Genomic DNA, 69,476 nt, shown 5'->3' with positions numbered 1-69,476 from the left:
TTGTTTTTACCGGCCAACCCAGCGTCCAACGGGCTTCGGGCTGGGCCATGGGGGGGGGAGGGTCCCTGGTGACAAGAGGTGGGGGACCCGGGGTGGGTGGGGGGCCCAGGCTGAGCAAGGAGGCAACAGACCCGCAAAGACGCGCAAAACTCACCGCGGTCGCTCTCAAGGCTGAGTTCCCAACGCACAGTTGCTAACCCGGGTTAGCGGGACTGCATCGCCGCTTTCGCTCGAGCTCCCGCCGGATTCACACGACCCAGCGCCTTAGCCCACGGCGGAGCTTGTTAAGTCCACCCCGCAGCCCTCCAAGCACTCAGCGCCCGATAGCCACGCTCCCTTCAAAAGGGACGCGATTACGGACAAACCTCCGAGTCAAGGTGCAGGGTTCCCGGGTAACGTGTGAAGGGGGGGAGGGAATCTGCTTTCCTCGGGGGGGGGAGAGGAAAAAGGGAGGGATGGGATCCAGGCGGATTCTCTTGTCCGCCGCCCGGGGCTTCGTCTCGCTGCTGTGGCCGCCGGGGGGAAACCCACCCTCTCACCGCCCCCCCCGCCCCTCGATCGTGTGAAGCCGCCCGCGGGAGGCGTCGGAACCCGGGGAAGACGCGGCGCGTGGCAGGCAGGCAGGAATGCCCGGAAAGCCCAGTCGGCTGGCTGTGCACCCCGGGCGTTGTAGTCCGAGGCCAGGAAGGGGGTCGCAAGGGGTTGAAGCCCGGGGGAAGGCTGGGGAGGGGGACTCACCGTTTAGTGCCGGCGTGCCGGGGCGGGCAGGTAGCCCTCGTCGCCCGGCTCGTCCTCCTGGGGGGAGCGGGGCCCATCTCCCTGGGCTCGGAGGGGTCTGCAGCGGAGCAGGGACCCCCCCCCTCCCCAGCCGTGGCCACCGCCGGCTGCTGCTGCTGCTGGCGAGGAAGGAGGGCGCCCTGGCGGGAGGGGGGCGGCGGGGGTCTCCCCGCCCTCCCCCCTTCCCTCTCTGCACCCACCCAGCGGCCGGGGGGGTCTCTCGCCCTCCTCGGCCAGGGCCCCGCCGCCTCCGCCCGTCAACCTGGCGCCCGCGGCTCAAGATGCTCGCGGGGGAGGGCGCTCGGTTGGAGCCTCCCCTCCCCCCGATCTGGGGCGGGGGAGGGGCGGGGAGGGGGGGGGAGAAAAGCTTGCTGGACTCCGAGCCGGGAAAGTAGGCACAGCTCGCCTTCCCAGCTTTTCTTTGCGGCCCCTCCCTTTGGCTTTCTCGGGGGGAGGGGGTCAGGAGGAGTGGGGGGGGAGAAAGTCTGTTTGGCTCCGCTAAGCGACCCCGAGATGGGTTCCTAAGTGAGGATGGGAGGGAGGGAGGGAGGGCGAGGAGAGGCGCCCCCTCCCTCTAAGCAGACTTCGCTGCCCTTCCAGGACCCCCGAGGGGGGGGGATCCCTGCCCCAGCTAGCTGGGATCGAGCAGGAGCGATCCACCCTTACTCAGACCCCCCCCCCAGCTTTCTCAAGCAGGCAGACGTGGGAATAGAGCACCGGATCCTTTCGCTCCCCTCCCCAAGCCCTCGCCCTTCCCTCGCCAGCTCCGAATCAAACGGGGAGCGATTCCCACGTTGCTTCGACCCGCTTTGTCTGGAAAGGTGTCTAGGAAAAAGGCGGAGGGGGGGGTAGGTGGGAGGGGGGGGGAGAGAAGGAATAAACGTCTTGCAGCCCTGGCATCACGTCGGACTGGAACCCGAGGGAGACCACAGGCTTGGCTGGCCTAGATTTCAAACCAGGGGAGGCGGGGAAAGGAGACCACCGAGAAATCCCATCTGGAAAGTTTCAAAGAGATCCAGAAAGAAGGGAGCGACTTAGGGCCGCACCGGTTTCCAGAATTGCTTATGTCATAGAGGCGGGGGGGGGGAGGGCTGACTTTTCTCTTTTTTATACCCCAACATTAAATCTTCGTTAAATCTATTCTGGGGCAGGGCCAACAAGCCTGCAGTTAACCAGGATTGGGGGGAGGGGAGAAAAACAGCTATTCTGCTGAGAAGTTTGGCTTTTTCCTCGCTCCCCAATCCCTCCCCCCCCCCCCCCCGTAGCCTCCCTTCTTCCATTTGTCCTGACTTATTAATCCTTCATCCTGACCTACTTTTTTTCCCTGAGCAGCTCAGGGTGACTCAAATCTCCTATTTGGCTTTCAAGCAGCCAGGAGAGGCAGCTGGGCGCTTCCCAAAGGCTCATACTTTCTTCCTTTTGAGGCTAAAGCATATAAGGAACGGCTGCTGGAATTGGGTATGTCTAGTTTAGTGAAGAGAAAGACGAGGGGGGACGGGGGGACGATAGCAGGGTTCCAGTATCTCAGGGGCTGCCCCAAAGAAGAGGGAGTCAAGCTATCCTCCAAAGCCCCTGAAGGCAGGACAAGAAGCAACGGGTGGAAACGAATCAAGGAGAGAAGCAACCTAGAACTAAGGAGAAACTTCCTGACAGTGAGAACAATTAACCAGTGGAACAACCTGCCTCCAGAAGTGGTGAATGCTCCAACACTGGAAGTTTTTAAGAAGAGACTGGACAGCCATTTGTCTGAAATGGTTTAGGGTTTCCTGCCTAAGCAAGGGGTTGGATTAGATGACCTCCAAGGTCCCTTCCAACTTACTATTATTAGTAAATTAGTATTATTATTAAAGCTGCTTCTTGTATCTTTGAAGACTTTAATTGCGAGACAGGATGTTGGGAACCTGCTGGCAGGGGATTTGGGGAGAAGCCGTTCGAAAGATGCCGAGGGCACCAGCTGGCCAAAGGCTGTCTGATCATCCATCGATTTTATATCAGCAGAGCTTTTTATTCAGAGCCAGCTCACACGGCCCAGCTCTCTTTCAAGATTTTAAAGCTTGGGGCTCGGGAGAGCTGCTTCCTCTTATCTGGGGTTTGCAATGTTTTAAAGTTGGCCTGGTAACAGGGGAACGAGAGGGAGAAAAAAAAAAAAGAAAGAAAATTAAAGCTGCAAAACAAAGCTTTTGTTTAAAACCCTTTTTTCTTGACAATATGCTCCTCATGCATATGAGGTTCTTCAGGAGCTCATTTGCAGCTCGCTGGATAAAAAAAATGACGTGTGCCTTGTGTTACGGTTTTGTTCCTCCTGCTGTAGTGCAACATGTTCCCGGTGACAATTCAGATTGTTTTCTCCCAAGTGTGCTTGCCTGGCGGAGGGGTTGGAAAAATTAGAGATGCAAAAGCTTCGGGGCGGAGGCCGTTTGGCTTCACGGTGGGGATTGCGGCCCAGAGGTTCATGTGGTCAACTTGGCGTGAACCCCAAGGTCGCTTTTGCAAAATAAAGTAAAATAAAATAAAATAAAATAAAATAAAATAAAATAAAATAAAATAAAATAAAATAAAATAAAATAAAATAAAATAAAATAATAAAATAAAATAAAATAACCCCTGAATGAGAGATGTGATGAAGCCTGTCACTGTGGGCACAGTCGGAGGCCGGCCTGGCTAAACTGGGTTTTAGCTCGGTGTGTGGGTAGCTGAGGTGTGAATGCAGCCTTCCTCCTCTTTCTCCTCTGCTCTTAACTGCAAGGTGGGTGGGGTGAGGCTGCCGTGGCAGGAGGGCAACGGGTGGGGCTGGCTGACTGCATCCTCGGGATGGGTGGCAGCTCCTGCGAGAGCTGAACAGGAGAGAAGCAGTTTGGTTCCAGCCTTGCAAGAGATGGGAGTTTTCGCTAGTTCCTGGAAAGGAATTGGGCTGTGTGTTTGTGGGAGCTGGGGATGTTCCCTTGTTTGTCTGGTTCGAAGAACTGATGCTGTGAAAAGGGAGGGAGAGAAGAAGGAAGGAAGGAAGGAAGGAAGGAAGGAAGGAAGGAAGGAAGGAAGGAAGGAAGGAAGGAAGGAAGGAGGGAGGGAGGGAGGGAGTGAAAAAGGGGGAAGGAGAGAAAGAAGAGAGGGAGGGAAGGAAGGAAGAAGAGAGGAAGGAAGGAAGGGAAAGAGGGAGGAAGAAGGAAGGAAGGAAGGAAGGAGAGAGAGAGAGAGAGAGAGAGAAAGAGAGAGAGAGAGAGAGATTGCATTACATCATGTCCCTATGTGTGTGGGTTTACGTGACTTCCCAGCAACTTTCTTGGAGGGAGGGGTGTGTCCCTCTACTTTTATACAGCATATAGCTTTTGCTGAGTTTTCTAATGGAAAAGTATATTTGTATATACATACGTATAGAAAATGGAAGCAACTCCCCCCTTCTAGCACTTGATAGTGTTACCTACTAGGGTCATGAAACGTCCACAAGAAAACAACCAGGCTCAAAAAGCATCAAGGGCCACACAGTCATCTTTCTTCTTCTTCTTCTTCTTCTTCTTCTTCTTCTTCTTCTTCTTCTTCTTCTTCTTCTTCTTCTTCTTCTTCTTCTTCTTCTTCTTCTTCTTCTTCTTCTTCTCCTCCTCCTCCTCCTCCTCTCCTCCTCCTCCTCCTCCTCCTCTTCTTCTTCTCCTTCTCTTCTTCTCTTTCTCTTCTTCTTCTACTTCTTCTTCCCTTCTTCTTCTTCTTCTTCTCCTCCTCCTCCTCCTTCCTTTCAGTTGGGTAATGAAACATCTGCAAGAAACCACCAAGTTCAAAGAGCACCAAGGACTCCACAGTTGTCGTCTTCCTTTTCCCCCTTCCCCTCCTCCTCCTCTCCCTCCTCCTCCCCTCTTCTTCTTCCTCCTCCTCTGGACTTTCTTGTTTTCTTCCATGAAAACATTTCTCACTTCTCATCCAAGATGCTCCTTGATGCTCCTCCCTTTTTTACCGAAGAGAATCAAGCCTGGGCCATCTTGAGTTTCTTTCTGACGCTTTCCCGTTTTCCTGGGCTAAAGGGATGGTTAACTCCTCTCTGTCCTCCTCAACTCCTATCGTGCCAAGGCAATTCCTCAGTTCAAAAATTTAAAACAGGCTGCCAAGATTTCCTGGCCCAGTGCTTTGGAGAAGAGCCAAATTTGCAAAGCCTTTTGACAGACAGGTAAGCCTGGACCATCCCGATTCCCGGGAAGAAGATGCTGTTGACAAGGAACCCTTCTAGATGACCCTGTTGAACAGGCGGGACCCAGAGCGTGCCTCTCCTGTCACATCCTATTGGAAAGGCAGACCTGTTAGAGACAGGCATGAAAATGGCCTGTCCTTTTTTTTTTTTTTTTAATTTCTCCACATTCGAGACACTCTCCACGCACAAGTCTGAAGAGCGAACTCTTCGTTGGCAGGTAATTTGGTCATTAATAACCAACGTAATGGGCAAATTAAACTTTAATGGGCAAATTAAACTTTAATGGGCAAATTAAACATAATGGGCAAATTAAAAGGTAGCTTTTCAAAACGGAGCTGAAACGCGGCCTCCCTAAGTTCCTTTTTCTTCTTGATTTGTGAAGGCGTGAATCGAGCTATTCGGATGGTAATAATAATAATACTGATAATGTTGGAAGGGACTTTGGAGGTCATCTAGTCCAACCCCCTGCTCAGGCAGGAAACCCTATACCATCTCGGACAAATGGCTGTCCAGTTTCTTCTTTAAAACTTCCAGTGTTGGAGCATTCACCACTTCTGGAGGCAGGTTGTTCCACTGGTTAATTGTTCTCACTGTCAGGAAATTTCTCCTTAGTTCTAAGTTGCTTCTCTCCTTGATTAGTTTCCATCCGTTGCTTCTTGTCCTGCCTTCAGGCGCTTTGGAGAACAGCTTGACTCCCTCTTCTTTGGGGCAAACCCTGAGATACTGGAACATGGCTATCATGTCAGTCCTAGTCCTTCTCTTCATTAAACTAATGCCCAATTCCAGCAACTCTTCCGTATATGTTTTAGCCTGCAGTCCCCTGATCATCTTTGTTGCTCTTCTCTGTACTCTTTCTAGAGTCTCAACATCTTTTTCACATCGTGGTGACCAAAACTGGATGCAGGATTCCAAGTGTGGCCTTACCAAGGCCTTGTAAAGTGGTATTAATACTTCACGTGATCTTGATTCTGTCCCTCTGTTAATGCAGCCCAGCACTGTGTTGGCCTTTTTGGCAGCTGCAGCACACGGCTGGCTCATATTTAAGGGATGGTCCACTAGGACTCCGAGATCCCTCTCACAGTTACTACTATTGAGCAAGGTACCCCTTATACTATACCTATACAATTGGTTTTTCTTGCTTTTCTTGGTACCTCTTGGGTAGACTGGATTCCGAAGATCGGTCCTTTTGTCTCTGGAGGAAGCTTCGACACCTCTCCCGTCAAAGAGCCATTTCTAACGTACTGCTGGGACTGTTCTATCCTGCCTTTGCTGAAAGACACAAGTCTTGTCATGGATTGTAAATCACGCGAAAGCAGGCTCCGGGGTGGAATACAAACTCTTGTAGCAGAAAAATGTGTGCGGCACGGGCAGCGATGTGTAATAATGGAGGACGGGAGAGGATGGGATACATTCAGACGACGATCCTGGCAAAGGGGGTTGCAAGCATCTCCGTGTTCCAGCTGAGAAACGGTGGGCAGGCAAGCCTTCTGCCTCATTCAGAGATCCCCTGAGAATCAGGAAACCTGTTTAAGATTCTCTGGCATTTCTCCCCGCCCCCTCCAAGAGGACTAGAAACTTGGTTGGCCATACAGAGGCCACAAGGGAGAGGTTTTCTGCTGTCATTGATCTTATTTTCCCCCCGATGCCTAGGGGATGGCCAGCGATACTTTTGTGAATCGCTCCTTTTCCTTGACCGAACAAACGTTCGCTTTAGTGACTATTCAGCGTTACAAGAGCACTGAAAAAAAATGACTCGTGGCCAGTCCTTGCAGCTGCAACCGTTGTGGCATGCCACTTGGTAATTGGGATTGTATTTAGGATGGTCGCAGCATCCCAGGGTCACTTGTTTGCCGTTTGTGACCTTCCCAGCTGCAAGCAAAGGCAATGGAGGAAGTGTGATTCCCTTAATACAGGGGTCTGCAACCTTGACCACTTTTAAGACTTGTGGGCTTCAGCTCCCAGAATTTCTCAGCCAGCACAGGAATTCTGGGAACTGAAGTCCACAAGTCTTAAAGTGGTCAAGATTGCAGACCTCTGCCTTAACAAATTTAGTAGATCTGCCTAAAGCAATGCCAATGTCCTTCGCCTGGATAGCTGAACTGGACAGCCTCTTTGAAATTTGAACCTGATTAGCCATATATTGTGTGTGGGGGGGGGGCAAAAGATCAAAACCAAAGAACAGAACAGACTAACAGAGCTGGAAGGGACCTTGGAAGTCTTCTAGTCCAACCCCCTGCTCAAGCAGGAAACCCCGTACCATTTCGGACAAATGGCTGTCCAGTCTCTTCTTAAAAACCTCCAGTGATAGAGCACCCACTATTTCTGGAGACGGACTGTTCCACTGATTAATAATAATAATAATAAAGTTGGAAGGGACCTTGGAGGTCATCTAGTCCAACCTCCTGCTCAGGCAGGAAACCCTATACCATTTCGGACAAATGGCTGTCCAGTCTTTTCTTAAAAACTTCCAGTGTTGGAGCATTCACCGCTTCTGGAGGCAGGTTGTTCCACTGGTTAATTGTTCTAACTGTCAGGAAGTTTCTCCTTAGTTCTAGGTTGCTTCTCTCCTTGATGAGTTTCCATCCGTTGCTTCTTGTCCTGCCTTCAGGCGCTTTGGAGAAGAGCTTGACTCCCTCGTCTTTGGGGCAGCCCCTAAGATACTGGAATATTATACAATTATTATACAGCTAGTATGTCAGTCCTGGTCCTTCTTTTCACTCGAACAGACCTACCCAACAGAGGGACAGGATTCCAGGATTCTGCTTCCAGATCCTTGAAATAGAAAGTAAATTGGATCCCATCTTTGTGGCTGAAGCTTCCCCTCAAAAACCGGTTTTGTTTCCCCCCTTTTACCTGGCGAACCGTTATCTGTTTCACCTGTGGAAGAAGCGGAAAAGATCCACGACGTTTCTTAGGATGTGCTGGTGAAATTAAGATCTGACCTTAAGTTTCAGTCTCTGTCTCTGTCTCTCTCTCTCTCTCTCTCTCTCTCTCCCTCTTTCTGCGAAGACACAGACAGAAAAGAACACAAAAATCGATGCAAAATCCAATCTTTCCAGCTGGTGTTTTGACACGCAAACACAGCGCCCCCTGGAGGCTCTGAAGGCGAGTCACAGGGCCCGTTCCTGCAAGAGACTGTGCGGTGTGCAATTAAAGGTAATAATTTTTGGAAGATGCTGCCGGAGAAATTGTGCTGACACCGCTGTCTGTGTTGTGCCTCTGCAGCAGCTGGGCTATCAAAACAGCAGCGGCAAAAGGGGGGGGGGAAGGAGGGTGTCATCCAGAAAAGTGGAGAGTCATCACAACACAGGGACCGTTAAGATCTGGAATTGCTGCGCCTTCAGTTTCAAGGATTTAAAGAGCCCACGTGTCCCGCCAGGCCACCCTTGAGTGTATTTGAGGCTGGGCGCAAACATTGGAGTCAAGGAAGTCCTAGGTAAGGAGGCCAGGTACCTGGGACAGGTGTGCTGCTGAGTCAGCACCTCTCCCTGCCTTGGGCCGGCTTGTAAGGGCCAAGGAAGGTCCTACCTGACTGCTCTTTGGAGGGGGAGAGGGGGAAACCTCAAAAATCCCAGGGTCGTGGATAAGAATGGGAAGATGGAAAAGCGTGGCCATGGAAGATAATGGAGAGCTGCTTTGATCTGGCGGTGAAAGCATCAAGTTAGAAACTGGGAGACGGTGAGTTCTAGTCCTGCCATAGGCATGAAAGCCAGCTGGGTGGCTTTGGGCCAATCCCCAGAAGATTGTGAGTTCTAGTCCTGCCATGGTTATGAAAGCCAGGTGGGTGGCTTTGGACCAATCCCCAGGAAATTGTGAGTTCTAGTCCTGCCATAGGCATGAAAGCCAGCTGGGTGGCTTTGGACCAATCCCCAGGAGATTGTGAGTTCTAGTTCTGCCTTAGATATAAAAGCCAGGTGGGTGGCTGTGGGGCAATCATCAGGAGACTGTGAGTTCTAGTTCTGCCTTAGATATAAAAGCCAGGTGGGTGGCTTTGGGACAATCACCAGGAGACTGGGAGTTCTAGTTCTGCCTTAGATATAAAAGCCAGGTGGGTGGCTGTGTGGCAATCATCAGGAGACTGGGAGTTCTAGTTCTTCTTTAGGCATGAAAGCCAGCTGGATGGCTTTGGACCAATCACCAGGAGACTGGGAGTTCTAGTTCTGCCTTAGATATAAAAGCCAGGTGGGTGGCTTTGGGGCAATCATCAGGAGATTGTGAGTTTTAGTTCTGCTTTAGGCATCAAAACCAGCTGGGTGACTTTGGGCCAATCACCAGGAGACTGGGAGTTCTAGTTTAGGCATGAAAGCCAGCTGGGTGACTTTGAACCAGCAACATTCTTTCAGCCCTGGGAAGGAAGCAATGGCAAGCCCCTTCTGAAAAACCTGGCTGAGAAAATTGCAGTGGTTTGTCTGGGCAGCCTCTGACAATTAGACACGATTGAACAGGAGAAAAAGAAAAAAAAATGAAGACGGTATAATAGTCTGGCAAGGAAATAGCATTAATTTCTCGAGGAGTTGAGCCTGACTCAATAATTTTACCTTTATTGTTTTAAACACAAAAGGTGGTTCCTGAGCATCCATAACATTGATTACGGGAGGAGGCTCCAGAACGCATTTTCCACCTCACCGTCAACTCCGAAAGTTAGCTAAGCGCCAAGCACGGTGGCATTTGGAAAGGCAACCAAAGGACCAAAATAAACCTAGCAATGGTAGCTTGATGTGCCTAAGGGTAGCTATTTTGATTTGACAAGGGTCAAGTTCCTAAGCCTTATTGCTGAAGAAAAACAGCATGGGTCTCTCATCCGCCGAGACTGTTCTGAAATACTCGTTTTAAATGTCATTGGCGTAAACCCCACTTTGCTTTCAGCTCTTCCTCTCCTGACAGTTCATTTCTCTCGCAAGGAAAGAATCTCCAGCTTCACAATTTTGCACAAGGGGTCTTCTGCTAGCCCTAGTCCCCAAAATAAAATTTAAAAAGACACCCGTTCCTATCTGCAACTCTTCAGTGAAAGCTCTCTCTCTCTCTCTCTCTCTCTCTCTCTCTCTCTCTCTCTCTCACACACACACACACACACACATGTCGTACATTCTCACTAATATTTCTCAACCGTGTCAACTTGAAGAGGGGTGGACTTCAACTCCCAGAATTCCCCAGCCAATCATGGCCGAAGGAGAATTGATGTTGATTTGAATCAGACCGGAATGTGTTGCCATCTTAATGCATGCTGGCTGGAGAATTCCAGGAATTGATGTCCATCCATCTTAAAGCTTGCTGGCTAGGGAATTCTGGGAATTGATGTCCATCCAACTTCGACTTCCAGAATTCCCCAGCCAGCAAGAGTTAAGTTGGATGGACTTCAGTTCCCAGAATTCCGTAGCCAGCAAGCTTTAAGATGGATGGACCTCAACTCCCAGAATTCCTCAACCAGCAAGGTTTAAGTCCATCTATCTTAAACCTTGCTGCCTGTGGAATTCTGGGAGTTGAAGTCCACCCCTCTTCAAGTTCCTGAGATGAGAAACACTGATGCTCTAGCTCAGTGGTTCTCAACCTGTGGGTCGGGACCCCATTTGGGGTCGAACGACCATTTCACGGGGGTTGCCAAACAACGCAGTCTGCCATTTTTTCCCCCTTTTCCTTAGCTGTGCTACTCCCTTTTATTCTATTGGCTTTTGAAAGCCAACAGAATAGACTCTCTCGAATAGAGTCTAATTCTATTGGCTTTCAAAAGCCAATAGCAATTGTCCAGGCTGTCTCTGCCCTGCTGAACCCGCCAAAAGTCTCATTCTGCAAACGGTGCTGCACCAGTTGAGTAGTCCTCAACTTACGACCGGTTGAGTAGTCCTCGACTTACGACCGGTTGGGGGTTGCGGCATTAAAAAGGTTGAGAACCATGCTCTAGCTACAAACTGGAAAATACTAATCAAAAACTCTTCCGCTTTTCTTTACAAACACCTTGAAAAATCCAGCAAGGCTTGGCCACAGACCAGGAGATGTTTTATTAGGATATTTTACCAATTAAGAGATGTACCTAACAAAACCCACAAGCCCAGTGTTCAAAAGGGTCAGAGGCAAGAGCTTCCCCATTTTTTTTATGGCACACTTACCTGAAGCCCCCCCCAAAGTTCCGGTTAATTGAGGCCCACTAACGAAAGGCTGGGGGAAAAAAAATTCCAGATAGAAACTTAACGTGCTTTAGTGCTTTACGAGCGCCCAAGGTGATTACACGCAATTACTGCCTGGGTAGGAAAGGAAAAAAGGACAGATGGAAACATCAATCTGTTACCTGTATTTTTTTGAATCCAACCTGGCGGCCCACTTGGGAGGGTGAACATGCCTGAAATTCTGAATTTCACATTCATCGGATGCTGCACCACAGAGGCTGGGGGGGGGGGGGATCAGAATCCATGAAGGAAGAGAGGTTCCAATTTTAACGAGGTGGTAATAATTTAAATTGTAAATTTCCTGGACCCCAGCCTTAATGTATTTTTTTTCCCCTGCCTTCTTGATCTCGCTTTGTAAAACACCAAGCATTTTGTTCTATAGTCTGGTGCAACGAATATGTGAGTGATTTAGTTCCTTCAGAACCACAGTGCTTCACTTAACAAGCGTAATGAAATGGGGAAAGGTAATGAAATGGGGCCAAATTCAACTTAACAATTGTCTCGCTTAGCAACGGAAATTTTGGGCTCAATGGTGGCTGAGGACCATCTGTACATTTTCTTGTCCTTTCAGTCCCACCCGGAGCAGAGCCAGGCCATTTGAGGGGCTGGGATGTCCCCCCTTTGTGGCTTGTGGGAAACGAATTTAAATTGCCTTCAGCTCCTGAGTTTCTTGTGGTTTTTTTTTTACACTTCAGACACTGAGATGAGAGGTGCAGGCCAGCTTTTTATCTCATGGATTTGGTTTTATTTAGAAAAACGTGGGAGTTGATCCCAAAAAAAGTGTGCATTTAAATGTCAAGTGGCTTTTGCTGTCATTGGTGCAGCTTCTAGAGACACAAACATAGTTGATTTATTGGATGGATGGATGGATGGATGGATAGATAATAGATGATAGATAAAGATGATAGAAGATAGATAATAGATAGATGATGATGATTGATAGATAATAGATAGATAGATGATAGATGATGATAGATGATAGAAAATAGATAGATAGATGATAGATGATGATAGATGATAGAAAATAGATAGATATAGATGATGGATAGATAGAAAGATAGATAAATAATAGATGATGATAGATAGATAGAAAATAGATAATAGATGATGATAGATAATAGATGATAGATAGAAAGATAATAGATGATGACAGAAAGATAGATAGATAATAGATAGATGATAGATGATGATAGATGATAGACAAAAAAAAATATATAGATAGATAGACAGATATAGATATAGATAGACAGACAGTATATAGTGAGATGGACAGTCTCAAAAGAAATAATAATAGTAATTATTATTATTTAAAAAAAAATAGGCTGCAATCTGATTTCCCTAAAGCCCAGAAAGGGGAGAAGTTAATCAAAATGGAATAAAATAAAATAAAATAAAATAAAATAAAATAAACACAACACCCCCATCGCCCACGCTTTCTGCACGAGCGCCGCCCGCCGGTCCCTCTATGTATACACCTCCGGGCCACGCCCCCTCCTCCACGAGCCAATCAGGAGGCAGGACGGGCGAGGCGTCTTGACTACCGCGGGGAGGCTCCGCCCCCGCTTCCTCCCGCCCGCCCTCGCGCCCCGCTTTCGCCGTGGCTGCAACGTCTGAACCGTTGCCGACCCGTGCATTGGCCTTCCGAAGCAGGTTCCCGGGCAGAGCCTGACCCGGGTTAGCCCGAGTCCGCCGCATCTAAGGATTTGCAAAGCCCGGTTTCTGCAATCCGGCGGCCCCCGGCTCGGCTCCGCCCGCAAGGGCCATGGCCGAAGTGCACGTCATTGGCCAGCTCGTGGGAGGCAGTGGATTCCCCAGCAGTTCCCTCTTTTGCAAATGGGGGATCCACACAGGTGGGTGCGGAGGCGGGGGGGGGTCTCTACGTGGGACAGGTGGGGAACATCCCGGTGAGTTGGGGGGGTTGGGGGGGTCCCGATGAGTTGGGGGGGTCCCCAGACCCCAGACCCGCCAAGAAAGGGAGGGCTGCTCAGTCGGTGGGGAAGGGAAACGCTGGCAGCAGGGCGGGGTCTGCGGGCATACTGGACTTGGATGGGAGACCACGAGGAAAGGCCATCCCCAAGAAACGAGCCAATTACTCTTGGCCTGCGATCAAGAGACCCGAAACTTGCTGAATTAAAACGGGGTTGGACTAGAAGACCTCCGGGGGTCCCCTCCAACTCTGTTATTCTGAAAGATTAAGATGGTCAGAAGCCAAAGCAAAGGATATAAAGTTGGCTTGTTGGGACACCTTGGTGCTCTCTTTAACAACTGCTGGGTGGATGCTTCTCTCAGGTGGAGCCTGGAAACTGCTGTCGGGTCTTCGGGAAGGGCAGACGCAGGTTGACCATCCCCAGTTAGGGGACGTGGCTTACTGGTGCCACCCCATCGATGTCCACTTTGCCACCAAAGGCTTGCAAGGTAAGGAAGAGGACGTGGGGGGGGAGAGTTTCTTTTTATATCTCTGGATGATTGTGGCTGAGAGCTGTAAACGACATCCTGGTATCCTGACTCCTTGAGAGCCAGTTTGGTCTGGTAATTACGGCACCAGACTAGAAAGTAGGACACCGTCAGAGTCTCATCACATCAGGCATGAAAGCCAGATGAGTGACTTTGGGCCAATCATCACCAGGAGACGGTGAGTTCTAGTCCCACCTTAAGCACGAAAGCCAACTGAGTGACTTTGGGCCAATCACCAGGAGACAGTGAGTTCTAGTCCCACCTTAGGCAGGAAAGCCATCCGGGTGACTTTGGGCCAGTCACCAGGAGACTGGAAGTTCTAGTCCCGCCTTAAGCAGGAAAACCGGCTGGGTGGACTTTGGGCCAGTCACCAGGAGACTGGGAGTTCTAGTCCCGCCTTAGGCAGGAAAGCCATCTGGATGACTTTGGGCCAGTCACCAGGAGACTGGGAGTTCTAGTCCCGCCTTAGGCAGGAAAGCCATCTGGATGACTTTAGACCAATCACCAGGAGACTGGGAATTCTAGTCCCATCTTAGGCAGGAAAGCCATCTGGATGACTTTGGGTCAATCACTAGGAGACTGGGAGTTGTAGTCCCATCTTAGGCAGGAAAGCCATCTGGATGACTTTGGACCAATCACTAGGAGACTGGGAGTTCTAGTCCCGCCTTAGGCAGGAAAGCCATCTGGATGACTTTGGGCCAGTCACCAGGAGACTGGGAGTTCTAGTCCTGCCTTAGGCAGGAAAGCCATCTGGATGACTTTGGGCCAGTCACCAGGAGACTGGGAGTTGTAGTCCCACCTTAGGCAGGAAAGCCATCTGGATGACTTTAGACCAATCACCAGGAGACTGGGAATTCTAGTCCCATTTTAGGTAGGAAAGCCATCTGGATGACTTTGGGCCAGTCATCAGGAGTCTGGGAGTTCTAGTCCCTCCTTAGACAGGAACACCATCTGGATGACTTTGGGCCAGTCACCAGGAGACTGGGAATTCTAGTCCCATCTTAGGCAGGAAAACCATCTGGATGACTTTGGGCCAGTCACCAGGAGACTGGGAGTTCTAGTCCCACCTTAAGCAGGAAAGCCGGCTGGGTGATCGTGAGCCAGTCCTTCCCTATCACTCCAGCCCACCTCACAGGGCTGTTATTGGGAGGAAACTAGGAGAAGGAAGTTGGGTGGGATATGTTTGCTGCCTTGAGTTATTTGTCAAAATGACCAAAGTGGGATACAAAGAAATAACTTTTCAAAATATCCCGATGACATCACGGAAGTATGGGATCCTTGGTGCTCTTTTTAACGACCAGTAGATGGCTTCAAAAAAAAAAAAAAAATCAAAATCCAAAAAGGGGTATAGATAGTTTTGCCTTTGCCCTTTGGAATTCAAAGGTAGACTGTACTGGCATGGAGAGGCTCCAGTTTTGCCTTCGCCCTTCCATTATTCCGTCATTAATTCCATAGCATCTGATCCTTGAAGGTGGCATCAGGCAGTTTGTAAATGCTTTTATTTATTAGGTGCTTAATCTGAAGCACAGCACGGGCAGAGAATAAAACAACCGATGCAATAAATATTGCGAGGGATTATAAATCAGGAGGGAAGCAGGTTCCAAATTAAGTTTCTCAGCTTGAACAGCAGCAAAGCCGTTTGTCTTTTGGGGAATTTTGAACCTGTGGCCAGCCCAGTGCAGGTAAAAAAAGACGGCCAGGCCTGTCACTGCATGTCTGGGCCCAAGATTGTCTTTTTCACCCCTCCCCTCTCTCCTTCCAATAGATGAATAAAAACTGCTCTCGCCGCCTTTCTTCCTTCCCAGCTGAACGGACAATGTGTAATTATTAAAATTGGCCTCTTCAGCTCCCTTTTTTGTTGGGGACGTCACGCTTGGGGAAGACGGTACCAGATCCGAGCCAGTGGATCCAAAACCAAAATTGGCCCTAATTATGAAAGAGGAACTGAACGGGGTGGACCCAAGGAAATTGGAGTGAGGGGACAGAAGGAGCTGAAGGATCGACTGTGGGTGCCGCTGTATGGATGGATGGTGGTTGCTATTGTTTTTGTTGTTGCCACTGTTTGCCTCAAAATTCTGCCTTATGGATGTGGTTAAACCATGTTTCTCAACCGTAGAAACTTTAAAATGTGTGGACTACAAGTCCCAGACTTTGCCAGTCAGCGTGGGAGCTTCTTTCCTTCCTTCCTTCCTTCCTTCCCTTCCTTCTGTTCTTTTTCCTTCCTTCCCTCCCTCCCTCATTTTTTTTCCTTCCTTCCTTCCCTCCCTCCCTCCCTGTTTTTTCCTTCCTTCCTTCCCTCCCTCCTTCTGTTCTTGTTTTCCTTCCTTCCCTCCCTCTATTCTTTTTTCCTTCCTTCCTTCCTTCCTTCCTTCCTTCCTTCCTTCCTTCCTTCCCTCCCTCCTTCTGTTCTTTTTTCTTCCTTCCTTTTCCTTCCTTCTTTCCTTCCTTCCTATCCTGTTCTTTTTCCTTCCCTCCCTCCCTCCTTCTGTCCTTCCTTCCTTTCCTCCCTCCCTCCTTCTGTTCTTTTTCCTTCCTTCCTTCCTTCCTTCCTTCCTTCCTTCCTTCCTTCCTTCCTTCCTTCCTTCCTTCCTTCCTGTGTCACCCATCTCGCTGATATTTCAATTGTTGGCAGCTTACAATATAATACAAGTTAAAACGAGCCATTAAAATCAGAATAAAAAGTTTAAAACTAAAAAACCAAGATGACAGGACAGCTTCTTTTTTTTTCTCCCCCCCCCCCCCGGCAGGTTGGCCCAAACTCTACGTCCAGGTGTGGCACCAGGATGCTTTTGGGCGCATCGACCTCTGCGCCTACGGCTTCTGCCACGTGCCCTCCAGCCCCGGCTTCCACGAGCTGCAGTGCGTCACCTGGCGCCCGCTGGGCTCTTGGCAGGAGCAGCTGTCCCAGTGTTTTGTGGGAGGGGGCCCCCAGCTCGTCAACAACGACTTGATCTACATGGGGGGCGACCGCTACCGCCTGCGGACCTGCGCCATGGGCACCGTGCACCTCCAGCTGGCCGTCCTGCTCCGTAACTTTGACCGCTATGGGGTGGAATGCTGAGCACCAGGGGCTGAGCCCCTCGGCTCGGAGGAGGATGGGTCCGTGAATTCCCAAACGTCAGGAATGGAGAAGACTTGGGGCAAAAGGGAGGCTGTCCTCCCCCACCTGCTCTGGGAAGGAAGATCCCCCCAGCTCTGCTTGGACTGCGAGAACCACAAGCCGTAATCTGAACTTTGATCTCCGTCTTTGCGACCCAAACTGGGATTCGTCTTGTTCGGCCCCAGACTTGTTTTCTCGCTTCTGATTTCTCTTCCTAGTGGCAGTTTGGTGCTTCTTTCGGTGGTGGTGCTTCTTTCAATCCTGTCTGGTTCAATTTTCTTGAGCAGAGTTTGCCCGGCTCCATCCAAGCAGAAAGCCTCCCTCAATCTGGCTCAATCTGGGCCCTTCTTCTCTGCAAGATGTTTGGGGTTCTGTTTTATCAAGGAAAAAAAACAACTATTATCTAATTCACTGGTTTTCTCAGTGTTTTTTTTTTTAAGACTGCTTCCAATGAAAATATCAGCGATAACTCCGTAAACAGTGATCCTGGGCCCAGTCTGGTGCTGCAGGAGAGAAGAGGGGCAGCAAATTTTGCTCCTTTGAGTTAGAGGGGGCTCGAAGGCATTCATGGGGTGGTCAAAAAAGCCAAGATGGTGCCCACGACTCTTGTCGTGGAGGCCCTGCCCAGTTTTAGATGCGGTGGTGGCTGCCATCTTGACTTTTTTGACCACCCCTGCAGAAATGTCTGGCCAACATAGTGCACTAATTGCGGTAGCTATTTGACACAGTGAGCTGCCATTTTGTTTTCCCATCATGCTCCGCTGCGAGATTGCCACAATCTGAGCAATGCAGGTAGTCCTCAACTTACCACCACAATAGAGCCCAACATTTTCGTTGCTAAGCGAGACAGTTAAGTGGTTTTTTTGCTGATTTTTTTTTGCCACAGTTGTTAAGTGAATCTTCGCAGTTGCTAAGTTAGTAACACGGTTAAGGGGATCCCGGGACGCTGCAACCGTCATAAGTACAAGTCAGTTGCCAAGTCGCTGAAGTTTGATTATGTGACTGCAAAGGTCGTAAGTGTGAAAAACGATCATATGTCACTTTTCAATGCCGTTGTAACTTTGAACAGTCCCTAAGTGTTGTAAGTCGAGGACTGTCTATACATGTCAATATTGAGCTTTTTACACAGCAGCTGGAGGACTATTTTTAAATGTTTTCCTCTGCGGAGCCCTTCTTTCAAACATTTCTTCATGTTAAGAGAGAGAATAATTGCAGCAAAGCCAGAGGCTTTAAAAGATACATCTAGGGAAAAAAAAATTATCTTATACTTTGCAATCTCTCCTGCCCTTTTAAGTCCCTTCCTGATCCACTGCGTGGAGGGAAAACACAATGAATATATCTATATATATTAAAGCCATATATATTTGCTCCAGCAGTATTTTTTCAAGCTTGGGAATTAAGGTCTGTGAACATCAATTCCCAGAATTCCACTAGCTGGCTGGGGAATTCTGGGAACGGCGGTCCATACCTCTTAAAAGGACAGTTTGTGTGTCCCGCACTGCGTTGTCACAAAGCTTGCCTTTTTGTTTTGGATCAATGTTTTAATCAGATTTAATACCCGAAATTTGGTCCTGGCTAAGAGAGGTGTAATTCTGGCCAAGGGCACCAGAGGGCACCAAAGCAGTAGTTTTGGCAAAAACAGATCAATAAATAAAGAGTTGCAGTTATAATTTCTTATGCAATGTCAGCTTACTGTGTTTGTGTTAAATCTGGTAACTCTCATTTATCCAAAACAAAAAAGACAAGCTTTGTTACAACACAGTGCCGAGTACACAAGGTAGCAATTTCTTTCCCCATTGATCAGTTCCATTTTTGTCAAAATTTCTAAGCTGCCTGACCTCAGAAGAACGCCAGCAGCTTCACCCAGACAAAAACCACAACATGATGCATAAAACAAAACACAATATCACATGAAAACACCAACCGGCGTAAGGAGGGAACCACAAAACACCACGTCCTCCGTCCCTCGCCACTAAAAAGAGACCGAGTCAACCGACAAGCCTGTAATTCCAAGCCAGAGGGGGGGGGGGAATAAGCAGGTTTGTAAAGATGGCTTAAAGCTGGATTAAACAGGAGCTTTGCGAATCTCTGGGGGAGGCTGTTGTGAAGGGCAGCCACGTGGGGCCTAGCCATCTCCCAAACCTGGTTTTGGGTTTTTGTTTCAATCCTGCTTTTATTATTTTTTTATAAACAGCCTGGCCCACCTCACAGGATTGTTGTGAGGAAAATAGGAAGGGGGGAGTAGCGCTGGATATGTTGGCCACCTTAAAGTCATAATATGAAAAAAAGGGATAAGAAGCTGAACTGCAATTTCTTTCTGCTTCCCAGCAATATTTCTCCATCTCGGCCACCTTTAAGATGTATGGACTTCAACTCCCACAATTCCCCAGCTGGCTGGGGAATTCTGGGAGTTGAAGTCCCTACATCTTAAAGTTGTCCAAGTTGAGAAACACTGCCGACCTGCCACAGTTGTAAACGTAAGGATTGGTGGTCTAGTTCCTTTTTTTTTTTTTTAACCACCCTGGTAACTCCAAACGAATGGTCACTAAATAGGGCAGTTGCTAAACGAGGACCCTCTGTGGTTGCCTGCCACTTGGCCATAAAAGCCTGCTTCCAGCTATTTCAGCCACTGTGTGGATATGGGAAATCATTCTTTTCCTACAGGTTATCTCACCTCCCTTTCATCTCCGCCGAGAAGCGTGCTTTTATATGTTTGGAGCGATGATTTGGCCTCCAGGAGCTTTCCTCTCCAGCTTGGCGTGTCTCTGTGGGAAACAGCAACACAACAATGCTGGGTGTGTTTGTGTGCCTTGATGCCTGAGGGCAGAAGGACCACGCTGACCTTCTCCCGTGGCGCTGAGGAGTTACGCAAGACCGGTCCAGGACTTTATTCAATCTCCCGCTGGGAAGGTTTGCAAAAAAGGGGCCGAACGATTGTAGAAAGGCGTGCTCCATCCTTAGTGCAGGTAATCCTCGATTGACGACCACAACTGACCCCAAAATTTATGTTGCTAAGCGAGACATTTGTTCAATGAGGTTTTGCCTCATTTTACGACCTTTCTTCCCATAGTTGTCAATCGAATCACTGCAGTTGTTAAGTTAGTTAACATGGTGATTAAGCGAATCTGGTTTATCCATTGACTTTGCTTGTCAGAAAGTTGCAAAAGGAGATCGCGTGACCCCAGGACACTGCAACCGTCATAAATGTGAGGACTGCCTGTATATCGGGTGGTGACGGTGGGGAATGTGGATTGTAGTCCAATCCACACCTTCAGTGGCTGAGTTAATATAACAGGCGAACATGACTTGAGAAAGGGACAGAGAAAAAATAATAGACTAGACTAGAATAATAATAGAGTAGAGTAGAGTAGAGTAGAATAGAATAGAATAGAATAGAATGGAATGGAATAGAATGGAATAGAATAGAATAGAATAGAATAGAATAGAATAGAATAGAATAGAATAGAATAGAAGAATGGAATGGAATGGAATGGAATGGAATGGAATGGAATAGAATGTCAGAGTTGGAAGGGACCTTGGAGGTCATTTAGTCCAACCCCGTGCTCAGGCAGGAAACCCTATCCCATTTCAGACAAATGGTTGTCCAACCTCTTTCCTTAGCTAGTTACCCTATAACAACGTCCTGAACCTGCAGCCCAAAATTGGATCTCGCCACGTGTAACATGGTTTGAATGCATTTGGGGGGTGTAACTCAACCCCCGAAGCCCCCTTTCCTCCCCCCAATGCAGCTGCTCCGAAATAGCTCAGCCTCGGCTACGGCTGGAATTGCCCTCTCGCCTGGCATGTGGCAAACCATCTTATATCGGGATAGGGTGGAAAGGAGGGGAGTGGGGGGGGGGAATGAATTGACTGGCCGGTGACCTTAAGGTCTTTAAGAAAGACGAGGCTTTAAATATCTGGTGACGGGGAGAAGCTGGGAAGCTGAACCGTGGACCTGGAGCGTAGCCAGGAAACTTGGTGTGAACCAAAAATGGATGGAGGTGGGTTTTTTTTTTTTTCCTCACCCATATCGTGATTTATAAAGATGGTCTTGGGGTTTTGCAAGCAGCGTCGTCGCTTGCTTGCGTAGCTCTGTTCCTCCCTGGTCTGGAAAGGAGGGTGGCCATGTGCCATGATCCACATCAATCTCCTGTCTGTTGGCTACGTGGCTCCAATGTCCATTCAAGCTGTATTCTACCTGTAGCCACCTCGTTCTCAGCTTCCGTGGCATAGCCCAGAGGACGTGGCTCTGCCACTTTCCCCAGTTAAGGAATGGGATGCCTTTTTTTAAAGGGGAGAGGTGAGTCTGCCAATAAAGAATACGGAATAACAGTGTTGGAAGGGACTTTGAAGGCCTTCTAGTCCAGCCCAGTGCTCAAGCAGGAGCCCCTATACCAGTGGTTCTCAACCTTTCTAATGCCATGACCCCATAATACAGTTCCCCATGTTGTGGTGACCCCCAAGTGGGTGTGGCCACCAATAAGAGGGAGTAGGACAGCTAGGGAAAAGGGAAAAAAATGGCGGACAGTGTGGTTTGGCGACCCCCGTGAAATGGTCGTTCGACCCCAAATGGGGTCCCGACCCACAGGTTGAGAACCACTGCCCTATACATGGTCAGATGGCTGTCCAGTCTCTTGTTAAAAGCCTCCAGTGATGGAGCAGCCACAACTTCTAGAGGCAACTTCTGTCCCCCACTGGTTGATTGTTCTCACTGTCAGGAAGTTTCTCCTTAGTTCCAGGTTGCTTCTCTCCTTGTTTCGTTTCCATTTGCTGCCTCTTGTCCTGCCTTCAGGCGCTTTGGAGGATACGTTGACCCCCTCCTCTTCCTCGTGGCATCCCCTGGAGTTTTGGAACCCACCTATCATGTCACCACCTAGTCCTTCTCTTGGCTAGACTAGACCTTCCCAGTTGCCTCAATTGTTCATCTTGGATTTAGCCTCTAGGCTCCTTATCCTCTTTGCTGGTCCAGAATAGCAGACATCCCTCCCGGCCTTGTTTTACCTAGCAGTAAATACATTTCGCTGTTTGCCAGGTTTTGTTTGTTGAGAAAAGAGAGGGATGGAGAAAAAGGGATGGTGGTGGGGACGAAACAAAGAAAAGAAGGTAGATAGGGTAGATGGGAAAGAAAGAAATGCAAGAAGCTCTTTCTTTCCTTCCTTCCTTCCTTCCTTCCTTCCTTCCTTCCTTCCTTCCTTCTATTCTTTGTTTCTTTCTTTCTCTTTGTTTCTTTTTCTTTCTCCTTTCTTTTTTTCTTTCTCTTTTTCTTTCTTTCTCTTTTTCTTTTTCCTTTCTTTCTTTCTTTTTCTTTTTTTCTTTCTCCTTTCTTTTTCCTTTCTTTCTTTCTCTTTTTCTTTTTTTCTTTCTCCTTTCTTTTTCTTTCTTTCTTTCTCTTTTTCTTCCTTTTCTCTTCCTTCCTTTTTTCTTTCTTTTCTCTCTTTTCTTTCTTTCCGGAGTAACTGTCCACCACTCTCTCCCTGAGTGCAAGTTATATACAGCACAGGGCTTTCCCTCCACTTCCTGGGTGGAGCCGGTGCCGGGGAGAGGCAAAAAACGGCTTTATAAACCTCCGAGCTCGCCGTCAGCAAGTCCCGACAAGAGTGGTGAAATTACAGCCCTTCACGCAGAGGAAGACAGGGACGGGCCAGTTGGCTCCAGGGGAGGAGAAGTGGTGGCATCTGCCAGGGCTGACCCAGAGGCTCTCCTTTCCCCAAGACCGCCTGCCTGCCTGCCTGCCTGCGCTGCCTGCCTGCCAAGCGTGGTCACATTCCGGTGAGGTCCCAAGGCCTCTGGCTTGTGACAGCTTCTTGAGGACCCCCTAGGCTTCCTGAAGCGAAGCCGGGAGACTCTGCAAGCCTCTGCCCAGAGAGGGGCACGGGAACCCTCTGATCCGGTGCCAGGGGTGTTTGGATAGATGCGGCATCCGGACACATGGGCTGCCTCGGTGGTGCCAGGCAGTAGCGTGAGTGTCTGTCCCTCCTGGAAACCCGTTGCCTGAAAGCTGAGCTGGTTCAGACTAGAGAGAGCCCGGAGGGTGTCTGTCGAGCCCTCCGGCTGGACGGCTGCTGGACGGCCAGAGGGAGAACCACAAAGATCTTTTTTGAGAAGGAACTTTCACCAGCTCCTTAGCTGGAAAGGCAGAGAACTTTGAGACAGCCAGCTGCCAGCAGAAGACGGGAGGAAACAGCGCCATGATGGGGTCAAGAAGCGGCAACAGGCCCTGGGGCTTCCTGGGGGCGCCGGGGGTCTCGCAGCAGGCCACGGGCTGGCTCTTCCTCCTCTTGGTGGTCCTCCAGCAGCTTTGCTCCAGCTGGGCCTTCTCCACTTGCAAGACCCTGGACATGGACCTGATGAAACGGAAGCGGATCGAGGCCATCCGGGGTCAGATCCTGAGCAAGCTCAAGTTTCCGAAGCCCCCCGAAGTGGAAGACGCGGAGCCGAGGGTCCTGTCGGAGGAGGTGATGGCCCTCTACAACAGCACCTTGGAGGTGATCCGGGAAATGGCAGCCGAAGAGCCGCAGGAGACCGTCCACGAAGAGTACTACGCCAAGGAGGTGCACCGCTTCACGATGCTCTCCGTTGACCACCGTGAGTCCGGACAGGGGATGGGATGGGGGGGGGCAGGCACGGTGAAGGGGAGCACCGGGGTGTTAGGAAACAGCAGATTGTCCCTTGGTTGGTTGGTGAGTGGGCTGGTTTGTGACGCTGGCTGCAGGCTGACCCAGGTCCTTAAGGAAGACGATGCTTCCTCCGTTGATGGAGAAGGAAGGAGAAGGACTTATCTCAACCCGCTTCAGATCTCAGGGTTTGGGGACTTCCTCGGCCCTGTAGAAGGAGATCTGGAGTTTTGGGGGCGCCCCTTTTGACAAACTGTTCAAAACGGGTGAGTCGGAAAAGAGGCTTTAAAATGCTGGCGCTTTCGCCAAGCATAGAGGAGGGGGGGGGTCCGACGTTGGCAACTTTAAGATTTGTGGACTTCAACTCCCAGAATTCCCCAGCCAGCAGAGCTGGCTGGGGAATTCTGGGAATTGTAGTCCACAGGTCTTAAAAGTTGCCATGGTTGGAGATCTCTGCCATAGACCGTCACTGGATCGTCTGCACAGCCACTTGTCTGGAATGGGTCTCCTGCCTGAGCAGGGGGATGGACTAGATGACCTCCAAGGTCCCTTCCAACTCTGTTATTCTGAGGAGAAGGAGGGGGTGGGGGGGAGAAGCAGAGAAGGGTCTCCTGCCTGAGCAGGGGGATGGACTAGATGACCTCCAAGGTCACATTTATGGTGGTCGCAGTGTCCCGGGATCCCCTTTTGCAACCTTCTGACAAGCAAAGTCAATGAGGAAGCCAGATTAACTTAACAACCGGGTTACTAACTTCAGAACTGCAGAGATTCACTTAACAACTAAGGCCAGAAAGGTCATAAAATGTGACAAAACACACTTAACAAACATCTCGCTTAGCAACAGTAACTTTGGGCTGAGCTGCCATAAGTTGGGGACTATCTGTACAGTACAATGGAATAGAATAGAATAGAATAGAATAGAATAGAATAGAATGGAATGGAATGGAATGGAATGGAGTGGAGTGGAGTGGAAGTGGAAGGAATAGAATAGAATAGAATAGAATAGAATAGAATAGAATAGAATAGAATAGAATAGAATAGAATAGAATAGAATAGGGAATAAGAATAGGAAATAGGAAATAAGAATAGAATAGAATAGAATGGAATGGAGTGGAGTGGAGTGGAGGAATAGAATGGAATGGAATGGAATAGAATAGAATAGAATAGAATAGAATAGAATAGAATAGAATAGAATAGAATAGAATAGAATAGGAAATAAGAATAGAATGGAATAGAATGGAATGGAGTGGAGTGGAGGAATAGAATGGAATGGAATGGAATAAAATAGAATAGAATATAAGAATAGGAAATAAGAATAGAATAGAATGGAATGGAATGGAGTGGAGTGGAGTGGAGTGGAGGAATGGAATGGAATGGAAATACACGGAGTTCTCTGATCCCATATGACCTTGCTGGTGCCAGGAGACCTGTATCCTGACATCACCATGCAAATTCTATCCCTTTGTACCTGCAACACAATATCACACACAAAACATGTTAGGGAGACTTTTGCCTTGCAGCATCACAGACTTGCTCGTCGCTCCATCCTGCCCGTTTCTGCCCAAAACACAAATCCCAAAGACCGGAAACAGCTTCCGGCACCTTCACTCGGCTTCCTTGCAAGCATCCCAGGTCGGCCTGATGCTAACTTTCAGAAAGGTGACCTGAGCAGAGGAAAGAGGCAAGTGGCCGGCAGAGGAAAACTATCCCGATCGCTTCTGCTGGATGCTGCGATTAAATCCCGGGCCCTTTTCTCCAAAGGGGAAAATAAAATAAAGTGGGCCTCGGTTTCACTTCTGCAAGCCCAATCGGTAGTTTTAGGAGGAAGTGTTTTTTTCCCCAAAAAAGCTTATTTTCAGAAAGGGGGGTGGGTGCGAGCTCCTGACGCTTCTCCCTTAATTCTTGGCTCTCTTTGGTATTTCCCCCCGCCCCGCCACCTGCCTCCAATGCTATACTTGTAGAAACTCTTTTACTGAAGCAAAGTAAATGAAGCGGATGTGTTTTTCTCTGGCTATTTTTGCAAACTCAGCTTCGCCCAGGGGGGGGGGAGCAATGGCGGGGGCAAACCAAGGTTGGTTGGGCAGGCTTGAGGTCCCGCTGCTGGTGAGAATGCTTGGCCCTTGTACAGGTAAGTCCTCGGCTTACGACCACCATTGAGCCCAACCTGACCTAAGGAAGACGGTCGTTCAGTGACTTTTGCGTCATCTTACATCCTTTCTTCCCACGGTCGGTAAATGGATCACTGCGGTTGTTAGTCACCGGTTGTTAAGTGAAGCCGGCTTCCCCCGTTGACTTTGCTCAACAGAAGGTCACTTGACCCCGGGACGCTGCAACCGTCATAAACGTGAGTCAGTTGGCAAGTGTCTGAATTTTGATTGCGTGACCGCCGGGAGGCTGCAACGGTCATAAGTGTGAAAAATAATCAGTGCTTTTTTCAGTGCTGTTGCAACGTCAAATGGTCACTAAATGAGCGCTTATAAGTCAAGAACTACCCAGACCAAAAGCCGAATTGAATGGCAGAATAAGAGTTGGAAGGGATACTTGGAGGTCCTCTAGTCCAACCCTCCTTTGCGAGCAGGAAAGCCTGTAACGTTCTGGATTTACACATGCAGAGGACCAAAGCCAGGCCAAAGCTGGCAGAATTAACCAGGATGCATTTGGCTCTCTATCAGGGCCTGAAGCTAAAAAACCACAGGAGCTGAACAGGCGAGGGCGAGAAAGAAGCTGGCCACCAGGTTTACCGTCGCCAACCATCGCAAGCCATGTTTTGTGGCCACCCTGTCGGGCACGTAATTCGTCCGGCTTGTCAGAAAAGTATTTTGGGCTTCCAACCTGCAAGAATAAATTAAAAATGCGATCCAGACACCTGTGAGAAAAGAAGAAATCTTTTATCCCTAAAAGCAAAACAGACTGCCTTTCAGGACAGCTGCAGGAAAATGGGGTGCAGCAACAGAGTTTTACAAGGGGAGCGTCTATGTAGCCGATTCTAGGGTGACCCTTTAGGGGTTCGTGCTTGCCTTGTTTTGTGTGTATGTCTATGGCAGTGGTTCTCAACCTGTGGGTCGGGACCCCATTTGGGGTCGAACGACCATTTCACGGGGGTCGCCAAACAACGCAGTCCGCCATTTTTTCCCCCTTTTCCTTAGCTGTGCTCCTCCCTTTTATTCTATTGGCTTTTGAAAGCCAATCGAATAGACTCTCTTGAATAGAGTCTCATTCTATTGGCTTTCAAAAGCCAATCGGAATTGTCCAGGCTGTCTCTGTCCTGCTGAGCCCGCCAAAAGTCCCATTCTGCAAACGGTGCTGCACCCGTTGAGTAGTCCTCGACTTACGACCGGTTGAGTAGTCCTCGACTTACGACCGGTTGGGGGTCGCGGCATTAAAAAGGTTGAGAACCACTGGTCTATGGGGTCTACTGTTGGGAACCTGCAGTCCCTCTGGAAGACTTCATTTAACTAACCCTGTTTGTATTTGCAGACCTTATCCTTTGATAGGCGGATTGGGTCAATTTTAGTCGATTCGCTGAGTTTCCGCTTGACTGTCAGTTACACGCTGGAGACACGGATTCTCAGTCCCCGTTGTGGATTCTGTTCGTGTTTTAAAGGGAAGATGGAAAGGGTATAAAGAATAACATATATCTGGCTATCAAACTTCCCACAGGCTGCAAAAATTAGCATTTGGACTTCTTGGAACTGCAGCGGGGAGATGACAGACAGAGGAGGGGAGGGCAGAGAGGGGGGGAACAAGAGTCTGCCGAAAAGACACAGATCCCACCCAGATTGCAGCCAACTCCGTCTTGGTTCAAGGTGTAATTACCTGCTGGGTGTGGCTGGCGTGCCGCCTGAACAAATCCACGGGCCCTCCAGGCGTGGGTGGCAACTTTTGTAGTTCTTGTGGTCTTCTAGAAGGTAAGATGGATTCTCTACTGCTTCCCTCCCCTTCCCGGCGCGTGCCAGCCAGCCCGGGAATCCGGGAAAAAGTTTGCGTAAGCACAAGAAGACTTTTCCGTAAGTGTGTGTTGTGCTGTAGGGCTTAAATTCTCCCCAAAGGAGGTTTGGCCTGGACGGGTTTCTGCAAAAAAAGAAAAACAGACCCGTTTTTCTTTTTTGCTGTTTGTGCGATCCACTTCACTTCCATCACTTGACTCCTGAGTACAGGTGGTCCTTGACTTACAATGGTTCATTTAGTGACCAAAGCTTCAGTAGCACTGAAAAACGATGACTTTTTCACACTTGTGACCATTCCAGCATCCTCAAACTGATCAAAATTCAGATGTTTGGCAACTGACTCGGATTTATGACGGTTGCGGTGTCTCGGGCTCACGTGATCGTCCCCTTTTGCGACCGTCTGAACAAGCAAAGTCAACGGGCAAGCCGGCTGTGTTACTAACTGAAACACCTGCGGTGGTTCGCTTAGCAAGTAGGCCAAGAAAGGTGATAATCTAGGGCAAAATTGACTTAGCACCTGTCTGGCTTAGCAACATAAATTTGGGGCTCGTTGTGGTCATAAGTTGAGGACCACCTGTATAAACTGAGCCAAATCCACTTGGCAATAGATGGTCCGGTTTTGTTGTTAAATTGCATTTATGCTCACTTGGGGAGCGTGTTTCCCATGGATTGCTTGCTGGTCGCCTGAGGTAGACTGCTTCTGCCCCTGGAGGCTCTGTTAATTTAGCCACCTTGGTTCACTGGCTTTGATCATCATATCCTGCTGATTGTGCGTGAGGGCCCATTCCCCCTCCCTCCCTAATTTTTTTCCAAGCTCCTCGTGCAAATTTTCCTTCCCAATCTTGCAAAAGACAGAAGAGGCAGAAAGTTAAAAAAAAATAAAAATAAATTAAGATTCTGACATTTGAAGGCCTCAATCTGGCACTTTATGACAGCTGATAGGATGGCAGTCTTCCAATCTTTGAGGGAGGGGGGTCAACCTATTCTCCAAAGGGAAGGCAGGAGAAGAAGCAACGGATGGAAGCTAAAGGAGGAGAAAAACAGTCCAGGACTAAGGAGAAATTTCCTGACAGTTGGAACAATTAACCAGTGGAACGACTCGCCTCCAGAAGCTGTGGGTGCTCCATCGCTGAAGGTTTTCAAGAAGAGACTGGACAGCCATTTGTCTAAAATGGCATAGGGTTTCCTGCCTGAGCTGGGGGATGGACTAGATGACCTCCAAGGCCTGTCCCAGCTGTTATTCTGTCATGTGCAATGAAATTGTAGCCAGTTTCACACCATGCCAGCCAGCCCAGCCTACCAAAGTGGCACTGCCCAGCACCCTCAATTCATCCCATCCATGCAGAAAGCCCGAAGCCGTGCCATGAAAAGTAGGAAGGGCGCCTGGGTGCGCGTGCAGAGTGCTTTTCCACAGACAAGCCCCGAGTGGCTTCTGTGGTTTAGTGTCACCCAGGGGAGAACGAGGGAAGTCGCACAAGAGGCGAGACTCAAAGACTCTAGCCCCACACGTGCGTGTGTTTGTGTGTGTGTGTGTGTGTGTTGGGGAGTGCACGTTGTGGGGAGAGCTGACACAAACCCATCCGGTAGCATGACTTAGCAAAGCCTTGGGGCTGCTGATAAGCTGATGCTCCAAAGACGGATGTCTTGTGCCCCTTCTCGGGGATAAGGACCCCCACCTGGTCCCAAAACCAACTTCCCCTTGTGGCTTGAGGTTCTTCACCCCCCCCCCAGAAGCCCCATCCGGTCCTTTTCTGTCCTCCCACAGCCGCCCCAAAGCCAAGGGGAGACTTTCCAGATCCAAAGGATCAGCCACTGGTGTCAATTCTGTGGGGTAAATAAGAACAGAACAGAACAGAACAGAATAACAGAGTTGGAAGGGACCTCGGAGGTCATCTAGTCCCACCCTCTGCTCAGGCAGGAAACCCTATCCTATTTCAGGCAAATGGCTGTCCAGTCTCTTTTTAAAAACTTCCAGTGTTGGAGCATTCACCTCTTCTGGAGGCAGGTTGTTCCACTGGTTAATTGTTCTCACTGTCAGGAAGTTTCTCCTTAGTTCTAGGTTGCTTTTCTCCTTGATGAGTTTCCACCTGTTGCTTCTTGTCCTGCCTTCAGGTCCCTTGGAGAATAGGAGTTGGAAGGGACCCTGGAGGTCTTCTAGTCTAACCCCCTGAAGTGAAGATCCAGGGCTACATCAGAGAGAGCAATAGGCCTACAATGAATCATATCTGCCATGGTACCGGTGGTTCATACCTGCGTCCCCAGTGAGGTTTACACTGAAGTAAGAAGACGGTGTGTACCCCAAAAGGGAGGGCTTTTTAAAAAAAAACACACATAAAGCTTGGCAACTTGAAGATAGGTGGACTTAAAACTCCCAGAATCCCCCAGACTGTATATTTTCGTTGGGTGGACTTCAACTCCCAGAAGTCCCTAGGCAGCATGCTTTAAGATGGGTTGGTTTCAACTCCCAGAATCCCCCAGACTGTATGTTTTGGCTGGGTGGACTTCAACTCCCAGAATTCCCCAGGCAGCATGCTTTAAGATGCATGGATTTCAACTCCCAGAATTCCCCAGAGCTCACGCTTTAAATCGGATGGATGTTAACTCCCAGAATCCCCTAGCCGGTGTGTTTTAAGACCAAACGCAAGATCTTCCGTTTAGAAACCCTTTTCGGGATCGGATCAAGGAAAACTGAGGTCAGCGGGGAACCGAGTTCCACGACTTCTAATTTAGGGGAGCGAGTAGGACAAACCGGTTCCTCCTCGTTTTATTTCTAGGCTTTGTCATGTTGGAAAGTCCCAAAATAGTTTGGGAATTTCCTCCGGCTGATAAGGCCCTACGCCTTATCTCCCTTTTTGCAGCTGTAAAACATCAGCTGTAAAATGCCTTTTTCTGTTGTTTTTTTCTCAAGAAATTGCAGCCACTCTCCTCCCCTTGGCCACGTCATCTGGAAACAATGAAAAAAAGATGACCACATCCAAACCCAAAGAGGGGAAGTGGGAAACCTGGGGGCCAATTTTTCCTGTCATGTCACTGATAGGGAAGTGGTCCCTAGTGGTGGTGGCTGGGATGATGTGGACAGAGAAGCCAACTTTCCTGCTTCTCTTCTCCCCCCCCCCCCACCCAGGGCTTCGGTGCTTTGAGGAAGGGATCCCCAAACGGGGCAACTAAGACTTGCAGACTTCAACTAACACTCCGCAAGTCTTAAAGTTGCCTTTTTGGGGGACCCCAGTTTTAAGGGGTGCAGGACCCAGAGCAGCTCTTTGCAACCGAGGCAGCTGAGGCTGGGCGCGGGATAAAAATATCTGGCAGCTTCAGAGATGACCCCACAGCTGAGTCAGACTCCCAACATCTGGAAGGGAAAACACGATATGATTTCATGGGAGCTCGAAGGACGGTCTCTGGAAAAATGCGATTTTGTTTTTCACCCGTTCTTCCTGGGCTGGTTGGTTAAGTTCACACTTCTGCAAGTTTACATTGGCTGCTTTCTGCAAATGGAGGGCAGAAGAGCAGACAAAGCCAATCTCCTTAGGTCAGTTGGCAACCTGGGGAATGCTTTCTTTCTTTCTTTCTTTCTTTCTTTCTTTCTTTCTTTCTTTCTTTCTTTCTTTCTTTTTCTTTCTTGCTTCTTTCATGCTTTTTTCTTCTTTCTTTCTTCCTTCCTTCCATCCTTTCTTGCTTTCTTGCTTCTTTCATGCTTTTTTCTTCTTTCTTTCTTTCTTTCTTTCTTTCTTTCTTCCTTCCTTCTTTCTTGCTTTCTTCCGTCCTTCGTTCTTTCTTGCTTTTTTGCTTCTTTCTTTCTTTCTTTCTTTCTTTCTTTCTTTCTTTCTTTCTTCTGTCCTTCCTTCTTGCTTTTTTCTTTTCTTCCTTCTTTCTTTTTTCTTTATCATCTTTCTATCGTCTTTTTCCTTTTCTCTCTCTCTCTCTCTCTCTCTCTCTCTCTCTCTCTCTCTCTCTCTCTCTCTCTCTCTCTCGTTTACTTGCTCTCTTCTCTTTTATTAGACATACAAAATATTTTGTTTTTCCTCCTCTGAAGTTTTTTTTCCTTTCTTCCTTCCAATTTCCTCACCCTGGATTCTATCTTTGTTTTCTCCAAATTGCTGTGTCCTGTTTGTTTGCAACGGAAGACGGTACATATTTTTGAAAAAACAAAAAACAAAAACCGAACAATCCTTAATGCTGTGGTTGGAGACTTGGAGAGAAACTGAAAAAAAAAACAAAAAAACAAACCCATGATCTCTGTCTGTTTGACCAAAGTCAAAGCTCCTTTGATCTCACAAGGAAGAGAAAAACTTTAAAAATAGCCTCTTCCTGTAGCCGAAATAGATGCTGTGACGAAGTCATACGGGCAAAAAACAAAAAAACCCGAGGTTGGGCTGAGGTTGGTGTGTGTCTTCTGGAAATCTGCCGGTTTGCCTGGATGGATGGTGGGATGAGCTAGTCTTCCGAAAACAACTGACCCCCAGAGGTCATACAGCTGGGCCTGACCCCTAGAGCTGGCTGGGCTCAGATCTTGAACACAAAACCCATGGATTGATTTGCTGATTCTGCTGAGCTGGCTTAAAAGGGAGTGATGAATCTTCTTGAGTAACCATTTGAAGCTACAATGACACTAAAAAAAAATGTGACTTATGACTGCTTTTCACACTTATAAAGGTTGCAGCATCCCCACGGTCACAAATTCAGGGCAACTGACTCGTAGTTGTGCCAGTTGTAGCGTCCCGGAGTCATGTGACCCCTTTTGCAATGAGCACAATCAATGAGAAAGCCAGATTTGCTAAACGATTGTGTTACTCATTACACAGCTGCAGTGATTCACTTAACAGCTGTGGCAAGAAAGGTCATAAAATGAGGCAAAATTGTCTCACTTAGCAACAGAAATATTGGACTCGATTGCAGTCATAAGTGGGGGAACTACCTGTAATTTAAATTTGGTTAATAAACTCGGCAAGACCATCACCTTAGGCCAGACAATAGTTCGCGTTTGAATGTTGCTTGTCATATGAACGGAGCCATTGTGGTTTGTTAACCTGGGTTTAGAACAGGGGGTCTCCAAACTGGGCCGCTTTAAGACTTGTGGACTTCAACTCCCAGAATTCCTCAGTCAGCACGGCCATTTTGAAGCAGGCTAATTGGGGGATTCTGGGGTTCGCCCATTATAAGTTTCATTAGTGTTTTAGAGTTGGTAACTTTTAAGGCTTGTGGATTTCAACGTGACGGCTGAGGAATTCTGGGAGTTGAAGTCCACAAGTCTCAAAGCAGCCAAGTTTGAAGACCCCTGGTTTAGAAGCTTGTGTGAATTGGACCATGATGGTCTTTTTCTCGGGATAAGCTCCTGGCTGCATTATTGTGAGGCTGAATAAAAGAGTTTGTCCCTTGCTGAGTTTAAGACAGAATTTTTCAACCTTAGTCACTTTAAGATGTATGGACTTCAACTCCCAGAATCCCCCAGTCAGTTGCTCCTTTCCCTCCTGGCTGAGACGGCTGGAAGATGTAGTTCTACCAATCTCTGAAGACTGATGGGTAGTTTTCTCTTTCTCTAAACCAGGAGTGTCCAAACTTGACAACTTGAAGACTTGTGGACTTCAACTCCCAGAATTCCTCAACCGTCACGTTGAAATCCACAAGCCTTAAAAGTTACCAACTCTAAAACACTAATGAAACTTATAATGGGCGAACCCCAGAATTCCCCCAATTAGCCTGCTTCAAAATGGGTGGGCTTCAGCTCCCAGAATTCCCATGCTGGCTGGGGAATTCTGGATCCTGCAGTCCATTCATCTCAAAGTGGCCAAGGCTGGAAGACCTTTGGCTAAACTCCTGCTCTGCTTCCTCTCTCCTGTCTCAGCAAGCTACGGCGACCAGTACAAGAAGGATGACCAAAACGTCTACTTTGGATTCGAAATCGGACCAATCCGGCAGGTCCTTAGCGACCCCAACTTGGTATACCGTGCAGAGCTGAGGATGTACGCCTCTGGGAACGGACAAGAGCAGCGAATGGAGCTTTACCAGGTAGGATGGGGTGGAACGTAGTCTGGATTCCCAGAAGGGAGGGGCTGCATTCCAGAGACAGCAAAGCCTAGCTAGTTTGTGTGGGAGAAAGAGGGTGAAGACAGCTCCTCCTCAACCGTTCCCAGAATACAGGTCGTCTTTGATGCAAACCATTCGTTTAGTGACCGTTCGATGTTACGACAGAATCGAAAGGAGATCTCTCTAATTCAGGGATGTCCAACCTTGGTAACGTTTAAGATTTGTGGGTTTCAATTCCCAGAATTCGACAGGCCTTAAAGTTGCCAAGGTTGGACACTCCTGCTGTAACGGTAAGGAAATTGAAAAACGAAACCTCATTAAATTTCTTTTAGTGTGAAATGTTATTGCCAACCTCACTTGCACAACCGACTTTTTTTTTGTGTGGTGAGGTTAAATGACACTGCCAAAGGGACCACTTTTTTGAGGGGGGGGGGAGGAAACTTTGCCTCTTGGTTCTGTCCCAGTAGCAGAAAAAGAGCAGCGAAACGTTTTGAGGATTAGAAACTTTTTCTTTTAAAACCGAAAGCTCAAAAGCTGGAGGAGAAAGCAGGCAGGGTATTTTGTCCGGCTGGGTAAATGTGCACAAAAGCTGCTCCTTGATGCGTTCTGTCTGGTCCGTCTGTCCTTAGCAAAAAGCCCACTCTGGGAATGACTCCACTTGGTACTACCTGCAAGGGCTGTCGGTGAAGGTGAAGAGCGAAAAAGAATGGCTCTCCTTTGATGTCACCAACGTCCTCCGGTTGTGGCTCGCAAGTAGAGGTAGGGTGTAAGGAGGGCGCATGACCTGGGGTGGCCCTGGGGACTTGCTCTCCTTTGTAGACTCAATTTTCAGAAACCTGTCTGCAAATAAGGCAGGGTTGCTCAAACGTAGCAGCTTTGAGACGGGCGGACTTCAATTCCCAGAATGCTGGTGAATTCTGATGAATTCTGGGAGTTGAAGTCCACGCATCTCAAAGTGTGCTGGCTGAGGAATTGTGGGAGTTGGAAGTCCACCCATCTTAAAGCATGCTGGCTGGGAGTTGTGGGAGTTTTGAAGTCCATACCTCATAAAAAGTGCTAATTGTGGGAGTTGAAGTCCACGCATCTTAAAGCATGCTGGCTGGGAGTTGTGGGAGTTTTGAAGTCCATACCTCATAAAAAGTGCTAATTGTGGGAATTGAAGTCCACGCATCTTAAAGCATGCTGGCTGGGAATTGTGGGAGTTGCGGTCCATGCATCTTAAAACACGCTGGCTGGGAATTGTGGGAGTTGAAGTCCATGCATCTCAAAGTATGATGGCTGGGGAGTTCTGGGAGCGCCATCACTGGAGATTTTGAAGAAGAGGCTAGACCAGTAGTTCTCAACCTCTTTAATGCCGCGATCCCTAACCAGTCGTAAGTTGAGGACTACTCAACCGGTCGTAAGTCGAGGACTACTCAACTGGTGCAGCACCGTTTGCAGAATGGGACTTTTGGCGGGCTCAGCAGGGCAGAGACAGCCTGGACAATTCCTATTGGCTTTGGAAAGCCAATAGAATTAGACTCTATTCAAGAGAGTCTATTCTATTGGCTTTCAAAAGCCAATAGAATACAAGGGAGTAGCACAGCTAAGGAAAAGGGGGAAAAAAATGGCGGACTGTGTTGTTTGGTGACCCCCGTGAAATGGTCGTTCGATCCCAAATGGGGTCCCGACCCACAGGTTGAGAACCACTGGGCTAGACAGTCACTTGTCTGAGATGATATAGGTTCTCCTGCTTAAGTGGGGGGCTGGACTAGAAGACCCCCAAGGTCCCTTCCAGTTCTATTCTATTAAGAAAGCATGCTGGCTGGAGGAATTCTGGGAGTTGAAGTCCACCAAGCTTCTCTGAAACAGCATGCTGGCTTTAGGGAGACCACCAATCCTGGACCCCCCCCCCCAGTCCTAATGTATGTCTTTCAGATGAGCTGGGAAGATTTCGACTTAGCACTCATTGTTCCTGTGATGGCAAACGAAATGATCTAACGATAAAAATCGAAGGTAAGAGTTGGGCAAAGGAGAGTGGGCTGGGCTGGGTGGGGTCTGCTCCTGGCCAAGGTCTCATTTGACCCCATTGCTTATTAAGTTATCTAAATAATGGCTGTAGCTCCCATACACCCCTGTGGGCTAGAATCTCTGGGGAGACACCAGTAGTCCCCGCCTTATGACTATTCCTTTAGTGCAGTGGTTCTCAACCTTTTTAATGCCGCGACCCCCAACCGGTCATAAGTCGAGGACTACTCAACCAGTCGTAAGTCGAGGACTACTCAACTGGTGCAGCACCATTTGCAGAACGGGACTTTTGGCGGGCTCAGCAGGGCAGAGACAGCCTGGACAATTCCGATTGGCTTTTGAAAGCCAATAGAATTAGACTCTATTCAAGAGTCTATTCGATTGGCTTTCAAAAGCCAATAGAATAAAAGGGAGTAGCACAGCTAAGGAAAAGGGGAAAAAAAATGGCGGACTGCGTTGTTTGGCGACCCCCGTGAAATGGTCGTTCGACCCCAAATGGGGTCCCGACCCACAGGTTGAGAACCACTGCTTTAGTGGCTGTTTGAAGTTACAACAGCCGTTGAAAACGGTGACTTATATCCAGTCTTCACATTTATGACTGTCGAAACATCCCTGCTTTCATGGGATCAAAATTCAGGTACTTGACATCCAGCATATGTTTAGCTGTTAGAGCATCCTAGGGTCATGGGTTTGCCAATTTACGACCAGATTTGCTTAACAACCATGTCAGCCTCATAAAACCCCAATAAAAGAAGGTTGTAGAATCAGACTCGGCTTACTTAACCACCACACCATTTAGCGGTCGTAAGTCGAGGAGTGCCCATAATAGGCTAGGATAGGGGTAGGCAACCTTGGCTCTTTTATGACTCATGGACTCAACTCCCAGAATTCCTGAGCCAGCCGTGCTGAGAATCTCCATAGGCATCTGCCTTTTGAAAAGCATCTTTGCAACAGCCCCTCAAATATTGGAGGATTGCTATCATGTCACCCCTAGTCCAAATTAATCAGTGGAACAGCCTGCCTCCAGAAGCAGTAAATGCTCCAACACTGGAAGTTTTTAAGAAGAGACTGGACAGCCATTTGTCCGAAATGGTGTAGGGTTTCCTGCCTGAGCAGGGGGTTGGACTAGATGACCTCCAAGGTCTCTTTGTTAGACTAGACCAGGGGTAGACAACCTTGGTTCTTTTATGACTCATGGATTTGTGGACTTCAATTCCTGGCTGGCTCAGGAATTCTGGAAGTTGAAGTCCACGAGTCATAAAAGAGCCAAGGTTGCCTACCCCTGGACTAGACATACCCAATTTCCTCAACCGTCCTTCGGGTATGTTTTAGCCTCCGGTCCTCTGATCATCTTTGATGCTCTTCTCTGCACTCTTTCTAGAGCAGTGGTGGCGAACCCATGGCACGGGTGCCAGAGGCGGCACTCAGAGCCCTCTCTGTGGGCACGTGCCCCGTCGCCCCAGTCCTAGGCCTTCAGCTGAGTTTTATAAAACCTTTTCGCTTTAGGCCTCCGCCGCCGTGTGCAAAAAAAAAAAAGGTTCAATCAGTCAATTTCAACTTCTCGCGGGAAAAAAAAAAGATCTTGCAAAGTTGGAATTGATTGATTGAACTTTTTAGTCCCACCCAGTCTGCCGTTACCACTGCAGCCACGCCCACCCCATGGGCCACACCCACCCAATGGGCCACACCCACCCGGCACCAAACGATGCATAAGTGGGTTTTGGGTTGCACTTTGGGCACTCGGGTCTCTAAAAGGTTCGCCATCACTGTTCTAGAGTCTCAACCTCTTCTTTGTATCATGGTGATTGAAATTAGGGGACACTGGCCATCAGGATGGGGCCATGTGCAGAGTCCACTGGAGGGATCCTGCTTGCCAGGCATACACCCTTCTGAAGAATTTTGCCGCCAAAACACACCTAGCAACGTTAATTCTTCCTAAAACTTCCTCCCAAAGCACCTCTGGATGAGCGCACCAATTTCTCCTTCCCGTTTCAGTCTCAACGTTTCGCCGGAGCTGCCGGCCACTCCCCCCCCCATCGTTGGTGGCTGGGGTTGTGCGTGTTGAGTCATCAGGGAGGCAATAGGCTCCCTCTGGGGCGACTTCCGGCTTACGAAAGCCTCGGTCAGATTTTTTTTTGGCAAGGAATTAGCGGCCTTCTGTTGGTGGTGATTGGGGGGGGGGAGGAGAAGAGGGTGAAGGAAAGAAAATTAATCTTTGATTTGTCTGCCAACCTTGCATCATGTGCTCGGATGCTCAGAATGTATGAGTAATGAGTTAAGAGGAAAGCTTTGGTCAAAAGATGGTCAAAATGATGGAGGAGTCGCTTGTGAATATCGGAAGCTACCTCCCTTCTTCTCTTTGCTTCTCAAACTTGGCGACTTTAAGACGGGTGGACTTCAACGCCCAGAATTCCCCAGCCAGTCTTAAAGTTGTCAAGATTGAGAAACACTGTACTATATTATAAATAGACCTTAACTTATGACCAATAGCTTAGTGACTGTTCAAAGTTACGACGGACCTCCCGAGAAATGACTTACGACCCAGATTTGAAGTTCCAATGACCCCCCCCCCAGTCATGAGACCGCAATTTATATCCTTTTTTGGGTTGGAAACTGGCTTTTACTTCCAGTTGCCGGCGAAGAAAGGCCCATTGGGGACAATGGATTCACTTAACGCAACTTCAAAACAAGCTCACAAAATCAGCCACCATCTCAACCAGACATGACGTATAGCTATAATTCTGGGCTTAATTACAGTCGTAATCAAGAGCTACTTGTCATATTATTAAAGGGTGTTCTTCTCCCGTTTAATTGGACTTATTTTGGCATGCTCACTCAAGGACGAGGGGGGACATGATAGCAGGGTTCCAATATCTCAGGGGCTGCCCCAAAGAAGAGGGAGTCAAGCTATTCTCCAAAGCGCCTGAAGAAGGCAGGACAAGAAGCCAAGGATGGAAACTAACCAAGGAGAGAAGCAACCTAGAACTAAGGAGGAATTTCCTGACAGTGAGAACAATTAACCAGTGGAACAACCTGCCTCCAGAAGCGGTGAATGCGCCAACACTGGAATTTTTTAAGAAGAGACTGGACAGCCATTTGTCTGAAATGGTATAGGGTTTCCTGCCTAAACAGGGGGTTGGACTAGATGACCTCCAAGGTCCCTTCCAACTTTATCATCATCATCATTATTATTATTATTCTGTTCTAATTCTATTCTTATTCTTATTCTATTCTATTCTATTCTATTCTATTCTATTCTATTCTATTCTATTCTTCTATTCTATTCTATTCTATTCTATTCTATTCTATTCTATTCTATTCTATTCTATTCTATTCTATTCTATTCTATTCTTATTTCCTAGTCTGTTCTACCTGTAATTTGGATTCTTCCTTCCCTCCTGATGCATCCATGGTAAAATTTAGAGCGGTTTTCCAGCTGAGTTTTGAGGAAATCGCAACAGATTCCCAGTTCAACAGAGCCTCCCATGTCACTTTGTGGAGAATGCAAGTCAGTGACTCCACTTTTCTTTGCAGGCATTGCCACCAAAAGAGGGGACCAGGGACCATTAAGTCTGGACACAAAGCAGCGGCCGTACCTGCTGATCATGGCCACCACTCCGGAACGAGCTGATTCCTCAAGTCACAAGCGGAGAAAACGGGCCGCTCCAGATGCAGAGTTCTGCAGCAGTCAGTAAGTCGCTGTCAGGGGTGAAGCAGAGTCTGAGCTTTATTACTTTATTACATTCTGCCTCTAATACAGGAATCTCCCCAGACTGGCAGTCACCGAATATATAAGCCTCCAAGGAACTTTGGGGATGTTCTTTTCTAGCCCCTTTCCGCTTGCGCAGAGACTCCAGGCTAGCTTTGTGCTTGACCCCTTGTCCCTGCTAGGCTGGGTGCTTCCCACCACCAGCTGTTTTAAAACTTGATTGATTGATCAATCAGTCAAATAAATATGTGAGACACAGTTTTTTCCCTTGTGCCATCTCTCTGCTGAACACCTAATCACACTTGGCCAAGCAAAGTAATTCTGTTCCGTTCCATTCCATTATATTATATTTTTGTTCTGTTCTGTTCTGTTCCGTTCCATTCCATTATATTTTTGTTCTGTTCCGTTCCATTCCATTATACTATATTTCTGTTCCGTTCCATTCTGTTCCATTATATTTCTGTTCCATTATGTTATGTTATGTTATGTTATGTTATGTTATGTTATGTTATAATTATATTATACTATGTTATATTATATTATATTATAATTATACAATACAATACTATACTATGCTATGCTATGCTATGCTATACTATACTATAATTATACTCCTCTATACTCTATACTCTACTCTACTCTACTCTATTATATTGGCATTTTTATGGCTCCTTTTTCCTAGATCACCAGAAGCAAAGAATTGCTGCGTACGCCGTTTCTACATTGACTTCCGAAAAGATTTAAAATGGAAGTGGATCCACGAACCCAAAGGCTATTATGCCAATTTCTGCATGGGGCCTTGTCCGTATCTCTGGAGCTCGGACACTCAATACAGCAAGGTAAAGGAAAGCGGTTTGCCCATTTCCCTCAGGGCTGTCTGGCCAGTGTGGTCAAAAAAGTCAAGATGGCAGCTGAGACGGTGCCCTCAACACCCTGGTTGATTTTTTTTAATACTATTTTTTTTTTGCTTTTCAACTTTTTTATTTGTATTTACACAAAACTCCCAAAAAAGGGGGAATTATTTTTTATTACGAAAACAAAAAATAAACCGCATATTAAAAATGTGTGTTTAAAAAAAAGAAAAGAGGCACGTACAGTAATCCTGAACTCAAAGCAGTTCATTTAGCGACCGTTGAAAGTTACAAGGACCCTGGGAAAAATACCTTATGACCGTTTTTCACCCTTACGACCGTTGCAGCATCCCCGTGGTCACGTGATAAAAATTCAGATGTGTGGCAACTGACTCATATTTATGACGGCCGCAGTGTCCTGGGATCATGTGATCCCCTTTTGTGATCTTCTGACTAGCCAAGTCAATGGAGAAGCCAGATTCACTTAACAACAGGGTTGTTGACTTATCCGCTGCGGCGATTCGTTTAACAACTCTGTGGCAAGGAAGATCGTAAAACTCACTTGACAAACGTCTCACTTAACAACAGAAATTTGGGGCTCAGTTGTGGTCGTAAGCCGAGGACTACCTATATACATATATCATCTCCCCCTTAGTTGAATATTGATAAGTATATTGCAAGAATACTAATTTCCCATCCTTTGTGAAGCAGGCCCAACTTTTATAAACTTCAAATTACATTTGCAGGTTATGGAACGGTCAAGCCCTTATTGGTTTTTTAGGAGTTTAATGACCCTGCTCTGTGGACATCCCTGGTTTTCTACTGGGGTTGTTTTCAAAAACAAGGAAGGATAATTAATTTCCTGGCTTTGGATGAAAAAGCAGGGCACTCAGCCACCCTGCGGTTGGTTTACAGGCTGGCACCTCCCTCCGAAGAAGGCATGAGCTAAACAGTTGCACAAGGGACTGGCGTTCAACCAGCCAAGATTGATGGCCTGTTGGGTTCAAGATGGTAGGGGGAAAAGATGTGGGTGGCCCAGAGCTGTGTTGAAGGCTTCGTTTGGATGGCTAAACTATCCAATCCAATCCAATCCAATCCAGTCCAATCCCACCTCTTTATTATGGTGTCTGACCAGCTTTAGCCCTAAAAAGAGTACAATAAAAGACAGGAACACAACCATTGGTTATTAGAGTAGGGAAAAAACAAGAGGAGAATAAAACAGACTTTCCAATTAAAAGTTTTGCACAATTGTGTCACTTGGGGAAGATATTCGATCATCTGATGGGTAGAATATAGAATAGAAGAATAGAATAGAATAGAATAGAATAGAATAGAATAGAATAGAATAGAATAGAATAGAATAGAATAGAATGGAATGGAATGGAATGGAATAGAACTGGAATGGAATAGAACAGAACAGAACAGGAATGGAATGGAATGGAATGGAATAGAATAGAATAGAATAGAATAGGAATAGAATGGAATGGAATGGAATAGAATAGAATAGAATAGAATAGAATAGAATAGAATAGAATAGGAATGGAATGGAATAGAATAGAATAGGAATAGAATAGGAATAGAATGGAATAATGGAATGGAGGAATAGAATAGAACAGAACAGAACAGAATAGAATAGAATAAAATAACAGAGTTGGAGGGTACCTTGGAGGTCATCTAGTCCAACCCCCTGCTCAGGCAGAAAATCCTATCGCATTTCAGACAAATGGTTGTCCAGTCCCTCTTTAAAAACTTCCAGTGTTGGAGCACCCACCATTTCTAGTGGCAAGCCGTTCCACTGATTAATTGTTCTGTCAGGAAATTTCTCCTTAGTTCCAGGTTGCTTCTCTCTCTGATTCGTTCCAGGTTGCTTCTCTCTTTGCTCTTCTTCGTACTTCTTCCAAAGTCTCAACAGCTTTTTTTTTTTTGTGATGTGGTGACCAAAGCTGGACGCCGTATTCCAGGTGTGTGGCCTTACTATGAAATCTTGCATCTCTAAGCAGGCTGCTCTTGTCTCTTCCGCCTAGGTCCTCGCTCTCTACAACCTGCACAACCCCTCGGCCTCAGCCGCACCCTGTTGTGTCCCCGACGAGCTGGAGCCACTGGGCATCATTTACTACGTCGGGCGACAAGCCAAAGTAGAACAACTTTCCAACATGATTGTCAAATCCTGCCGGTGTAGCTGAGAAATAGGATCGGTGGCGGACTTGGGATTGCCGTTCGGGTCAGTTTGGAATGTCTGAAAGGTCCCACTGGGGAAGGAGTCAGGAGTGCAAGGACGCCGGCTTCGTTTTCCCTTCTGCCTTTTTTCCCCATCTTTTTCTTTTCGTCTTCCCGAAAAAGGCATTTTTTTCTTTCTCTCTCTCTCTCTCTCTCTCTTTTTTTTTTTTAAAAACCAACTTATATTGTTATTAATATTATTATTATTATTATTATTTGGTAAATTTATGTTTTTTTGGGGGGGGAGGTGAGGATTCTTTTTTTTTTTAATTATTTGGCTTCGTGGTGGAGAGAACTTTCTCTAGAGAGAGAGAGAGAGAAAGAGAGAGAGGAAGAAGAAGAAGAAGGAGGAGGAGGAGGAAGAAGAGAGACACGGATCCAGCACCAAGAACAGGCCGGGAAGAAGAAGCCCCTTTTTTGCTAAGAGAAGTGGGAGGAAGCAATTTGCTGCAAGACAGCAACAAACAAAGAACTAAATTAAAATTTGATCGGGGTTCAGGAATTGTAAAAAAAAAGGGATAAAGCTGCTGAAGGGCCGCCGTGTGTTGACTTTGGAACAGAGTCCGGAATTGTCTCGTTCAGAAGATCCAGGAGGAATGTTCTCCAAATGCCCAAACTTTGGGGGGGGGGGAGTTTTGGGTCGCTGGACGATGCCTGATTTACTGCTTTTGGATTTTGTGGCGAAGGGAAGAGGTTCCCAAAACCGGATAAAACTCTGCTTTAGACTCTGTCTCACGGCACGCAGATGCGGACATTTGGACAATGTTCGGACCTCGCTCTTGAAAAAAACCCCAAAACTGGATGGGGTGAATGACTCACTTCCTATCTTGTGGTTCTGCTGGCCCCACTTCCCAGTTGTTGGTAGATGCTGGGGGAGAAATTGGAGGGGGGGTGGGGAAAAAGGGTGGGGGGCTCTTTGGGGTTCATACAGTGCTGGGATAACCATAAAAAGGCAGGGTGGATTGGGCTGTTCCAGCTGTGGAAGGAAATACGGGTGGTCCTCAACTTTACGGCCACAATTTCCGTGGCTAAGCAAGCTGTTCCGGTGAGTCGCGCCCCATTTTATAACCTCTTTTGTTAAGCCAATCGCTGCAGTTGTTAAACGAATCTGGCTCCCCCCCCCAATTGACTTGGCTGGTCAGAAAGTCGCAAAAATATGAGCCAGTTGTCCAGCATCCAAAATGTAAATCAGGCGACCGTGGGGACGCCTCAACGGTTGTAAGTGTGAAAAATATCACAAGTCCCTTTTTCCAGTGCCGTTGTAACTTCGAACGGTCACTAAATGAACTGTCGTAAGTTGAGGATGACCTGATATCGGCAGTAAATTCAGACACCGCAAACTGGGCGGGTTCGCACAAGCGCTCAACCCTAAACGTGCATTGATAAATGGCTGTATTTATGTAACGTGCAATTTCCAAACCAATAAAACCATATTGTGTGGCTTCACTTGGTGACTTGTTTTACACACAACCTGGTAAAGGAAAGATTTGCATTTATCCTGAACTAGATCAGGGACAAACCTGGGCCGGGCATTAGCCCAGTACTATAATTTGGTAGGGATACCCAGGAAGGGGGGGGAGGATGTCAAAAAAAGTGAGGATCTTAACCCCTATCTGCAGATGTCCATGCTAAGCAGCTTTGAATGCTTTATTTGTGTGATTAGACACAGAGGAATTTTGTCTCCAGTGTGGCAGCTCTCAGTGTACATGCAAAGCAACAGAAACACCATCATCATCATCATCATTGCAGGATGGAAGCTGTTCCTAGTAAGGCTACCTTTTGCAATTGACTGATAGCGAATTGTCACTTGGACACCACTGGCATTGACAAATTTGCCAGCAGTCAATTGCAAAAGGCAGCCTTACTAGGAACAGCTTCCATCCTGTGACCAGATCTGCAATACCATCAACCACATCTGCCTATCACAGGTCCTTGGTAAGGACTCCATAGGTAGACAAAAATGCCAAATCCAGTCTGAACATCTGGCTGACTGTGCAATGAATAACAACAACAACAACAACAACAACAACAATAATAATACCAAGAAGAGTAAGGGACTAAAGAAGACAATAAGGATAAATAATAATAGTGGGCCAGTTTTGACCCTGGTGATTATTTTTTTTGGTATGTTTTAGTGGATGTTGTAGGAATCCAACTGGTTTGGTTTGTTTAGGATCCCATTGTTGCAGGAACATAGTTTAATTTCCAACAGATTAAGATGTTATCAGAACAGGCCTGCTGACTGAGTTTGGGGTGTTGCACTGTTTTAAAAATCAGCATATCTGTTTTTCAGGTGGCTGTATATAAATCCACATTATAAATGAATACATACAGGTAGTCCCCAACTTACGACCACAATGTCTGCAGGTGGCCCAGGGCCTTGAAGTGAGCCCAGTTGGGATGTTTATGACTCAAGAGTAGCGTGCCAATCAATAAAATGGACTAATGGGTCAGCTGGGTTAAAGGCCTTGGGCAGTGGTGGGATTCAAATAGGTGAACAACCGGTTCTCTGTGTGGATGCCACTTCTGGAAGTCCGTTCTGGGCCTGGGCAACAAAAAAATTAGCTACCGGTTCTGCCGAAGTGGTGCGAACCGGCTTAATCCCACCACTGGCCTTGTGTGAATGGACCCATGCCTGCCTCAGAGAGGGCTTGTTATTGTGAGGAGGGAAATAAATGTTGAGTTCGGATGCCTTGAGAGGAGACAGGACCCAAATTTAACCAATCACAAAATGCATCCACTCCCAAAAAATATAGTTTTTGCATTCTTTGGTTCGGCTTTGCGCTGCTGGAGGAGAGCTTAAGACAACAGCCTTTCCAAACAGCCCCGGGGAGATTAATAGCAATCATCCTAACAGCCGAGAGCGGGTTTTCCGCTCCCTATAAATGCATTTCCTGATCAGATTGTGAGACTCGTAAGCAACGCTCCGAGAGGCGGAACAAATTCCCAGGCACATCTGGCTCCTCCGACGAAAACAGCAGCCGACCAGGAGCGCCTCTATTGTGGAAGAGGCACTCAGCATGCGAAAGAATAACACAGCACTGCATCCCAACAAAAACAAACAGCCTCCACAATTATGTTGGAGCCCCAAAATAGCCCGGCTTTCTTCCTCTGCAGGCTGCAGGGGAGAAGAGAGAGAAAAACGAAAAGATAATTCTAATTTTTATTCTGACGGACAGATGGCAGAGATGTGTGTTTCTCTCTCTCTCTCTCTCTCTCTGTGTGTGTGTGTGTGTGTGTTTGTGTGTGTGTGTAAAAAAAGCACTTTCAGGGGCTTTCGATCTGCCTGCACAACTTTGGCACGGTTGAATCCCTGAACAAGGCAATTTTAAAGAGTTGGGAGGGAGAGAAGAACCATCATTTAGATCAGGGGTAGACAACCTTGGCTCTTTTATGACTGGTGGACTTCAATTCCCAGAATTCCTGAGCCAGCCGTGCTGAGGGAAAAAGGAGAGGTTTCCAAGCTGAGCCATGCTGGCTCAGGAATTCTGGGAGTTGAAGTCCACCCATCTCCGAGTGGCCAAGGTTGAGAAATACAGGCCTAGGCCAGGGCTAGGCCACCTTGGTTCTTTTATGACTGGTGGACTTCAACTCCCAGAATTCCTGAGCCAGCATGGCTCAGCTTGGAACCTCTCCCTTTCCCCTCAGCGTGGCTGGCTCAGGAATTCTGGGAGTTGAAGTCCACCAGTGATAAAAGAGCCAAGGTTGCCTACTTCTGGTCTGGGTTTATGCTAACCACACGGCCCAGCTCCCTCTAGGACAGGGGTAGGCAACCTTGGCCCTTTTATGACTGGCGGACTTCAACTCCCAGAATTCCTGAGCCAGTCACGCTGAGGGGAAAGGGAGAGGTTTCCATGCTGAACCACGCTGGCTTAGGAATTCTGGGAGTTGAAGTCCACCAGTCATAAAAGAGCCAAGGTTGCCTACCCCTGACCTTGTAGGAGAGATGGATGGCATAATAAATTAATCAATAAAAATCGATCAATCAGTGCCATGTGCCGACATCAATGCTCATTTTGTGACGAAAGGCGTACCACAACATCTGACCTCCTCAGATCCGGCAGCCTCCATCAACAACTTGAAGTCTTTAAAAAAAGACTGGACCACTGTTTGTCCAAAAGGGTATATAGTGTTTGCTGCCTGAGCAAGAGGTTGGACTAGATGACCTCCAAGGTCCCTTTCAACTCTGTGATTCTATTCCAACCCCTTCGGCTTTTTCTTTTCATTTTAAGAAAGAGAGAGAAGAAAGTTTTGGGTCAACTGCACCGCCATTTTTTGGCGCAGGGCCCCTGACGGGGAAAAAAAACACCTGGCCTATTGCAACGGGGGGATGGACAGCAGGTAAATCTAGACTTCCGGAAAGAAGTTTTAAAGACGGAGAAGCCGTTGATCACGGGGAGAGGAAATGACACGGCTTCTTCCTAGCTTGCACAGGCTTTGCTCTCAGCTGGCCAGGAAGTGGTGTGAGTAACAGCTTGCCCACAACGACAAAAGATGTTTGCGAGATTGGAACCGGCAGAAACGGGGAGCTGCAGGCTGGCATCAACCCTTGGGGTGACCCCAGGGCGTAAGTTTCGGCCACTTTGAAGGCTTCGGACAGAGTGCTTTCAAGCATGTGTAGAGGGCACGTCTTTTTCCGACTTTGCTTGTCAGAAAGGCGCAAAAAAAGAGATCGTGGGATCCCAGGACACTGCAACCGTCATAAATATGGGTCATTTGCCAAGCGCCTGAATTTGATCAGGCTGCAACGGTCGTTAAGTGTGAAAACGGTCATAAGTCACTTTTTTTCGGTCCCGTTGTAACTTCGGTCACTAAACGAATTGTTGTTAAGTCGAGGATGACCTGTATTTCCTGGCCCATCGAGAACCCTGAAAGGAGAAGCTGAATGAAACTGGGGTGGGCGCCAAAACGAAGTTTAAAAATAGCTTCAAGCATTTGCTGTATAAACTCTATCGGCAAACATTCCTGCTGGCTGGCCATTAAGGGATGTAAACAGTATCCGGAAGAAAGAACGCACCTCCGTAAAAATGGACCATTTCATGAGGACAGCAGCAGAACAGATCCACCGATCTTGTCTGTAAAGCCATTTACTTTTTGGAGAACTTGTGATTCAGCTGCAGACTCAGATCGTGCTGAGTGCAAATTCCCAGATCCTTGTGTAGTTTTAGAGTGGAGAATCGGTCAGTTTGCAGAGTTTCGAAGTCACTTTAAGATGGGTGGACTTCAACTCCCAGAATTCCCCAGCCAGCCAGCCTAACCCTAACCTAACCCAAGAGAGCTGGCTGGAGAATTCTGGGAGTTGAGGTCCACCCATCTTAAAACATGCTGGCTTGGGAGTTGAAGTTAAGGAAAGGAAAGGAACGGAGGGAGGGAATGGAAGGGAAGGAAAGAAAAGGAAAGGAAAAGAAAAGAAAGAGAGGGGAAGGAAAGGAAAGGAAAGGAAAGGAAAGGAAAGGAAAGGAAAGGAAAGGAAAAGGAAAGTCCAAGTTTGGGGTGAGTAATTCCCAGTGCTTTCTCCACCCTCGGCCTGTGAGAATTACATCAGTGTTTGTTTGCAAGCTTTGCTCTAGGCCGAGGGAAGAATTTATGGCCGTGCCAGCAAGACCAGCCACAGTGGAGCAGGGGGTGGGGTGTACAAACAGCCACAAGATTGAGCAAGTCTGCTCCCAGCACCGAGCAGAAGCGTGCAAGAGAGTTGGCCGGTCCCTCTCCCGCACGTTTGGCACGCTCGCCTCAAACAGGAGAAGGAGGGTGACGCAGCTTAGCCAAGAGGTGGAATAGATGTTGGCTTGTTCCTGCCATCTGAAGGCAAAAGGTGCATCAGGATGGCTTAAGCACCCAGAAGAATTTGCTCAGAGAACTACAGGTCTCTCTCCCGCACCTCGGAAATACACTGGTCTCATCTCTTTCGCTCCCTAACCCCGGGAGAGGAAAGGAATCTCTTCTGTAGGGAGGGATGGACAAGAGATTGGCGGCCTTTTGCTTGGAATTGGTACCTTTGTGCCTTCTGGAACTCTTGGGTGGAAAGTGCCAATCCACACCCGGATTAGTGCATTAGTTTATCTCCGTCAACATGAACGTCACTCCCAATGGGCAGCCGAATGGCCAAACGCTTCCAAAACCCAGGCTGGGGTGGTCCATCCATCAAACTGAGCATCATCCCGTCCCAGCAGAGAAGAGTCATGGCCACCCAGAAACGGAGGCCGAGCTGGGTTCAAGCCCACCAACGTTCATTATACAAAGTTCTGAACAACCAAGTCACAAGGTGGTTGATGGAAAAAGCACCCATGTTTGGCTAATGGGCACCAGGAGGATTTGGAAGCCAAGCAAGGCCCAGGATGCTGGGCCTTAATTCCAGAAGCCAAGAAAGAGTTTGATGGACATCAGGGGGCCAGGAAGGTGTTGCAATGAAGAGATTTAGGGTGTAAAAATCAATGTGGATGAAACGACCAGAATTCCCCCACCAGCGACTTCGACTCCCAGAATTCCCCAGCCAGCATGCCTTAAGATGGGTCAATTCAACTCCCAGAACCCCCCAGCCAGCACATTTTAACATGTATGGACTTCAACTCCCAGAATTACCCAACCAGCATGCTTTAAGACACGGGTGTCAAACTCAATCGTGTCACGTGACATATCATGACGTATCGTGACGTTTTTTGTCTTTGCAGAGCCGGGATGGGCGTGGCCTGTGCATGATGCATCTGGCCTGCGGGCCACCAGTTTGACACCCCTGCTTTAAGACATATGGACGTCAACTCCCAGAATTCCCCCAGCCGGCATGCTTTAAAATGTATGGACTTCAATTCCCAGAATCCCCCAGCCAACATGATTTAAGACCTATGGACTTCAATTTCCAGAATCCTCCAGCCGACATGATTTAAGACTTATGGACTTCGATTTCCAGAATCTCCCAGCCGTATGCTTTAAAACGTATGGACTTCAATTCCCAGAATCCCCCAGCCGACTTGATTTAAGACTTACGGACTTCAATTCCCAGAATCTCTGGCTCAGCCAGCATGCCACATCTTCCACTCTATCAGGAGTTAGAAAGACGAGGGCCGATTTTGCCGTAACAATTTCCCAGCCACCCCCTGCCAATTGTGCAGCCAGCCCCGGCCCACCTGCCAAAATCTAATCCCCCCAAGCTGTTTCTCTTTGGGCCTCTCCCCGCTGTGGCTCACATCAGCAGCTTCTGAGTGGCTTTGATGTGGATCAGGGGATGGAAAGTGACTAAGACCCCCAGCAGGTCAGCTGAAAAAACTACACAGCCGTCTCTTCTTGATCCAGCCAAGAACAAGATCTCCAGATCTCTTGCCAAAGGTATTCTGGGACCTCATCACGGACGACCGGGTCATCGTCTGGAGCGAGTCTTCTTCCCACCCACCTCATCGCCATGGCCAGAGGTGCTATTGGATCCAGATGTGGACTTGACCACCACCGCCCCCAGGAGCCTGTAAAACTATCTGGATGGGCTGACACCCCTCCCAGCCGCTTAACCTCAGGGCCTTCCCCAGTGCATTGAACGGCGTTTTTGAAAGTCTGGATTTGTCCGTCTCTTTGATACTCATTGATGTCAGATCTCTGATCTCATGTGGGGCAGTGATTCCCAGCAGCAGGGGGGCGGGGGAATGGAATTTGGGTGCCCTTGTGCTGGAGTTGCAGGAGGGAGAGTTGTTGTTGTTAGTTGCGAAGTCGTGTATGACCCATCACGACCCCATGGACAACGTTCCTGCAGGCCTTCCTGTCCTCTACCATCTTCTGGAGTCCATTTAAGCTCACGCCTCCTGCTTCAGTGACTCCATCCAGCTACCCCATTCTCTGTCGTCCCCTTCTTCTCTTGCCCTCCATCTTTCCCAGCATCAGGCCCTTCTCCAGGGAGTCCTTCCTTCTCATTAGGTGGCCAAAGGACTTGAGTTTCAACTTCAGGATCTGGCCTTCTAAAGAGCAGTCGGGGTTGATCTCCTCTAGGACTGACCAGTTGGATCGCCTTGCAGTCCAGGGGAGTCGCAGGACCAGCACCATAGTTCAAAGGCCTCCATTCTTTGGCGCTCAGCCTTTCTTATGGTCCAGCTTTCACAGACATACATTGCAACTGGGAAAACCATGGCCTGGACTATACGCACTTTTGTTGGCAGGGTGATGTCTCTGCTTTTTAGTATGCTGTCTAGATTTGCCATAGCCTTCCTCCCCAGGAACAAGCATCTTTTAATTTCTTGGCTGCAGTCCCCATCTCTGGCGATCTTAGAGCCCAGGAAGATAAAATCTGTCACTATCTCCATTTCTTCCCCATCTATTTGCCAGGAATTGAGAGGGCCGGATGCCATGATCTTGGTTTTCTTAATGTTGAGTTTCAAGCCAACTTTTGCACTCTCCTTCTTCACCCGCATCAAGAGGCTCTTTAGTTCCTCTTCACTTTCTGCCATTAGAGTGGTATCATCTGCATATCTTAGGTTGTCGATCTGTGGTGATACAGGTAGCTCTCAAATTATAACCATTCGTTTAGTGACTGTTTGGAGTTACAAAGGCACTGAAAAAAGTGACTTTATAATTTTTTTTTCTTGCGCCTGTCTTCAACAGGGAAGACACGCCCATTTGCACCACTCAGGTGACCCCCCGAGGACGCAGGTAAACCTCCAGGACTCTCTAAAACAGTAGTTCTCAACCTTTTTAATGCTGCGACCCCCAACCGGTCGTAAGTCGAGGACTACTCAACCGGTCGTAAGTCGAGGACTACTCAACTGGTGCAGCACCGTTTGCAGAATGGGACTTTTGGCGGGCTCAGCAGAGCAGAGACAGCCTGGACAATTCCTATTGGCTTTTGAAAGCCCATAAAATTAGACTCTATTCAAGAGAGTCTATTCTATGGGCTTTCAAAAGCCAAGAGAATAAAAGGGAGTAGCACAGCTAAGGAAAAGGGGGGAAAAAATGGCGGACTGCGTTGTTTGGCGACCCCCGTGAAATGGTCGTTCGACCCCAAATGGGGTCCCGACCCACAGGTTGAGAACCACTGCTCCAAAAGAAGGCAAATGATCAGCTGGCTGCAAGGAGGATAAATCCGTCCGTTCCCCGCCCTCCAGTCGAAGCCGAAGAAGCTTCTTGGACGAGAAGCGAAACGTCTTCAAAGGAAAACAAAAAAAGTCCAGTTGCCTTTTGAAAAAAGCACTTTTGGGACAGCCAGGATCTGGATGATTGAGAATCTCCACAGACATTGAAATTCTCCTATTTTTCTTTCAAAGGCTGGTTTTAAATCATGGGGGTTATAATCCAGAGCCGCGTTCCCCAACTTGTGCAATTCGAAGCTGTGAGGACTTCAATTCCCAGAACTGAATTCTGGGAGTTGAAGTCCGCACCTTTTTCGAATTGCGCAGGTTGAGGAACACAGGGCCTTTTCTGGGCTCTAGAATAGAAAAACTTAAGTTTTAAACCTATTTTATTTTTCTCTCTCTCTCTCCAGCTATTTTTCCCTTGGAGAATTGACTCCTTTAGTCCTGCATCTTCTGAAGAAGAGGAAAGCCTTGGAGCACCTTCCTTCAGGAGAGGCGACAGGGTCCCAGGTTCAAGGGGGTCTTGGATTCAAGTTCTGCCTCTTGGGGAGCCCCTGCCGGCTGTGTGAAAGGTGGCCGGTGCACAGTAGCCTTCTCCTGGCCCTTGGAGGCCCCCTTTGTGTGTCAGTGTGAGATGTGTGTGCGCGGTAGCTGCTTCGGCTGACCCATCCGGAAGGCATTTCCTGCTGACACCAGCAACAAGAGGGGGTGAAAGTTGGAGAACTTTGAAAAGAATTTGCAAACCACAATTCATCGTTCCCAGGCCGAGGAGAGGCCGAGCCGTGGATGATCCCTGCCCCAGGCATGGGAAGGGGCTGGGGGCCAAGCCCCCCCACCTCTCCCTGGAGGAAGGCTTGGTCATAAAGGTTGGAAAAGTGATCCAAAGTTCTGTCTAGTCTGGTGACCTCCAAGGAGAACATCAGAATCCTCTCTGGCTGGGCGGGGGTGGGGTGGGGGGGGAGGGTTGAGACACCCCCCCCAAAACTGTAAAGGCTGGGGAGGAGGGTCAATTAGGAAGAGCTCAGTTCGAATCCTCCTTTGGCCACAAAGCTCAATGGGTCTTCTCGAGAAAAAGCCTCTTCTTCAAAACCGGTCTACCTCGCAGGGCTGTTGGGCTGGGAAAGAAATACTGGCCTAAGAGAGGTAGGAGAGTTTGAAAGAAAAGGGCATCCAGGCTCCCCAGGATGGGAAGGCTTGTAGGCCCGGCTCCGGGTGACAAAAATGATAAAAAGAGAATTAAAAACCCAGGAAAAAGAACCCAAATAAGAATAATAAAAAAGAGAAATAACACGAAGTAAGGTAGCAGCCGAGATCATTCATTATATAGTTAATAATTATTATTCAATATAAGTGGTTAATATAAGAGCCGGTTTGGTGAAGTGGTTAAGACCCCAGGCTAGAAAACGGGAAACGGTGAGTTCTAGTCCTGCCTTAGACATGAAAGAGGGCTAGGTGATTTTGGGCCAATCACCAGGAGACTGGGAGTTCTAGTTCTGCCTTAGATATGAAAGAGGGCTAGGTGATTTTGGGCCAATCACCAGGAGACTGTGAGTTCTAGTTCTGCCTTAGACATGAAAAAGTGCTAGGTGACTTTGAGCCAATCAGCTGGAGACTGGGAGTTCTAGTCCTGCCTTAGACATGAAAGAGGGCTAGGTGACTTTGGGCCAATGAGCTGGAGACTGGGAGTTCTAGTTCTGCCTTAGACATGAAAGAGGGCTAGGTGACTTTGGGCTAATGAGCTGGAGACTGGGAGTTCTAGTCCTGCCTTAGATATGAAAGAGGGCTAGGTGACTTTGGGCTAATGAGCTGGAGACTGGGAGTTCTAGTCCTGCCTTAGATATGAAAGAGGGCTAGGTGATTTTGGGCCAATCACCAGGAGACTGTGAGTTCTAGTTCTGCCTTAGACATGAAAAAGTGCTAGGTGACTTTGAGCCAATCAGCTGGAGACTGGGAGTTCTAGTCCTGCCTTAGACATGAAAGAGGGCTAGGTGACTTTGGGCCAATGAGCTGGAGACTGGGAGTTCTAGTTCTGCCTTAGATATGAAAGAGGGCTAGGTGACTTTGGGCTAATGAGCTGGAGACTGGGAGTTCTAGTCCTGCCTTAGATATGAAAGAGGGCTAGGTGATTTTGGGCCAATCACCAGGAGACTGTGAGTTCTAGACTTTGAGCCAATCAGCTGGAGACTGTGAGTTCTAGTCCTGCCTTATCCATGAAAGCCAACTGGGCGACTTTGGACTAATCACCAGGAGACTGTGAGTTCTAGTTCTGCCTTAGGCACGAAAACTGGCTGGGCGGTTTTGGGCTAATCAGCTGGAGATGGTGAGTTCTAGTCCTATCTTAGCCATGAAAGCCAGATGGGTGACCTTGGGCAATTCTCTCTCAGTCAGACCCACCTCACAGGACTGTTGTGGGGAACACAGGAAGGAATATTAGGTATGTTTGCCAGCTTGAGTTATTTGTAAAAAAACAAAACAAAAGCAGGATATAAATAAACAAACAACCAGGGCCAAGAAAATGGTTTCAAGGCAAACCTAACAAGTCAGATTTGCTTAAGTACTTAGCTGCCTCAGACGGTCCGGCCTCTCCTTCGCCAGGGGTTTTGAACCCAAGGCTGGACTCTGTCGATCAGGGATGCTGTGGGGGTTGATGATGCCTGCCCTGGATGAGGGTTGGACTAGCTGATCTCTGAGGTTCCTTCTCAGGTTCTCAGATTCAGCGGAAACAAATCTGGACTTATCATACCATTCGTTCCAGCGGAACTGAGTCATTTGCAAAATAGCCCGTGGGTGAATCTCTGCAAATGTAATTTTTAGTTTGGGCATGGGAAACCTTTTGCACATCAATGGCTGCTTGTGTTTGGTCATGCACATAGCCACATTAATGCACATGTGTGTGTGCATGCACAAACAGGGAAAAGCTCCTCTCTCATCTCTGACCCTTCTTCCTCAATTGGGCTGTGTTTCTCAACTTGGCCACTTTCGAATTCTGGGAGTTGAGGTCCACCCATCTTCAAGCATGCTGGCTGAGGAATTCTGGGAGTTGAAGTCCACGCATCTTAAAGCATGCTGGCTGGGGAATTCTAGGAGTTGAGGTCCACCCACATTAAAACATGCCAGCTGGGCAATTCTGGCAGTTGAAGTCCACGCATCTTAAAGCTGCTGAGTTTGAGAAAAACAAGCCCAAAGAACGATCTCTTTTGTTATACTTGACCCTGGCTATAATTCCCTATATCCAAATGCTGCTGAAAAGCACACATGGATTTGATCTCCTCTGCTTTGCATTTCTCGTTTCATTGCTTGCCTCGTGACTTTACTCTTGGTGGTTTCCGTCTCGTTAAGATTTCATGCTGGCCACTGACCGAAATAAAGGGACTTAAAAGTTGCGAGTGAAAGCACGGGAAGAATTCAAAACCGGAGCAGCTCCTGTGGGCCACGCAGGGCCTCTTCCGGATCTATTTCGATCGAACAACGAAGATCTGAAGTGGGTAGGGACCCAGCCCAAATCCGCTAGAAAGCCCGATCTGAGGATGATGGGGAGTTGGTCTCCTGCGCCGTGGTTTTGCCCACCTCGTTCCAAGCTTTGGTGGTTCTCCTACTGCTGAGAATCGGGTGGTCTTTGAACGTTCCTTCTCAGAGGATGGATGGATCCCTTTGTCTTCTCAAGTCCCAAACTGTTAGCCCTGCCTGGGGGGGCTCTAGCAGACCTCCACCCCTTGTCTCTCTGCTACATGTCTGATCTCAAGAGGCAGACGGCGTCTTTGGAGTCATGTTCGTGAGACGCCACCACCCAAGACGCTGGAGAATGGGGTCAGGAATGGGTTCTTGGCTATTCTCCAAAGAACTGTCAGAGGAGCAAGGGAGCCCCAGAAGTTACAATCCAGGCCTGGCCACATCTATGATGCATCCAGCCCAGCCTAGGAACAGATCGCCCCCACCTGCCACCTCCCACCGCCGTGCTGGATTTCCCCCCTCCCCGGGGTCAGGGCCGGTGGTAGAGGCCACTGAGGAGGCTGGAGGGAGCTTTGCTAATACGCCCGAGTGGAACGAGGTCACGAAGAAGACATTTCAGTTCCATGCACCCCACGGAACATGGTGGCCACCCAAAGAAATGCATATGGAGACGGTAGAGATGGAGGATGGGCGAAGGAGATCTGGGTCTCTGCAGAAGGACCGTGTGGGATGATGGACGAGTTGTGGGAAGAGGAGAACACACCACCACTCTTGAGAAGAGTTATCAGCATGGCCATCTCCTGATCCTCACCATCCAACCTTGAGCGTGGAAGTCCCAAAGGTGCTTTTTTCATGAGGCAACCGGACTTCACGACAACCATGACCTGAACGACTGAGAATCTCCACAGACATTGAACATGGAACAATAGCGTGGGAATGGACCTTGGAGGTCTTCTAGTCCAGCCCCCTGCCCACGGCTGGAGATCCTATACCATTCCAGACTTACTTTGGGCTTGATGGGATGGATACATGTCATCATAGAAAGAATAACAGAATAACAGAAGAGACACTGAAGGTTCTCCAGTCCAGCCCTCCTCCATCCAATTAGAAGGTCTATAGTACCATTCCAGACAAAGGGCTATCCAGTCTCTTCTTAAAAACCTCCAGTGATGGAGCAACCACAACTTCTGGAGGCAGGTCATTCCACAAGTTCATTGTTCTCAGCGTTACCAACATGTCCATCTCCTGATGCTCGCCATTGTTTCAACCGTGAAGGTGCCTTGATGCTTTCCTGCCTCCTTCGGCCATTGTAAGGAGCCAAAGGGGGGGACGAGGACCCCTTGACCTGAACCAAAATAGTCCTCCTTTCTCAACAGGACTCTGTCCTAGGTGAGGTTGACCCTCAAGAGATTAGATCTGACCGAGGGAGGCTCTTCCTGTCCCGGTGGAATAGAATAGAATAGAATAGAATAGAATAGAATAGAATAGAATAGAATAGAATAGAATAATGGGATGGAATGGAATGGAATGGAATAGAATAGAATAGAATAGAATAGAATAGAATAGAATAGAATAGAATAGAATAGAATAGAATAATGGAATGAAGTAGAAGAATAGAATAGAATAGAATAATGGGATGGAATGGAATAGAATAGAATAGAATAGAATAAGGAATAGGAATAGAATAGAATAGAATAGAATAAGGAATAGGAATAGAATAGAATAGAATAGAATAGAATAAAATAGAATAGAATAGAATAGAATAGAATAAGGAATAGAATAGAATAGAATAGAATAGAATAGAATAGAATAGAATAGAATAGAATAGAATAGAATAGAATAGAATAATGGAATGAAGTAAAAGAATAGAATAGAATAGAATAATGGGATGGAATGGAATAGAATAGAATAGAATAATGGGATGGAATGGAATAGAATAGAATAGAATAATGGGATGGAATAGAATAGAATAGAATAGAATAGAATAGAATAGAATAGAATAGAATAGAATAGAATAGAATAGAGTTGGAAGGGACCTTGGAGGTCTTCTAGTCCAACTCCCTGCGCAGGCAGGAAACCCTATGCTGTTTCAGACAAATGGCTGTCCAATCTTTTCTTGAAATCTTCCAGTGTTGGAGCATTCACAACTTCTGGTGGCAAGCTGTTCCACTGGTTAACTGTCCTCATTGTTAGGAAGTTTCTCCTTAATTCCTGGTTGCTTCTTTCCTTGATTAATTTCTATCTTGTGAAGCTTCTTGAGCGTCTCAAAATGAGTCGGGGAGAACATGGTGCCTGGCCCGGCCTTGGGAACCAGAGTCAGTCCTGGCTGATTCGTTGGGCCAGCTCCACCTCACAGGATACGAGTAACTCCGAGTGGCTCGTGAGTCAAAGAGGAGAAGACTCGCTCATTGCCCACCAAGGGAGAATGGGTGGGAGTGTGTTTAAGGGATGAGTGTTCCCACAAACTCTCCTGGAGGATCATGCTTTCTGGGCCAGGATGTGTTTGCTCAGCACATTATCCCTCTAAAACGGCATTTTTCTTGGAAACTTTAACAAGGGATAGACTTCAACCCCCAGAATTCCCCAGTCCACCCCTATTTCCCAATTTATATGTTACTTACAACGTGTTAATACCACTTTACAATGCCTTGGTAAGGCCACACTTGGAATACTGCATCCAGTTTTGGTCACCACGATGTAAAAAAGATGTTGAGACTCTAGAAAGAGTACAGAGAAGAGCAACAAAGATGATCAGGGGACTGGAGGCTGAAATAAAGAACGGCTGCTGGAATTGGATACGTCTAGTTCAGGGGTAGGCAACCTTGGCTCTTTTATGACTCGTGGACTTCAACTCCCAGAATTCTTGAGCCAGCCACACTGAGGGGAAAGGGAGAGGTTTCCAAGCTGAGCCATGCTGGCTCAGGAATTCTGGGAGTTGAAGTCCACCAGTCATGAAGGGGCCATAGTTTCCCCATGCTGGCTCAGGAAATTCTGGGAGTTGCAGTCCAACGAGTCATAAAAGAGCAAGGTTGCCTACCACTGGTCTAGTTGAATGAAGAGAAGGACGTGGGGGGACATGTTAGCAGTGTTCCAATATCTCAGGGGCTGCCACAAAGAAGAGGGTGTCAAGCTATTTTCCAAGGCTACTGAAGGCAGGACAAGAAGCAACGGACGGAAACTAATCAAGGAGAGAAGCAACCTAGAACTAAGGAGAAACTTCCTGACAGGTAGAACAATTAACCAGTGGAACAACCTGCCTCCAGAAGCGGTGAATGCGCCAACCCTGGAAGTTTTTAAGAAGAAACTGGACAGCCATTTGTCCTAAATGGTATAGGGTTTCCTGACTGAGCAGGGGGTTGGACTAGATGACTCCAAGGTCCACTTCCACTATTTTGTTTGTTGTTTTGTTATTATATTACTACATCTAGGGTGTAAGGTTATTACCACAGTCGGCAACCTGCTGCTCCGGAGCCGCATGCGGCTCGTTGGCCTTCCCCGCGGCTCCCAGCCTCCTCTGCCTTTGCAGAGAGAGACAGAGACAGATAGAGGCAATTGCACTTCCCCGCTTCTCTCTCTCTCTCTCTCTCTCTCCCTCTGTGTGTGTGTGTCTGTGTGTGTGTGTGTGTGTGTGTGTGTGTGTGTATATGTGTAAAAGAGAGTGCACTCACAGTGTTCTCCGAGGAGCTGAAAAGCTTTCTGGGCGGAGCTCCTCCCTTTGCTGCGTCTCTGAAGGAAGCAGGAAGCAGGAAAGGCAGGAGAGAGCTAGCTAGCCCAGCTAGGCTGACTCAGGAATTCTGGGAGTTGAAGTCCATGAGTCATAAAAGAGACGAGGTTGCCTACCCCTGATCTTGTTGGACAACAGCCTGAAGCTTGTCAGGTGAGCAGCAGATAAGAGAGGGGGGGAGAAAGAGAGAGAGAGAAAGAGGGAGAGAGAAAGAAAGAGAGCGGGGGAAGAGGAGTGGCAGACCAAGGGCAGATAGAGAGGGAGGGAGAGAGAGAGAGAGAGAGACCCTTTTGACATCTAAAATGAAGATAACACTGCATATATCCTTTTTTTACCTGTGTGTGTGTGTGTGTGTGTGTGTGTATACATACATACATATACATATATATATACACACACACACATACATACACACACACAAACACACACACACAAACACACACACACCTATAATAAAGGTAAAAAAGGATATATGCAGTGTTATCTTCATTTTAGATATCAAAATGGTTTTGCGGCTCCCAGTGTTTTGTTTTTGGTGGGAAATGGGTCCAAGTGGCTCTTTAAGTGTTTTGGGTTGCCTACCCCTGGTCTATACATACGTTGTATATAGTATATTTTAAATGTTATGCATGTGTACACTTTGCGAGCCAGCAACTAAATTTCATTTTTAATGTGTGCCATTGTGCCCACAGGAAAAAAAATGACAATAAAGGTTATCAGTCAGCTAAGCGACCGCTCGTAAGCCGAGGACTACCTGTAATCCCCCTATTACAGGAAATACTCAACCTACGACAACAACAGAGCCCACAATTTGTTGTTGTTAAGCGAGACATTTGTTAAGTGTTTTGACCCCGTTTTACGACCTTCCTTGCCTCAGTTTGTTAAGCAACTCACTGCAGTTGATAAGTTAGTAACCTGGTTGTTAAGTGAATCTGGCTCCCCCCCCTCCCCCCAATTGTCTTTGCTCGTCAGAAGGTCGCCAAAGGGGATGGCATAGCCCGGTGACAGTGCAACCGTCATAAGTATGAATCAGTGGCCAAGCGTCTGAATTCTGATCACAGGATCACAGGGCTGCTGTAACTGGTCGTAACTGTGAAACAGGCTCAAGTCACTTTTTTCAGGGCTGTTACGACACTGAACGGTCGCAAAGCGAGCTCTTGTAAGTCGAGGATGACCCGTATTTATCACAGTTACAAAACAGACCTACAACCCTAATTCTAATAGCCTCCCCCCCACAGTGACATGATGGCAAGTTGGGCGCTGGGCAACCACCCTGCATTTACGACCGTTTGTTGTTGTGTCCCGTGGTTCCACCACACTTTTATGGGGTTTTTGCCAAAAACCCCGGGGCTTATTTCTGGTTTTCAGCAAAACCAGCCCAAGTGAAGCGAACCGTTGGTTTGCTTTCGCTCGTTTAATGGCTCCATCTAGTGAAAATAAAAATTTGCGGGGAGAGCACAGGTGAGATGTCTCAAGTTAGCCTTCTTCAGCTTCTCCAGGGAGGACCTGGAAAAACTTCTAAGACCGCCTTTGCACACACACACACACACACACACACAGAGCACAGAAGGCCCACTGTCCTGACCCCAGATCAAAGAAGGGGTCCCCTGTTCCAAACAAAGGTCGCCATTTGTCCTCAATTCAATCCGTTCCCGTTCCTTCTCCTGGACCGGATTTGGCCCTCCGGGAAGAATTGAACGCAAAGAGATGGTTTAAGAAAGGTCAGCTACAAATGCAACGAGTGAGAAGCAAACAACCCCCCCCCCCAAAAAAAACCTGGCTCTTGCGTAACCCTAAAGTCATGGGTGTTTCGTCAAGCCCGGATTTTTTTTCTCTCTCCCCAAAAAATATGTACTTTTGAAAAGGGAGATGGAGGAGGAGGAGGAGGAGAAGAGGAGGCGTGATCCGAAAGGAACCTCGTAAGAGCAGAGCAAATGAATCAGGCTGAAAAAAATATGATTTTTCAAAGCCTCTGCTACTAAAAGAGTGTTGTCTGTTTAGTCTGCTGGATGGGCAGGCTGCAGGCTGAGCAGAGGGGTGGGTGGGTGGATGGGAGGCGTTTCCGGCAACTCCTGACACCAACCTCCGTCCAAAATTACAATTATCGGAGCCCCTCCCAACTGAGCAGCAGGAATCAGTTGGAGGAGGTTGCCTGTTGCCCCTCTGAATGAGGCCAGTTGTAGGATTCTGGGGAGCTGCCAGGGAGAAGGTCCTCAGTTCAAATATGCTGGGCAACTTTTTTTCGGCCCGCTTGCCAGAGTTTATCATAGGATACAATTCCAATTCTTCTTCTTCTTCTTCTTCTTCTTCTTCTTCTTCTTCTTCTTCTTCTTCTTCTTCTTCTTCTTCTTCTTCTTCTTCTTCTTCTTCTTCTTCTTCTTCTTCTTCTTCTTCTTCTTCTTCTTCTTCTTCTTCTTCTTCTTTTCTTCTTCTTCTTCTTCTTCTTCTTCTTCTTCTTCTTCTTCTTCTTCTTCTTCTTCTTCTTCTTCTTCTTCTTCTTCTTCTTCTTCTTCTTCTTCTTCTTCTTCTCCCTCCTTCCTTCCCCTTCTCTTCTTCTCCTTCTCCTTCTTCTTCTCCTTCCTTCTTCTCCTCGTCATCTTTCTTCTTCTTCCTTTCTCTTCTTCCTCTTCCTCTTCTATTCATTCTCCTTCTTCTTCACAGCAGATCTTGGCTTGACCAAGCCCCCTTGAACCAAGACATTGGCCTTCCTTCCCCAAAGCCCCAATCAACACCTCCAATCTCTTCTCCTTCAGCTTTGGTGCTCCACCTTGATTCTCTAGGAGACAGTCACCTCCTTTGAACGGGGGGGGGGGAGCCCATACAGAATCTACCAGGATGCCCAAAAGACATTTTTTCCCCAACTCCCCCACCCCAGGCCCTGTGTGGGTGGGATTTGCAGCTGGGTGGGACGAGGGTTGACTGGGCTATTTTAAAACTTCGCCAGCCAAAGGAAACCGGGATGTTTCTTATGGCAAAGCCTGGCTGTGTTTTCAAACCGAACCCACAGCCGGACCCAAGAGGTGGGCATCTGCTTCCCCCGGGTCTGGCGGGATGGAGCGTCTCCGTTATGCCAGGGTATTTCCCCCCCCCCACATACACACACACCAAAAGTGGCTGAGACCAGACACCGTGGGATGAATGGCTCCTTCTCCTGGGTCAGACAGTGATGAATTACACAGCAGGGTGGAGCCGAGTGCGAGGGAGGGCTTGAGGAGTGGAGGGCAGGAAATTTAACCCAATATTGCTTTTGCTCGTTGGCCAGGTGCTCCAAGAGGGCAGGGAGGTCCTGCCAGGGTGAGAATTTGGGGGGGGGGGGTTTGGCATTCCCTTCCAGAATTGGAATTGGAGCCCTGGATTGCATTAGGATGGCTCTATTCATCCAGAAAAGCAGAGACATCGCCCTGCCAACAAAAGTGCGTGCAGTCAAGGCCATGGTTTTCCCAGCTGCAATGTATGGCTGCGAAAGTTGGACCATAAGAAAGGCTGAGCACCAAAGAATGGAGGCCTTTGAATTCTGGTGCTGGAGAAGACTCCTACGAGTCCCCTGGACTGCAAGGCGATCCAACCGGTCGGTCCTAGAGGAGATCAACCCTGACTGCTCTTTAGAAGGCCAGATCCTGAAGTTCAAACTTAAGTCCTTTGGCCACCTAATGAGAAGGAAGGACTCACCGGAGAAGACCCTGATGCTGGGAAAGATGGAGGGCAAGAGAAGAAGGGGACGGCAGAGAATGGGGTAGCTGGATGGAGTCACTGAAGCAGCAGGCGTGAGCTTAAATGGACTCCAGAAGATGGTAGAGGACGGGAAGACCTGGGGGAACGTTGTCCATGGGGTCGCGATGAGTCGGACACGACTTTGCAACAACAACAACGTTCACCTAGAGGAATATCACATCCCTGGGACTCAGATCTAATACAGCATCATCCACACCATCATCATCATGTCATCAAGGAATAAGGCAGCATAAAGAACAGACAAAAAGAATGACATCATCACGGTTTGGGGCTGGGCGACCTGAAGGATCTTCTTCTTCCAGGTGTTTCTACCTGTTTGATTTGATCCAGCAGGATGAGAATATTACAGGCCCTTGATTTAGTGGTTAAGGCCCCAGGCTAGAAAACTGGAGGAGGTGAGTTCTAGTCCTGCCTTAGGCAAGAAAGTGGCTGGGTGATTTTGGGCCAGTGACCTGGAGACGGTGAGTTCTAGTCCCATTTTAGGCATGAACGCCAGCTGGCTAACTTTGAGCCAATCACCAGGAGATGGTGAGTTCTAGTTCCACCTTAGCCATATAAGCTGGCTGGGTGACTTTGAGCCAATCAACAGGAGATGGTGAGTTCTAGATCCACCTTAGCCGTAAAAGCTGGCTGGGTGACTTTGAGCCAATCACCGAGGTGGCGCAGCAGTTAGAGTGCAGTACTGCAGGCCACTTTAGCTGACTGTGTTCAGCAGGTCAGCGGTTCAAATCTCACCGGCTCAAGGTTGACTCAGCCTTCCATCCTTCCGGGGTAGGTAAATGAGGACCCAGATTGTTGGGGGCAATGTAAATATATATATACATTGCTTACTGGTGTACACCGCTTAGAGAGTGCTTGCACTTAAAGCGGTATATAAGTCTCATAAATAAATAAATAAATGGTGAGTTCTAGTTCCACCTTAGCTGTGAAAACTGTCTGGGTGACTTGGGCTAATCACCACGAGATGGTGAGTTCTAATCCCGCTTTAGGCATGAAAGCCAGCTGGGTGTCTTTGGCTGAGTCACTCTCTCTCTCTCAGTCCCACCCACCTTACAAGACTGCTGTTATGGGGAAATAGGAGGCGGAAGATGCGTTAGCTGTGCTTGCCGTTTTGAGGTTATTTGTAAACCTCATAAAAGCTGGGATCTCAACCAATCCATCAGAGTTGAGCCAGAAGGGACCTTGGAGGTCTTCTAGTCCAACTCCCCTGCTCAAGGAGGAGACCCTAGCCTTTCAGACAGGTGGCTGTCAATCAAAAACCGAGACAGCGGCCCTGCCCGAGACAGGATTGCAGCTGGAACTTTGCAGATGGCTTTGCGGGCACACGCCGTGCCCCGGGCGATTCCCCGAGAATTCTGAATAACTGTTTTTTTCTCGGTATCCGAGAGGAACCGACTGTTCTCAGCTGACAAGGCTTTGCAGCCGTGCACGCTTCACTTTGCACAATCCCCAAGGCTTTAGAGGAGGGGGCAGACGCAGGATTAAGAAAACAAAACAGAAGCAGGCCGTCCCGTGGCTGAATCAGCCCTGCCCGGGGGAACTGTGCCACGTTGGGCAAAGATGCCTCTGTTTCTGCCTGCGTGGGAGGAGCCCCCCCCTGCCCCCCCCACCGCCACCCTTATCTGCAGTGTTTACTCAGCTGCCGCCCTGCCTCCTGTGGTCCGGCAGCACCTCTCTCCTAGGTATGAGTCACTCCCCGGGCTGGTGGGGCCTGGGGCTGGGACAGGGCAGGTGACTCAAGGGCTGATGGTGTAATTTCAGGCCGTAAAGAGGTATCATTAAAACTGCCCACGGAAGATGGAAATAGCCCAGGGTCCTCTCCGACACGGGCCGACCCCGCAGCCGGGCCTAAACAAAAGCAAGCCAAGGGATGGGAAGGAAAAACAAGTCCTTGGGTCACATCTACCTCTAGGGATCCAACGGCTACTGTTCCTAGCCTGTTCCCAGCTCGCGTCCGGTTGGCTGCTTCCATCGTCTGCATCCGGCTACTGAGGATGCTTATCATCCCATTCCAAAATTCCAAGGATTCCCCATCCGGCCTGCTTTAAGATGGGCGGACTCCAACTCCCAGAATCCCTCAGCTGGCCTGCTTTAAGATTCCAAGCCGGCCTGCTTTAAGATGGGCGGACTCCAACTCCCATCCGGCCTGCTTTAAGATGGGCGGACTCCAACTCCCAGAATCCCTCAGCTGGCCTGCTTTAAGATGGGCGGGCTCCAACTCCCAGAATCCCTCAGCCGGCCTGCTTTAAGATGGGCGGACTCCAACTCCCAAAATCCTTCAGCCGGCCTGCTTTAAGATGGGCGGACTCCAACTCCCAGAATCCCTCAGCCGGCCTGCTTTAAGATGGGCGGATTCCAACTCCCAGAATCCCTCAGCCGGCCTGCTTTAAGATGGGCGGACTCCAACTCCCAGAATCCCTCAGCCGGCCTGCTTTAAGATGGGCGGACTCCAACTCCCAGAATCCCTCAGCCGGCCTGCTTTAAGATGGGCGGACTCCAACTCCCAGAATCCCTCAGCCGGTCTCCTGTAAGATGGGCGGACTCCACCTCCCAGAATCCCTCAGCCAACGTGCCTTTAAAACGGGTGGCAGAGCAAACCCCATACTCCCTTCCAGCACTGATGACGTTAGCTAGCCAGGTAATGAAACGTCTGCAAGAAAGTCTATGGAGAGGCTCAGTCCTGCAGGTCTGGTTGTCCCAAAGGTGCTTTTTTTTCAGGAGGCAACTTGGACTGCCTTGTTTTTCTTGGAAGACGTTTCACTCCTCATCCAAAAAGCTTCTTCGGCTCTTCCGTTCCCCACCCTCCAGTCAGAGTTGAAGAAGCTTCTCGGATAAGAAGCGAAACGTCTTCAAGGAAAAACAAGGACGTCCAGTTGCCTCCAGAGAAAGCACCTTTGGGTCTGCCAGAAAGCCGCCCCCCCCAGGAACCCCGCAAAGGTGTCTGCCGGGGCTTTTCTCTAACCAGGTTGTGGGAAAGCAACCTGGGTCCTGCGATGTTGAAGAAGACGAGAGCCAGAGCCGAGAGCAGCATCCAGGAAGGCTCAAGAGAAATGGTTTCTTGAATTTTATGACTCCGTTGATCTTTGACCGTGATTTAAGCAGCGTGCCAGTCCATCCTTTGCGGAGGTGGGGGGGTGGGGGTGGGGGAGTGGGGGGGGGGGAAAAGAGAAATTCTTGGGACACTCCAGAACGTTGTAGCCCAGCCAAACCGGACTCCCACATGCTCCTGGGAAACTGGGCGACAAGCAAGGCAAACCGACAGTTGTGTCAAACCACAAGCGTCTTCCAGCCCAAGGGTAGCCTGCAATCTTCAAAGCGGTGACCTCAGTCCTGGTTAGAGGTTTTCCCTTCTTCGCTCCTGGACAACAGGCGGCTGGGTGACCCAGGTCCCGGGCCATCTGTCCAGGGTCTGCCGTGAGCGGGGGTGGTGGTGGTGGTGGTGGTGATTTTAGGGTTAAGAAGCTTTGTGGAGGGAGGGAGAGCCGGGTTCGAATCCTCCCCAGGATCCCCGCATGTGCTCGGCCACTCTGGATCGCTCACCTTCCTAATCCACTTTTATATGGGTTGCTCAGGGAATCCCCGTCTTAACAACCACTCGCTTAGGGGTGGTTCAAAGTTACGACGGCACTGGAAAAGGGACCTCAAACCCGTTTTCGCGCTTTTGACCACGGCGGCACCACCCCCACCCCAGAGTCACGTGACCAAAATTCAGACGCTTGGCCGCTGATTCGCATTTACGACCGTTGAAATGTCCCGGTGTTTGTGTGTGTGTGTGTGTGTGTGTGTGTGTGTGATGTGATCCCCTTTTGCGACAAGCAAAGTCCATGGAGAATCCAGGTTCGCTTAACGACCTTAACAACTTTAGCGATCCACTTAAGTGCCGTGGCAAGACAGGTCCTGAAATGGGGCAAAATTCACCAAACAGATGTTTGTGGTTGTTAAGTTGAGGACCGCCTGTAAAAAAAGAAAAACTAGGTGTCAAGCTGCGGGAACCACAGCTCGTTTTCAGGAGCTTCCGGAAAAACCGAAAGGGCGCAGGGGAACTTGAGAACTTTCTCTAGCCAAGATACCTGTTGCACAGACATGCCTGGCTTTGCACAATTTGTGGGATTGCAACAGCCTCCCCCTTTCCTGCACCGTGGGTGTCTTTTGGGAAGCACAAAGAAGACGTGATAATGATACACACACACGCACATACACACACCGTCCAGGACTTCTTACCTTTCCATCTGCTGGCATCCTCATTTGTTTGTTTATATCCTAGTTTTATTATTTTTGAGCTGAGAGGGAGCAACAGCCCCAAAGTCACCCAGCTGGCTTTCATGGCTAAGGCAGGACTAGAACTCACAGCCTCCTGGTGACTGTCGCATGTCACCTAGCTGGCTTTCATGGCTAAGGCAGGACTAGAACTCACAGCCTCCTGTTGACTGTCGCATGTCACCTAGGCGGCTTTCATGGCTAAGGCGGGTCTAGAACTCACAGCCTCCTGGTGACTGTCGCATGTCACCTAGCCGGCTTTCATGGCTAAGGCGGGTCTAGAACTCACAGCCTCCTGGTGACTGTCGCATGTCACCTAGCCGACATTCATGGCTAAGGCGAGAGTAGAACTCACAGCCTCCTGGTGACTGTCGTATGTCACCTAGCCGGCTTTCATGGCTAAGGCAGGACTAGAACTCACAGCCTCCTGGTGACTGTCGTATGTCACCTAGCCGGCTTTCATGGCTAAGGCAGGACTAGAACTCACAGCCTCCTGGTGATTAGCCCACCGGGACCAACTGAGCAGTGGGTTCGACTAGAAGACCTCCAAGGGTCCTAGCAACTCTTGTTATTCTACTAACCTCATTGGGATGGGGCTAAATCAATTTAGCTCCGAGTCTTTCCTTCTGCATTTTCACAGTAATCTATTCTAGAGGCTGAAATGTAGCATTCAATGGGCATCTTCTGTTTTTGTTTTTAAATTGTACAACAACCAGAGTCCCTCGTGAATGAGACGGGTGGTCAAGAAGAGACCGGACAGCTATTGGTCCAGAATCATATGGGGATCTCTCCTGCCAGGGTGGGGTTGGACTAGAACAGTTGTTCTTAACCTGGGCGATATTGCCCCCCAGGGGACGATTTCATTTTTCAGGGGGGCGATGGAATGAAAAGGGGTGATGCAGGGGCAAAGGAACAAAAAGAGGGTGATATGGGGGTGATGGAGCGAGAAGTTTTGGGGACACTTTTGAGACTTTTTCGTACAGTGAATCACTGTATATCTGTCATCCAAAAATATCAGATCACTCGCTATTAGTGGATTGAATTGTGTTTTCAAATGTTCCTCCAGCTAGCTTCAGTACAGAATGCCGTACATATGTGAAGACGCATCGCTTATCTTCATGCGCGTTGCGCAGCAGCCTCTACCCATACAGTGGCGCGCCATTGGCCAGAATGGGCAGTGATGGAGGGGGGAGCGCTTCTTTCGAAACATCGCATGCTGAATGGCTGTCCCCTGTGACGTCAGCTGTAATGTCAACGTAACTGTTGAAAGTAGGTTTATCGACGTCCACGTGTGTTTTTCTAGTGTTCCAGTGGAGTCGAAAATTTAATTTGCAGGTAGTGCCTTTCATTTTGAAGACCTCTCAACATGGCCGAGAAGAGGAAGTGTCACCAATATTTGACGGAATACCTAAAATTGGGATTCATTCCATCTCCCTCCAACGTACAGCTTCCGTTTTGTCTTCTTTGTGAGAAAACATTTTCAAATGAAGCGGATGAAGCCTTCCCGACTGAAAGACCATTTGGTAAGAAACCGGCATCGTTTTTCCAATCCTTAAAGGCCAAGTTTGAGGGGCGCAGCACTGTTGGGAAGTTATTTGGAAAATCATCACTCAACGCCGACAAGGGGCTCATTTGTTCCCATGAAGTATCTTTGTTGATAGCAAAATGTGGCAAATGTCACACTATCGGAGAAATGCTGATTTTACCAGCAGTGAAACAGATTGTTGCCACCATGTTGGGGCCCAGCGCAAGCACTATCACGCAATCGATTCCTTTGAGCAATGACACCGTATCAAAAAGAATCGATGAAATGGCTGATGTGGAAGAAAGTCTTATTGACACCTTGAAAAATACAGAATTCGTGATGCAGATTGACGAGTCAACAATTGGTGAAAATGAAGCCTTGTTATTGGCTTATGTCCGTTTCATCTTAGTTCCTGCATTGCGGTTTGTTTTTATGCCCTTTTTATATTTCTTTTTGCGTCTTCAATTTCACTTGTAATTCAATCACTAAAATGTTACTGTTTTTCTTTTCGGGCATTTCACTTTCTGGCCATTGAATTTTGTTTTCAGTGGTCATTACATTTAAGTGTCTTGAATAAATAAGATAATAATGAAATACTTGTATCACGAAGTTTGGGAATAAAGTGACGGGTGGCACCAAACTTTTTCACACAGTTGAGATATGGGAAAAAGACTGGAGATAAATTATTTGCATCGATATGTCCTGATGACAATGTTAAAGAAAACCAAAAAAAGTGTTTGGATAAATCGAAGAATTATTTCCTAGGTTGTGATTGAGAGGTTATGTTGGGGGAGGGGGGCGATGACAACTTCCTCATTGGCTCAAGGGGGCGATTCGTTCAAAAAGGTTAAGAACCACTGGACTAGATGACCTCCAAGGTCCCTTCCAACGCTGCTTATTCTGCTTTGTGCTCTGCTCCTTCGGTTCTGCCAAAATCCGTGACTCAGGCAAACGCTTCAGGGCCCATGGAAGGAGGAGGGAGGAAGGAGGGAAGGGCGGCGGGAATACCCTCCGCCGGGCCGGGCGCAGACAGCATCCTGTTTGCAAAGTAATCCACACCGGCCCCAGAGTGAGAAAACAGTGGCAGCGCCAGGCAGAAGTCGGCCTTCCTACCAGCCCCGACGGCAGGCTGAGGCCTGAGCGTTGCCAAGCGAGGGATTAATCATTGGGGGGGGGGTTCCCCGAGGGGTCTCCCCACCATCTCAAGGGAAAGTGGCGTCAGATCCAGCCAGCCCTGAGCTGGCAAGAGATTCCTGATTGGTTTGTTTTTTTTCCCCCGTCCTGGGGTGGCAGGATAGGGCTGGGTTGAAGCGCCCACGGGGCTCCGTTGCAGCTTGCCGAGAGCCTCAAGTGGGTGCCTGGCCTCTGCGGGCATTCGAGAGAGCAATTGGCAGCTGGCAGGGAACCACGTTGGCAGAAAGGAGAGGCTCCCGCTGGAATGGCAGTCCCAGGGCCTGGCTCCCAGCAGTTGGCAAGGACGTTTTGCGAGAATTAAAACTGCTCGGGGTTCCTAACGCTGGACTGTGCTGAAACGGACAGGCTTGCATTGAGGATCCAGGAAAAAAGAAGAGGCAGAATATTTGCAAACAGGGAACTTATTTTATCAAGGGCTGGGAAAAAACGAGCCGGAGAGTAAAAACTCAACTTGTATTACTAAGCCAGTGGTTCTCAACCTGTGGGTCGGGACCCCGTTTGGGGTCGAACGG

The 69,476-nt window shown here is 48.2% G+C and overlaps 4 protein-coding genes across 5 annotated transcripts in view; 3 read left to right on the top strand and 1 right to left on the bottom strand.

The window, feature by feature from the left end:
• Window positions 1-1,090, bottom strand: part of TMEM91 (transmembrane protein 91) — an 18,446-nt gene extending 17,356 nt beyond the window's left edge. Inside the window, exon 1 of one of the 2 annotated variants that reach the window (XM_039369217.1) lies at window positions 739-1,090. The gene's annotated coding sequence lies outside the window, so the exon portion shown is untranslated. Of the gene's footprint in view, window positions 1-154; window positions 472-738 lie in introns of those variants that run through there. The other variant, XM_039369218.1, reaches the window with a different exon arrangement.
• An 11,572-nt stretch (window positions 1,091-12,662) lies between these two features.
• On the top strand, window positions 12,663-17,077 carry B9D2 (B9 domain containing 2). Its single transcript, XM_039369214.1, has 3 exons — window positions 12,663-12,962; window positions 13,402-13,527; window positions 16,314-17,077. The coding sequence occupies exons 1-3, from the start codon at window positions 12,875-12,877 to the stop codon at window positions 16,625-16,627; spliced, it is 528 nt and encodes a 175-aa protein (XP_039225148.1). The 5' UTR covers window positions 12,663-12,874; the 3' UTR covers window positions 16,628-17,077.
• Window positions 17,078-22,182: 5,105 nt separating this feature from the next.
• TGFB1 (transforming growth factor beta 1) lies at window positions 22,183-42,204 on the top strand. Its single transcript, XM_039369197.1, has 7 exons — window positions 22,183-23,251; window positions 33,070-33,233; window positions 33,881-34,010; window positions 35,169-35,246; window positions 38,793-38,949; window positions 39,650-39,806; window positions 41,843-42,204. The coding sequence occupies exons 1-7, from the start codon at window positions 22,855-22,857 to the stop codon at window positions 41,999-42,001; spliced, it is 1,242 nt and encodes a 413-aa protein (XP_039225131.1). The 5' UTR covers window positions 22,183-22,854; the 3' UTR covers window positions 42,002-42,204.
• A 25,407-nt stretch (window positions 42,205-67,611) lies between these two features.
• LOC120319860 (SCAN domain-containing protein 3-like) lies at window positions 67,612-68,249 on the top strand. Its single transcript, XM_039369154.1, has one exon. It carries the CDS (start codon window positions 67,612-67,614, stop codon window positions 68,245-68,247), a length of 636 nt encoding a protein of 211 aa, XP_039225088.1. The 3' UTR covers window positions 68,248-68,249.
• The last annotated feature ends 1,227 nt before the right edge of the window (window positions 68,250-69,476 follow it).

Source organism: Crotalus tigris, unplaced genomic scaffold (genome assembly GCF_016545835.1).
Source record: "Crotalus tigris isolate CLP2741 ecotype Arizona unplaced genomic scaffold, ASM1654583v1 scf7180000020990.9691751010:1144802, whole genome shotgun sequence".
Classification (NCBI taxonomy): Eukaryota; Metazoa; Chordata; class Lepidosauria; order Squamata; family Viperidae; genus Crotalus; species Crotalus tigris.
Note: the sequence above shows the minus strand (reverse complement) of the source record. Positions and strands in the feature narration are given on the sequence as shown.

What these genes read in the sequence shown, in the direction of transcription:
- B9D2 (XM_039369214.1), top strand. Translation starts at nt 12,875, where the DNA reads ATGGCCGAAGTGCACGTCATTGGCCAGCTCGTGGGAGGCAGTGGATTC. An exon ending in CAAATGGGGGATCCACACAG is followed by an intron (nt 12,963 to 13,401) that starts GTGGGTGCGGAG and finishes TGCTTCTCTCAG; the next exon opens with GTGGAGCCTGGAAACTGCTG. An exon ending in TGCCACCAAAGGCTTGCAAG is followed by an intron (nt 13,528 to 16,313) that starts GTAAGGAAGAGG and finishes CCCCCCCGGCAG; the next exon opens with GTTGGCCCAAACTCTACGTC.
- TGFB1 (XM_039369197.1), top strand. Translation starts at nt 22,855, where the DNA reads ATGATGGGGTCAAGAAGCGGCAACAGGCCCTGGGGCTTCCTGGGGGCG. An exon ending in TCTAACGATAAAAATCGAAG is followed by an intron (nt 35,247 to 38,792) that starts GTAAGAGTTGGG and finishes TTTTCTTTGCAG; the next exon opens with GCATTGCCACCAAAAGAGGG. An exon ending in CGGACACTCAATACAGCAAG is followed by an intron (nt 39,807 to 41,842) that starts GTAAAGGAAAGC and finishes TCTTCCGCCTAG; the next exon opens with GTCCTCGCTCTCTACAACCT.
- LOC120319860 (XM_039369154.1), top strand. Translation starts at nt 67,612, where the DNA reads ATGGCCGAGAAGAGGAAGTGTCACCAATATTTGACGGAATACCTAAAA.